The 72,089-nt window shown below is 38.3% G+C and overlaps 3 protein-coding genes across 6 annotated transcripts; all 3 read left to right on the forward strand.

Annotated features, from left to right (window-relative positions):
• The first annotated feature begins 5,289 nt into the window (after nt 1-5,289).
• On the forward strand, nt 5,290-18,875 carry LOC121234393. Of its 4 annotated transcripts, none has more exons than XM_041130324.1 (13): nt 5,290-5,412; nt 5,779-5,988; nt 6,250-6,300; nt 12,192-12,322; nt 12,446-12,562; nt 12,723-12,842; nt 13,798-13,874; nt 14,980-15,149; nt 15,442-15,495; nt 17,338-17,447; nt 17,915-18,028; nt 18,126-18,251; nt 18,370-18,875. In XM_041130324.1, the coding sequence occupies exons 2-13, from the start codon at nt 5,812-5,814 to the stop codon at nt 18,395-18,397; spliced, it is 1,275 nt and encodes a 424-aa protein (XP_040986258.1). In that variant the 5' UTR covers nt 5,290-5,412; nt 5,779-5,811; the 3' UTR covers nt 18,398-18,875. The 4 variants fall into 4 exon arrangements, with proteins under 4 accessions (XP_040986258.1, XP_040986259.1, XP_040986256.1 ...); XM_041130325.1 differs by having other exon boundaries at nt 5,319-5,421; XM_041130322.1 differs by lacking the exon at nt 5,290-5,412 and adding an exon at nt 5,428-5,570.
• An 8,495-nt stretch (nt 18,876-27,370) lies between these two features.
• Nucleotides 27,371-28,042, forward strand: LOC121235370. Its single transcript, XM_041131720.1, has one exon. It carries the CDS (start codon nt 27,371-27,373, stop codon nt 28,040-28,042), a length of 672 nt encoding a protein of 223 aa, XP_040987654.1.
• A 23,826-nt stretch (nt 28,043-51,868) lies between these two features.
• On the forward strand, nt 51,869-53,380 carry LOC121234395. The gene is made up of 2 exons (XM_041130326.1): nt 51,869-52,543; nt 52,647-53,380. The coding sequence occupies exons 1-2, from the start codon at nt 52,268-52,270 to the stop codon at nt 53,256-53,258; spliced, it is 888 nt and encodes a 295-aa protein (XP_040986260.1). The 5' UTR covers nt 51,869-52,267; the 3' UTR covers nt 53,259-53,380.
• Nucleotides 53,381-72,089: the final 18,709 nt, after the last annotated feature.

Consider the following 72,089-nt stretch of genomic DNA (forward strand, 5'->3'; position numbering starts at 1 on the left):
GCAATGAAGGGCATTACGGTAATTCAATTAGCTCCTTGAAATCTAACCAAAACAAAACCTACGTAACTGAATAACATGAACGACGGACACTGCCCAAGGAAACCGAGGCACGCGTTGAGGGTGAGGTGCGACGGGGCTGACTGGAGGGACTGCGGTGGCGCGGCAGAAGAGCAGGAGCGGGGCGAAGCTTCCGTTGAGCAGCGTTGGGCACTAGAGAAGGAGAGGGAAAAGTGAGCGAGAGAGGGCGGAGAGAAAGGAGGGAGTAACCGAAGGAGGTACTCACCGCGAGGGACAAGGCGGGACTGAGGCGGCTCGAGGCTGACGGAAAAGTGACAACCGGCGGATTCTGTGGCTGGTCCGATAGTTTCCCCGATGTACGGTGGTGACTAACCGTATAAGTGGTGCTGCTCTGTTTTTGAGAGGAGAAACAGAGGATTTTAATTCGGTAAAAGCATGGGTTGTTGTTTCCCGTGGCTGTCGAAAGTGTTTTCCGAGGGTTGTTCTGGCGTCGGTTTTACGTGGAGATGGAGGTTGGGGAGGACAAACCGGGCAGCAGTGGTGACGAACATGTTTGGGCTTCCGTGAGGGTGTTGGACGGCAACGGGGATGGTTGAAAGGTGCAGAGATCGGGTTGCCGTTTGCGTGGGGAGGAGTTTCTAGCGGCGGTAGTATTGGGTAAAATCTCAGTGCTTGGGAAAAACATAATCATCTATATGTATGTGAGGTGAAACCTAGAGAGTCGAGAGAGACGTGTGTGTGCATGCATGCCGTGAACAAAAAAAGAAAAAAAAACTGTGCGAAAAAAAAAAATATAGACGGGAAGAGAAGGAAACGAAAAAAAAATAAAACAATCGGGGAGAATAAAAATAAATAAATAAATAAATAAATAAACGGCATAGATCTCCAAATAAATAAAAAAATCCACAGTCCAACTATACCAATCTTGGATCCGGGTGTTATAATGAGAATATGCAGAAAAATACAGAAGACGGAAAGGTGAAAAAAATTAAAGAGAAGACCTATGTCTTATTCTTTCAGCTGACCTCACATCTGATCTATTTACAATACAAACGGACTTAACGGAGAAAGTAAGAAAAGTTAACAGAAAATAACAAAAACCGTTAAAACAAGATTTGGTGTTTGATAGCCACTTTATATATATATATATATAGATATATATATATATATATATATATATTTATGTACATTCATATACTGAAGGTTACACTTCACGGCTACCACCACTCTCAATTTGCACGTCCCCTCCCCACGCCTCCATGTCCAGGAAACTCCCAGAAAGCATGGCAACAACCACTAGCCGTCCCACGCACAACAGGTCCCTCCTAATTGCGGAAACCACCCTTCTGCTGCACCACCATGGAATAGCCTCGCCGCCCCCCACTACGAAGCTGCAGCACCAAGCTGCTGCCATAGAAACATCGCAAATAGCGCAGAATAGCGTTTGCAGCCACAGGAAGCACCGTACGTCCGGCACCACCAAACTGCGGGATAACCACCTCCACACCGTCCGAAACCAAGCCCTATGCCTCCACACACAACCAACGCAGCCTCTGTTTTAGGCAAGTTGAAACAGAGCAACACCACTGCTCGTGAGCTTCTCTTCTCCCATGGTCACGTTTGAGAAGTAACCAACGCGGAGGAGGAGCTTGGTGAACTAGTCAGTGCCGAAAGACCCGTGACAGAGGCTCCTCTATTGTCCACCTCGTGCCGCTTGCAGAGACAACTCTCTCTTAAAAATGTTACTAAGTCAGTCCTCCTTCCCATGTTAGGTGAATGAGTATTTTTTAACAACTCTCTCTTGAAAACTCGTTACTCTCTAAAAAAAAATCTAGGATATGAATAGTGTGAGTGTGTCTCTGGTTTATTTATGTAGTACACTCAACCATCGTGCAGAGACAAAACTCAAATTGACCGGAGTGTGGTACATTGGATTCGATCATGGATGATGGAACAACTACAAAGATTACATTTGAGGGATGATGACCATGCTTAAATCGAAGTGTTTGTGTAGCCAATTTTCTTTAAAATCGCCTAATATGAATTTTAGCAATTAATATTGAATGGTTTTTAAATCACTTATGAAATCAACCTGAATAAACCTTACAGTTAGTTTGAAATCCTCATCCTCCTGTTTATAGTTGTTACTATTTTGCCATGCAAAGATCCCTATAAATTTCAAGACATTTTGTTATGTAAAACTCTTAAAATCATTAGCTCAAATTAAATGATGGAGATTTAATCAAACCAGCGTTTATTATTTCTAAAAAAATGTTACTTTTTATCTAAAATCTTGTAAACCTCCAACACACTAGTAAATGTGTCGTATTTTAAGTGGCTTTACATAACTGATTAAGTTTAAAATCACTTAAGATATGTTCTATCAGTCGATGTGACTAGAGATGACAAAAATCATTACGTAGCCAACTCAACTCAAGATCTCTGTTTTGATACTATGTAAAATCACTGCTTGTCTTAAAAGTTTAAGTTAATTAAAAGAAGTAAATTTAATTATTTATATTATATTTGAACAAAAATGTCAAATTCTCATGCCATTTTATAGTACCATCAAACAAAAATGTCCATAATTCATGGTTGGAACATGAATTAATCATGTAAGATCGACGTACCATTCTTCATCTTTGACGTTGCCTTGATTGCCTCCTTCGCATACTATTAGAATACTTGAATTAGGTAGGACCTAATCACACGTGACTTTGGCCAATGAGATAATAAGATTAAGCAGCATATATATCATATGATCACATGCATGCATGCATGGGATGTGTTAGTTATTAGGAGAGGTGGTTCTAGATTGGTACGTACCCACCTAAGGATGGCAATTGGCAAACTTTTAAGAAAGCTTTGTTCTTAATCAATCGATATCTTCAACCAAAATTAATTTAGACTTGAATCTTAAACATTGCACTATCATTCTTGAACCTTTATTTTCTTTTTAGAGAGAATGCAATAAGACTTGGTTTGAATAAGAAAAACAAATTAACTTGTATTTAATCATGATTGTGTAAATCTGTCTAAGATCATTTACAAATTTGAAGATAAACTTAATATTCTTGCAACCAATCTAAAAGTAAAACAAAATATTAAAGAAATAACAACCAAAGATGCATGAATATTTGAAACAATCACTTAAGTGATAATCCCTACAAACCAAAAAGAGTAATGCTAGATACAGTCTTAGAGTCATTGAAAAAAACGGATGAGTCTGGGACCCACATGACAAGAATTAACTTTTTAATAGTAAAATCCATTTTTTTTTCAAAAAGAATACGTGAGACTTGTAAACTCTAAAATTATAAATATTATTTCTCGATTAAAGAAATAAAGGGCATTTCGTTGAAAGTACGTGAATTAAACTGTTTAGAGATTAGTTGTCCAAGACCGGAAGGCCCAGACAGGACATATCAATGCAACCTGGGCGCGACATGAGATGTTCGTTGCCCCAAGCCCTAGATTTTTTTAGAGAAGTTCTATTTGCAATTCTGAGTGGAGGATTGCGTGTGCAGTTTCATTAATAAATATGGATAAAAAGAAAAAAATTATCATTTTAAAAACAATTCTGCTACAGGTACCCAGTGTTGGGTACCTGTTGCGGAACCGTGTGACGTGGCTAATGCCACATCACTTTTATATTATTATTTTAATAAATAAAAAAAACATGATTTCATAAATCTATTATGCGCCAAACTCATCCATGTTTTCATCTCAGAAATCCTCAAAAATCCTCTTCATTCCTTGCCAAACTCATCCCTATTTTGCATCAACCATCTCATCTTCGTGCCGTCGAACCCGTCATGAGGGAAAGCGCCGAGAAGACATGTAACGGCGCGAGGAAAGCAACCATTTTGCTTTTTCCTCATCCACTGTCGCGTTTCATTGCCATCGTGTGCTTTCCCTCTTTTTCTTTCTTCTTCCTCCTTGGCTTCCATTCATCTCATTCCAAAAAAAGTCAAGTCTTTAAATCTGAGGTGGATGATTCTTTTGGTTTCCTTCTTTGAAAACTCTTCGGTCTTTGCCTACCTTATTCCTCAACCCGAAGAACAAGTCTAACTTTCTCTTCCTCTTTCCCATTACTTATTCTCTTTCTCTTTCTAGAATATATATAAAACTCATTCATTCATCACCCACGAGTCCTGGCTAGTTTTTACCATTGGGTTTTAACAATTCTAAGAGAAATCTCATTTGGGTTTTAGTCCCATTTTTTTTCGAGTTTTTGAGTTTTGAGAATCCAAATTTGTGTTGGGTTTCGAGTGAATCTTGAGTAGCTGATACATTGCTGTGGGAAGAAAAAAATATTCTGCAGGAACTTTGATAGATTGTCTCAGGTGTTTCGGTGCGAGTTCAATCCTGGAGATGAGGTGAACTGGTGAAGATTTTCTCGGGTAGAGTTCGATTTCTAAAAGACTAGTGAATTGGGTGGAACTCGATTTCTGAAAGAATTTTATATTTGAAAGCACACCGTTTAATTAAACGTTTAGTTAAACGCACCGTTTAATTAAAGCTAAGTTGGAACCGGGTACGCGGGGGTGTACGCGTCCCGGGTGAAAGTAGCTTTTTTCTTTTAAAAATGATATTATTATAATTTTATTTTATTTTTAAATATAACTATATGGACTTGCATGAGTAATTTTTATATGAGGATTGTATGTAGATTAACTCTTATTTTTTAATCTTATTAAATTTTATTTTTGTTTTCTCAATTCCTAAAAATATTTTTCAGAACTTATTGTATGATTCTTAATTTTTTAATATAATATTTTATATTTTTAATTACGCACTGATGACGTGAGATGCCATATTTTTGTTAGGTCCGTTCAAGGTTGTTGTTAGCATATTTAAATTTTTAAATGATTAAAAATGTTACCATCAGGATATTTGTGTAATTTTTTTAAAATTAAAAAAAAACACAAAAAATAAATTTAAACTAATAATAATTTTAAAGAGGTAAAATAATAGAGGTGAGTAGCAACACCCGTTTGTTAGAATCTAATGGATATATAATAGAAGAAAAATACTTTAATTATAAAATGATTATATAAAAATAAATTTAAAAATTGACGTAACTTGATATAATACGTCAAATTATAAATTAAATTAAATGAATTATATGAAATTATGTTTATTTAAAAATTTATTTTTATATAACCTATTTGTTATAACTTATAATGACAGAATAAATTCAAACCCGAACACGAAAATAGTCTTTTCTCCATTTAAAAACACGAAAAGATGTGGTAATACCAGGTAATACTAGAATGAGCTTGGCCACGTATCCTTAACAGAGTCCCTTACCACCTGAGACTAGATAGGTTGGCGAACCAAGTGTCACCCTCTGACAACCTTTGCGACCAACCATTTTCAGTGACATTCCCGGTAACAATGGTCGACCCTCAGTCTGCATCCATACAATGCCCATTTTTTGTTTTTGTTATTCGTTTTTCTATCATTCTTTTTAGGTGCTTTCCTTGTCCATTGGTTTCCATTTCTCCATAACCAGGGCTTGGGAGGGATTCGGTTCCTCCACCCAATCTGTTACTGCCCTTTCCCTCTCTGTCCCTTCGTACGTTGTTGTATAGTGCATCTTTGTATTTGGGTGTTTTGCTTTTTTGGGTTCCAACGTTTGAGTACACCAGAAAGAAATGAAACATGGGTTACTTTGCATTTGCTTGCATAAATATCTTCCACCCACATTTACGTGCATATAATCCATTTTGTTTTTGTTTTGTTTTTTTGTTTCAGATGTTATAAGAAAGATTCTGCGGTATTGCTAGGATGGCTGTGAGCTTCAAATACTGGGATGATTGCATTGATCCAATTGACATGGAAGAAATGTGGAGTATTCCCGAAGTGAGGACTGAATGGTTAGATGCTGGAGAGTCTAGAGAACAAAAAGTTCACCTCTCACGAGATCCGGATGGACAGCCTTATTTGACACAGACTGAAATGAAGGTAAATCAAATTGCTTCTTTAAAGATAACAAACCAATGTTTTATCATGTCTGCTTTTCGTACTTTTGGATTTGACTCAGTTCTATATTACATTTTGGTTTGTTGCCAGCTTAATTTCATAATGCCATGACATTTCTTCAATTTCTCAGAAAAAATGACGCTACCAATCATATTTAAAATTGCTTGATTTTGATAGATATGCTTAGATGTGGGTCATTAGTTGTTATCCATTATTAACTTACATCAGGTGTTGCTATTCCAGGCTGTGGCTGAGATTGTTGTCCGCAGACATTTCGATTCACGAATAGATCTCGTACGTCTTCTTTTTAACGAAATATAATACTCCAACTCTCTAATGATTTTATTTTCCAGGAATATGCTTCTATTAGAGTGTCCTTATTCCTAAATCATCAGTGCGACCTGAATATGATTTTTAAGTTTTTTGATGTCAAAAAGCTTTCTGGATTTTTTTTTTTAATTTGCATTTATCCTCATTTCTTGATAGAAAACTGCAACTTCTTAGAGTGGGGGAAAAAAAAAAACACCGTACGACATGGTTTGAGGACTGATTAGACTGAACTGGATTCTGAAGTTATGTGTGATTGTCAGCTGATTATGCCAGAGCATCTTTTTATAAGGCAGAGACAGACTCGTATGAAAGTATATAACTTTGCACATTTTAAGATCAGTTGATTAATGACATATTAAGTGTGGAAACAGGGGCGCAGTGATTTATTTATTTATTTTGATCGATAGTGATTTATAAACACAGTGAATGTCTTAGAATCTTCGGGTAGGAATATTAAGTATTTTATCGGGTTTCAAGTTGCCTTGTTACTTATTGTTTCAAGTTGTTATTTGTTGTCAGTAGTCAATTAGGTCTCTAGGTATTTCCTATAAAAAAAAAAAAGTTCTCTAGTTGTCTTGTTACTTATTGTTTCAAGTTGTTATTTGTTGTCAGTAGTCAATTAGGTCTCTAGGTATTTCCTATCAAAAAAAAAAAAAAAAAAAAAAAGTTCTCTAGTTATTACTTTTTTTTTTCTTATAAGTAAGAAGAATTTACACATGAAGTACACAAGAAATGAACCTAATTACAAGCTAAGCACTGTGGAAAACGGCATAAATGTCATTAAAACTAATCCCATTAAATACAATAGCCAAAGCCCAAAGTAACAATGTATGAAAGAAAAAGTCCTTGAACCGTCCCATTGAACGTTCCTTGTTATCAAAACAACGACCGTTCCGTTTGTTCCAAGTGCACCACATGAGACATAGAGGCACCATCTTCCATACAACCGCTATTTGATGATTGCCCTGAATACCTTTCCAACATGACGGTAAATCTACCACCCTCCTAGGCATGACCCAAGCAATACCAAGCCTAATAAAGATTTCATCCCATAGAGCATTAACCATGTCACAATGAAGAAGAAGATGATCCGCCGATTCACCATTTTTTTTGCACATAAAGCACCAATTTGTTATAAGAATACCGTGCTTTCTTAGCTTATCATTAGTCAATATATTTTTTTTTGATAAGTAAAATAAACGTATTAATTTTATTCTCATTAGTCAATATTTTCCATGGCAGACCAACTAGCCAAAGAAAACAACTTTGAGGGGAACATTACTCCTCCAAATGCTCTTCCAAGGGAAGACAATGGAAGAATGGATCGACATAACCTTATAAAAGGAGTTTACCGAGACGTTCTTGTTCCCCTAATGAATCCAAAGCAACTTGTCCTCCCGGAAGGAAGTTCCAGTAGGGGGAGGCACAACAATAGGGGGAATCCTTGTGTCTTATGAAGCCCAAGATTCATTCATGGAATGTTTGGGGATTGAACAATCCGAGCAAGCTCCTTTAGGTGAAGAATATGATACAGAAATGGAAGGTTGATGTAATCTGTTTGTAGGAGACTAAACTGAAGACTGTAGACAGAAACTTAATCAAAAGTTTGTGGGGTTACTCTTATGCAGGATGGGCCTCCCTTGCTTCCAAGGGTGTCTTAGGGGGTATTATAATGATGTGGGATAAAATAGTAGTCAACTTGGTGGAGGAGTATGTCAGTGAATTTTTGGTGGCTTGCTCTTTCGTGAACGTTGATGATGGTTTTGGGTGGGGTTTTGCTGGCGTATACCGGCCTAATGATGACAATAATAGAAGGCTCCTTTGGGATGAGATTGCTAGTTTGTGTAGTTGGTGGGAGGGACCGTGGTGTATTGGCAGAGATTTTAACATCACTCGGTTTCTGAGTGAAAGTTCGGGGGACTCTATCATGGGTTCGGCTATGGCTGATTTCTCAGTACTAATCTTTGAGTTGGAGATGGTTGATTTACCTTTGGTTGAGGGAGACTTCACTTGGTCCAATGGGCGGGCTTGGTCTAGGCTGGACTGATTCATTGTTTCTCCCTCTTGGGAGGCCCACTTTCCTAATCTTTGTCAAAAAGGACTTCCTAGGCTTTGCTCTGACCATTTTTCCCTTTTATTGGATTGTGGGGGTCTCCATGAGTGAAGGAGATACTTTAAATTTGAGAATATGTGGCTGAAAGTAGATGGGTTGACGGACAAGGTTAGATTGTAGTGGTCCTCATACCAAGTTTTGGGCACTCCTAGTTTTGTTTTGGCTTGGAAACTTAAAGCCCTGAAAAATGATTTGAAAATATGGAATATGGAAGTCTTTGGGAACATTCATGACCAGCGGCATATTTTTTTTTAGGAGCTGCAATGTTTTGATGATAAAGAGGTTGTTGGGACCTCTTTATGGAGGAGATATTTTGAAGACAAAATTCATGGGCTCTTGTGGAAGACAAGGAAAGGAAAATGGCTATTGCAATCGAGCTGGAAAAAATCACCCTTATGGAGGAGATCTCTTGGAGACAAAAATATTGAGCTCTTCGGTTGAAGAAGGGGGACAAGAGTACAAAGTTTTTCTATAGAATAGCTAATTCCCATTGACGGAACAATGCCATTGAGGTTCTACATTTGGAAGGTAGGGTACTTCGGACGACACTGAAATTAGGGAGCATATTGTCCACTTTTATTATATGCTCCTAATGAGAGTAGGCAGCAACAATCTTCTAAGCCAATCTTGTTGACTCCGATGCCTCATCGCAGCTATGCACCCCTGCCGTGGTTGGGGATTGAGCCCTGGTTGGAATTGGAGGATCCCCGGTGACCCTTTCTATGACATTGGAGAGGTGGCTGGAGAAACCACCGTTGGGGCCCGAGATAGAGGGCTCATGGGCCTGAGATAGAAGGTTCATGGGCCCGAGAGAGGCTTTTAGCCTGCCACTCAGGATGGACGGGCTTTTGGGTTGACCCCACAAGCCCGATAGTGTTTGGGACATGCCCTTTCAATGCAGGCCCAGACCCAGGCGTTGTTCGACTTACATCTGCTGTAGCTGTGTTTGGCTTAGGCTTCACTGCAGACCTAGGCAGCCCATGACCCAAGCCCATAACCAGGCCCAGGCCCATGTTGACTTTGTTGATTAGTTCCCTAACCTCCTCCATGAATCCCTCCAACTGAGCTTTGACAGGCCACATGACACCTTCCACTTCCCCCACCCTCAGCACCTGTTAGAGAGCCTCCACCTCCCATGCCAGACTACACTAGGCGACAATTGGCCTCAGATGGATCCTGTCTCTTATTGCCTTCACCCCCCTAACACCTTACCCGTGTCAATTCCCATGACAAAGTTGCACCCTGCCAGAGGACATGCCAGAGACCTCAAGACAGAAGCAAACAAGGCACCTTTAGAAGGGAGGGGCTTCCCCGCATTCAACCCACTACCAGACTCGCCCTCGCGTCTAACGCTTGCAATCTGGTGACACTTAGTATGCAATCTGTTTGCATTCTAAAAAATAGGGGCTTTGGAGCCAGCAACCAGTCTAAGGTGATACACAAAACCTTCCCATCCATTACCCTTTAAACCTTCAGGGATAGCCAGTAAACCCCTCCTCCTACCATTCTCGAACTCGGCTAGTTGCAAAAAACAACCCCTGGAGGTGACTTGGCATTGAATGGTGAGAACTCCGTTACCCATCCTCAGTTTTCTAAAAAAACCTTCACGCCAGAAAGAGGCTAGGCATTCCTTTACTATTTTTTCCACCCATAAAGCCGACGCCCCAGTTAAGTAGATGAACATAACTAGCCTTATGCTACTTTCAGTAATGCGAATTCTATAACCACCATCATTCGAGAATAAAAATGTTTTTGATTCCACCATTAAATACCTATCGCCCTACATCAAAGCAACTCAAAAAGAAGAAGGGCTGGAGACAAGGAAGAAAAGTAAGGAAAGATGAGAAGAGGGATTAACTCCGGTGAGAAGCGCCGGAGATGGAGTTGCATGCAGTCATGAGAACTGAGAGGACAGAGAGTCTAGTTATTACTCAAGGAAGGAGTTCTTATTTCTTGGGTTATTTTAATTGATTTGTGTTGATATTAGATACCAAATCAAAGTCTTATCAGGAAGTTGATTAGATCTTCTGATGCCTATAAATGTAGCCCTCCTTTATATTGGTTAAATCATTGTTCAGGTTAGTAAAAAAAGTTTTACTGTATTAGGAGGTCATGGCTACCTCGAAGTAGCCATAAAAAAAAAAAAACTTTTTTCCTCTATTACTGCGATTCATTGTGCAGACCTAGGAAATAATTTTCTCGGTTCATAACATTACGACCTTGCTTATGGACAGGTTAACTGTTTTAAAAAATAGCAGCTATTGAGAATTTCCATTGTTTTAAAAACTAGAAGAATGGTGCTGTGCTTCCTTGGCTCCTCTAGGGTGATGTCTTTCTACGGTCCAAAGTTTCTGTGAAACAGTTGTTTGAGGTTGTGATATAAATAATATTGATGATGGAACTCTTGGAAGTTGCCAAATGAGCCCTCTTCACTTCAGCTTATGTTTTTCTGCCCTTTGGAATTGTTTGATGCTTTACTCCAAGGTGCATTTGTGGTTTTCGATACTAATGCTTGTTTGGCCAAGGATGAGTAGTTGGTATGTTACCCTTTCTATCTAATGAGAATGTATTTCTAGTGAATGCATCTCTATTTTGTTCAAAGATATTTGTTTGATGTGATCAGCAAAAGACATGATATATTCTTTGAAGACCATTTTTTCACTGAAGTCATGATATGTAAACTTCTTTTACAAATTTGTCTATATTGGCCTTTCCTTCCTCTCGTCGACTTTTTTTGTTTTTTTTTTAAGTAATTTATGCTAACTTTAAACCATATTCACCTTTGGCCTATATCAAATCATATTTACTGTTGTCACATATCTGAGTATATTTGTGTATATAATCGGTCCATCATTCTTACAAGTCATTCCCACAACCTCATACTGTATCTTCCTTCTTGACTAGTGATGGAAAGACAGAGAAGGAATAAAAAAGTAAAAGAATTCTGTTTGTATTTCCTTGAAATGATGTGCAGTACACCGTGCCTATTTATACACAAAGGATGAGAATATTCTTTCTAACAGAATGGGACACATATACAAGGATAAAAGTATTCTACACTATTCCATAGCTTGTACGATAATTGGCTTATTTGTTGAGGACGTTGTGCTGGCCTCTTCATCTGTGGTATTATTGCTGATAACCAGGATATAAACATGTCATCTCTCAATTCATGAGTTCTTAACATGCCTTCCAAAGTGTTCCTGTATTACAAAAACTGGTATAATATAATTAGCTGTCTTAAAAATGTCTTGGCTATCATCATGCCAAATATCAAGCAGTTCCAATCTAGCATGCTTTGAAGTATAAAGAGTAATGTATAAATGGATTTATCCTCCAATGTCATCAATGATCAAATTTTGCACCCACAACATTTGAAAGAAAAACAGGGATCCTGTAAAGTTGCAATAAAGTAATTTTTGGATTTTGGGTAAAATTGGTGGATCTCTCGATTTTGCAAAATAAGCTTTAACAAGGATCATAAATTCATACACTTCTCAATTAGTCTTGATACGCTTTACTTCAACTAACACTGAAGGTTCCCACAAGACCGGGAAGAGGCCCAAACAAGGATCTCATGGTTTTCTGGATTCGAAGTAAAGTGTAACTCTTGCATCGGCTTGTCTTTTACTGAAAAAATTGCTACAAATTTTTGCAAAGATTGTCTTTTTTGTTAACTCAGAAATGTTGCTTGCAATTCCGTTCTGACCTGTCCATGTTTGGAATCCCTTCCTTGCTGCAGGATCTGATATGTTCTATTGCTGAACTTGAAAGCGACAGACAACCCCTTGCTATGCGGTATGACCGAAAAACTAAGGATACTACTATAGGGATCATGCAACTTTCACTAAAAACTGCTGAGTGGCTGGTCAGGTACCAACTGCATGTCCTGATCCTCTTTTAAGCATGTAACTGCTTTCAAAGGGTGGTGAGGTTTTTATCTTGCCTATCTAACTCATATTATGTTTGTCAAATGACACTGCAACCTGCTTGCAGTGAGTTGGGGTACAGGTCATACGAAGGGGAGGGGAATCCAGATTTTCTATTCCGGCCTTTTGTAAGCATATATCTTGGTGCTGCTTACATTCAGTGGTTATGCAATTTTGAGCATACGTAAGTTAAAAAAATATGGTTCTTGCAGGTCCCTCTTCCATGCATGCCTTTTTTAGGCTCATAATGTATCTGTATTGTTACAAACAAAATCTAATAGTGAGAATTGACATGATTACAAATTGATTTTCTTGGTGCTGTGATTTATGCTACCCTTTTGCAGAGAAAGAAGTGAAGAGTTCATAGTTAGGTCATATAAAAGGGGTCCAAAAAAGGCAACTCATAAATCAACTTTGGCATATTGGAAACGGTATCTTTCAGTCAAAGAAAGTCTTCCATCCAGGTGTTGTTTTCTATCCATTATGATGATTTGGAAATTATGTAAAAACTAGCATTTTGGAGCACTTAGATCACCTAAAAAAGAGGTGGACTGGAAAATATGTTGTCTGCTCAACCACCTTAGGATGTTGTATATATGATGAACATGCAATATTGCTGCTATGTCTGAATGTCCTTTCCATACTTTCTTTACATGTGCGGGTAGAAGCTTAATTTCACCCTCTACTTCTTCCTCTACTTTAATACTGTCTATTTTAACGTTAATTAGTAAGTAACATGGTGAAAATGAGAATTAGCATATTATATGGTGATCTGGTGTCATGCTGAAGGTTTTTATCTCTTTTGTGATGACAATAGATCTTTTACTTCTTTGTTCAGGGATGGTGAGAGAGTAGCCATAAATTGAGTTGCCAATCTTTTCTTTTTGGATGAATTTTAGAAGAAAAAAAGTCATCTCAAACTTTTAACAGTTAACTTATGTTTGATCTTACAACCCCATTTTCATTCAAGCCCTGAATGTGTCTAAAATACTGGTTTCTGTTACATAAATTTGCACTATCTCCAAGAAAGAGGTCCATGCTTTAAAAATTTTGCTTGAGAATACCCAAGTTAGTAATATGTTTAAGGCTCAGAAACATAGAGTTCCATAATTCGCACACATATCCATGCTATTCTACACACACATCCATGCCTATATCTTTGTTTGTATAAATGACGCCTTTGTCCAAAAGACTGGAATAGCCACATGATATTTGCTACTATTTATTCCAGTGCCTGTAAACAATGTATAAGTTGCTGCAGAAATAGCAGTAGGTAAATTATGCTGTAATTTTGACACATCTAACTAGAAAGCAGGATCCCTTGCCTATAAGAAGCAAAGCCAATGTCTTGTAAGATTAATTTAATAACCTCTGAAAATTTTCTGAAATTGATTGCTATTGTATCGTTTCTTTTTGCAGAAAATTATTTGATAATGGTCCTTTGTCGAATGATGCTTCAACATCTACAACACCTACACCTGCTTCACAAACTCCTGGTTGTCCCTTTTCCAGTTACTTGGGTATCATGCTCAGCATTCATGTTCAGAATATAAAATAGGAATTTATAAGTTATAACCATTTGCCTCGTTTCACTTCAGTGCCTACTTGTCAAAAATTTTCAAACAACAAACATCACAGCATCTTTCTTACTTCTTCGAATATTATTTGATTCTGTTGTGATAATTGGATTCCAAACATTTTTCTGTTTTTTAGCTGTTTGATTTTTTTTTAATGTTTTCAATTTCTTTTTTATATTTGGGACATCGGTCAACTATTATGTATATAATTTTTGAAGTAGAATGTCTGCTTCTATTGAGCCACTTAATCCATTCTCCATTAAATGATTATATACTTAACTGCTTAATATTTAAAATAATTGGCAAGGCCATAAATTTTAGACAATTTAGAATATTAATGGACCGGTAACACTTTGTCTTGTTCTCTCTATAATACTTCTTTTTTCTTTCCTCAGTAATCAAAGAAGTTAGCGTTCAAACAATTCTACTAGCACATTATAAACATAATGTGCATCATCATAATAAAATTTAAAGTTAATCATTTTTTCCTATGCATCATGCAGATGTCAAAACGATGAGCATTTTTTTTTTTCATGAGTACAAGATTTTATGAACCTTGTGGAGGGGAGGAAATACTATTGAAGTATAATATGTTGCTAGCTGACTTGGTCCTGTGCATATTATTCTGTTTTACCCGAAGTTAAAGTAAAATATTCTATTTCCAAAGCTGATACTGCATGATGAATTCAAAAGATTGAGTCGTATTAAAAGACAACTCCAATACAAATTGTGATCAGATGCAGAATTCTTCTAAAGCAGTATTTTTGATAATTTAATTATTGTAGTTGACTGCAATGGACTAATGCACAATTTTAAGGTTTTGTAGTGTGAATGATGCATGATGCATGATGCTCCTTCAGCTCTCCTTACTTCTATTCAACTTCAAACTAGGCAAATGTTGTCACTAACGTTATCTACTCTTTCCAGAATTTCTCTATACAAGTGGAACATTTTGTTGTTGATTTTATTTTAGTTCTGTTATAATAATGGGTGATTTTCTTTTGTCTCTATACTGATGAAGCAGGTGTTGTTTACACATATTGGGACTCTAGAGCTTCTCCAGAGGACATGGAAGAATTGTGGAATCATCCTGAGGTCCTTAAAGAGTGGACTAAATCTGGAGAGAGACGGGGAAAAGTGCGATTTTCCCATGATGACAACAAAAGGCCCTATCTCTCACGGGTGGAACTAAAGGTATGAGTCCATTACAATCAACATTCCTTAAGTTATTAGTTCCATAACGTGGATTTGTGCTTTATTTTTTCTTCTCTTTCCCTACCACATTTTGACTTTATCCATTAATATTTCCATTAAGATTTCATTTATGATTTATATTTTTTGTTCATTTTAAGATAATATAGTGGATAATGACAAAGGTCTCATTCAGGATCTTATTGCACCTGTAGTTATCATGTTGCTGGTGCACAATTGAAGCTTATATGAATGTGACAAATGTCGTCATGTTGATATTGACACATTCTTGCAGGCAGTTGCTGAAATCATTTTGTCTAAACACTTCAGCACAAAAGCTGTCAAACCTGTAAGTGTGAACTTCATCTAGAAAAATTTGTGTAGCTCTTGTAAATAAGATGGTGTTTCATGACTTTATTCTTATCATTAATGTTTTTGTTGGAGTTGTGTTTACTATTATATGTTTGTATTTGGCTTTTTTTGTCAAGAATTTTCTTTGAGGAAAGATTGGCTGGTTTAGATACATGCTGTACGACACATACTTCTAATTAAAAATACGCAAATGTGACTGACTAGATAGGAGACGTAATTTTAGACGGGTTAATTGCCTAATCAGTCCTTGGACTTTCATTATTTTGCAAAAAGCTCCTTCAATTTTCACTTTTCTCATATTTTGTCGCTGAGTTTTAAGCAGCTCACAATTCTGTCCTACCATTGATCTCCTGCTCAGTTTTTTATGTTGCAAGGTGCCACGTGGCGAATAATACACGTGTTAGCCAATCAGAAGCCAACACATGGATGTATTACTTCCATGTCAGTTCTATCACTAAAACACAAATAAAAAACAGAAAAATTATCTTTGAAATAGAAAATCATGAAATCTTCAAAAGTCAAAAAAATAGAAATTGATAAAATATGAAAGAGTGAAAGGAGAAAACGCGCCACCAAGAGCCACCACCTAGTGTACAGATTGGGCTGCCAAGGGGTGGCCAGTGGCCACCATCTTTCATCACATGGATGGCCCACAAGATGGCCCTTGCTGATGAACCTTTGTTGGCTTGATCAGGGCCACCCAAGTGTGACCAAGTAATTCTGAGTCTCTTTAAACCACATTTATCATGTGCATCAAACACACATATGTAGGCCTGCTTGTGGGCTAGATCGGTGTGCCCAAGTCATTTCAATATGCATTTCTCCTATATTAAAATTACTATATATTATATTAAGGTTTTTTGTTTGTCAGTATTTATCAATAGTATTATCTAATATACCATATTCTTTGTTATATTTCCTCAGGTATTTTGGTTGATTTGAATAAGAGACACATAGATAACTATATATGTTAGTTAAAGGCATTTCTCAGTTATATACTAAGCTAAAAGCCTAAAACTACAGACCGAGCCCTTGTCATGAAAGTTGTTAGCTTGTGGTAAACAGGTCTCTTTAGTTTTTCTCATGCACACAACAAAGATGCATTGCACATTTGATTCCCCTCCCCCTCTTTCCATTTAAACGATATATTGTCACTATTGCCACGTTAGGGTCATATTCAACAGAATATTAGATAAATACTTGCATAATTTTAATTCATTATATTTTGTGAAGTATCTTCCATTTTTCCTGGAATTGTCGTACATACGCTTTCAAGCTTGTACCTCTACTTTTCTATTTATATATCTGCAGTCTAAGCATACATATTTCCTTTGAATCAAGGATCGATCTTGAAGTGTTAGGTGTGTCTGAATAATTTTGTTGACAATGGGAAATCGTGAGGTGTTTTACTCCTGACTGGCAGTGAGATGGCGGCGAGAATAAAAACTCTGAACCAGTATTTTCTTTTTGTCATTTTTTTTCCCGACCTTGGGGCATGATGCCACAGTGTAATCTGTTAGATCTATGATTTTTGCCCTTCAGGCTTGAACTAACATTTGCTAAATTGTGGAGAAATTCATTATGAACTCAAAGATAGATGCCAATAGGGAAGCATTATAATCTCATATTTCTCTAATTAGATTAAATTTAGTTATGGCAACCGAGGAAAATTGTTAAGCCATCTGAAATTTTTAACTATAGCTGATCTTAGCTTCCCAAAAACTGCTGTTTTCATCTCAACTCTATCTTCCTTATTTTTCTTCTGCTTATTGCAATTGTATTTTTTAATTTTTTTCCTATTATTTTTTTGGGTGCACAGACAGTTCTTTGTGCTCTTGCGGAGGTTGTTAACATGCGTTTTGTCAATGGAATTGGCCCCCGTCCTGGAATAATGGGAATTGACTATTCAACAGCTTTCTGGCTTTACATGTATGTGATTAACATAGTACATCTGAATTATGAGATTATGTAGAGGAATGTTTAAGTAATTAAGGGCCATTTGTGCTTTCATATTTTGGCCAACTAGAATGAGAAATTTATGACTTTTGGCTTCTTTTGGGGTATTGGGACGTCTGATAACCTAATTTGATTTTAAGCTTCTTAGTGAATGCAATAACATTCATCTGTGTAAGATGGAGTCCTTACCACATTGATATTTAAAAATCCATGAAAATGATTCTGTGTATTTGGAACCCAATATGCCCAAATTTCAATTGACCGTTCCAGGAGTAACATAAACTACCTGTTGTGATTGTTGCCAGAAACAAAAGTAGTTCAAATCCTATTAAGTAATGTCTCAACTATTTCCAGTTTTTGCATAGTGCTGATTGAAACAACCCCTTTGCATTTTTATACCAAAGCTGAAACTTTCTTGTACTTATCCTTGTTGTGTATAGGGAGTTGGGCTACAAGGCTTATAGAATTGATTCTGTTGACGATCTAACCAAGCCATTCGTGTCCATGTATTTTGGTGCGGCATATATGGCATGGTTGTCAGAATATGAAGGGAGGTAGGCTTGTTGACTGCAAAAGGATTTATTTAGCTGTGGAGTATTTTTCTTTTCTGTATTGTTTGCTGATCAACTGGTATTTTATTCAATGACATAGGGAAAGAACTCCACAGTTTGTTGTTCAGGCTTATATGGCTGGGCCAAAGAATGCGAATCTTCAGGAGACAGGTCCAATTTGTCTCAAATTCCAGCAAACATTGAGTAATTATGAAGACACGAAGAGGTATGTATAATCTAATCTCACTCCCAAATCAAAATCAGAGAGTGTTGCATCATCTCGTTTCCATATCAAAATCAGAGAATGTGGTACTTATCACTGAGGAATTTTGTTTTCTGTATAGGGATGAAGTGGGCTGCACCATCTTGTAAGCTGACAAACATCACTTTACATTTTTCAAATGATCATCTGTGAAGCTTTAAGAAATCATTGTACAAAAGCCAAAATAAGATGGGGTGAACATCTTTATACAGAAGTTATTGCTTTTATAGAACCATTTAGTGGATATCTCTGGCAACCTTTTCTGTGAAAACTATGGGGGACAGAAAAAAAGCCAAAACATGTTCTCATTGGTCACTTTTAGAAAGGGAAATATTTTAGCCACAAAAGATTATATAAAAGTAAACCACAAACTGATGTGATTTGATGTGGTACGTAGACTAAACTTATTTTTATTATAAAGTAGATCTAATGGATCTTATAAAGCCACGTTAGTTTGTAGGTTTACATTTGTGTAATTTTTTTATTTTTATTTTTTGTGTCCGTATGAGTTCTTTTATAAATTATGAACATTTTACTGTATACTGATGATATTCTTGTTTCAGTCGACATATAGTGAAACTACAGTTACTGTTTGGTCTAATTTTTCACACACACACACACACGTGTCTTAAGATTTGGAAAGGACTACTAATGTTTGTAATAGGATGCTTTTGAATCAAATTTGAGCAAATATGCATTGTCATTTTGAAAACGATGACTTTCTATTTCACGTAGAATTATAGTAGGATCAAATTTGGGTAATAATATATTTATAATTATTTTACAACCTATTTACAATTACAAAATGACTTTCTATTTCACGTAGAATTATAAAATTGTTGTAAAAGAGTTGCGGATTAATCATTTTTTAATTATCTTTACATGCCCTTCTAAACCCATTTTACCTGGTCCCATGTCTCCCAAATGCAATTTCCTTTTTTATTTTTTTATTTTCCCAATCAACATGTCCGTGAGATATGAACACGCCCCATTACACGGATTAAGTAAAATTTGTCAATTGGATTGTTTAAATTTTAACATCTACTTTCAATTTGAATGGTAGTGTCACGCCATGAAAAATATCTAAAAGATTCTTTTAAAGAAAATGATTTTTTAATCAGTTGTGATATTAAATATATAATGTTGTATAATATTTTTTCTCCTCATTAATATTTTTGTCAAGATTCTAAATTGATTTTCGGACTAACTTCCGTTGCTATGAAAAACAAATTTTAGTTGAATTAAAAGAGTCCCCTTTGATTGGGTCCACATGTGCTTGTTTAAGGGTGATCATTATTACTGTGAAAAATGATAAACATACAACACTTTATACAATACTTTTCACAACAATATTTTAAAATGAGGGATATTTTTGTAAAATACCTTATAAAACTAACATCATTTTACAAAAATACACTTATTTTATAATATGTGTTGTGAAAAATGTTGTGTAAAGTGTTGTGTGTTTATCATTACTCTATTACTATTCAGTATGCTCACTCGGGCTGACGAGCAATGTTGTTCCTCAGTGTGCTTGCCCTGGTTGTGAGCAATCTTTACTTGCGCCGGTGTAAGATAGTGTTGCTCACCCCGGAGCAAGTGCTCTTTGCTAACGCTTATACTTGCCTTGGGCGTGATAACTTTCTATTATGTGGGCGAGCATTTCCCCTTTACTCTTTGCTTGCCCAAGAGACTGAAATTCACTCTTCTCTTATAGTGCTTGTTTTAGAGTGAGCGTTGTTACTTTGCTTTAAGTGCAACAAATTTCAAGGCTAAAATTTTTTTAAGGGGGAGGATGTAACACCCAAGTCGGGATCCAAGCTCAAGCTAATCGCAGGTGCTACAAAATTTTTATTTTGGGTTAATAAGTATGAAAAGCCCACTTGAAATCTTAACGAATAATTTTAAAATAGGCTACAGGTCCCAAAATTTATTTAGGCACAATATGAATTTTTATTAGGCTTAATAATTAAGTTAAAATGAGTCAATGGACCAAGTGAGATCTATTTATTTGGGAATTGGCCCGAAAAATTTATGACACAAGTTGAGCTATTTTAACAGTTGAGTTGAGATCTATTTTTATTTATTAAATGATTCATCCATGCAAATACGGTAAGCCGAAAAAATTATATGAACCACTTTAATTGACCCAACCCAGTTATTAAGACTCATAATTGGTTGTGCTCTAAACTGATAGACCCTCGCGTCCAAATGTTTTTAGAAACTTCCCAGCACATACGACTCCACGCCATGCACGTTTCTTCCTCTCCTTTCTCTAGGTTTTCCAATCACCTATATATATATATACATGATATATTTATCTCATGCATGTAGAACTGCCAAGCCCTGTTACTGCTGCCAACCACTGCCTAAGGCCTACCCTGCTACACCTTCACAAGCCGCCAGCCCTACGTTTCAGCTAACCGGCCCATACTTCTCAACTGTAGAACCTGGACAAGTTGAGAGAAAGGAAAACCACCCCACGTTGAAGTCCAGCAGCCACCATGTTGTTGCCGTCTCCTCCCCCAGCCACTGTTGCACAGAGCAGTAGCCTTCTAGGCAGGGCAAGCTGTAAGCCGCTATTGGGGAAACGTTGCAACCGGCACAGACCAGTGCCTGCAGCCATGGGAAACACCTTTCACAGGAGCACCGTCCTCATTGGAATAGATCAACCGTGAGCCAAACCTCCGCTATGTTAGATTGCATATGGAGACTTGGTTTGTGAGCAAAAAATCGAGGAATAGTGAGTTTGCTCAACATGTGCTCGATAGTGGGCTCCAGCGAAGCTTAACCCGTTAGCTCGCTCGAGGTACGCTCGACAGTAGGCTTGAGCGAGACATAAACTCTAGTGTTCGCTCGAGCCACGCTTGACACCCCACTCAAGCCAATGTTCATTGGCTGTTCGATCGAGGTGCGCTCGACATGCCGCTTGAGTGAAGAACGTATTTTTTTGTCAGATTAGGATTTCCAGTGCTGTTTACTATATATATATATATATATTATATTTTTGACTTGTTTTGCATGAATTTCAACATATTTTTTGAGAGAGAGCAATTGTCAAGTGAGTGCATATTGTGTGAGAGAGCAAAAAGCTCTAGAAGGTGTGAGTTGAGTTTGAGTGATTGTAATCTCAGTCTCCTCTAGTTAATAAGATTTTTGCAACTCTGTGGATGTAGGCAATTTGCCGAACCACGTATATTGTGTGTTGTGTGCTTGATCGTGCTTGTTTTTACTTTTGTTTGCCATCTTTGGTGTATGTGTTTAGCACAACAACTGGTATCAAGAGACATGTTGGATGTGAAGGAGAGTGAGGGCTAGAGATCAAGTGAAAGCACTTGGGATCAAGAGGTTCAACGACACTGATTTTGGGTATTGGAAGAGATCGAGGACTATCTCTATGGGAAGAGGCTCCATCTTCCATTGTTGAGAAAGAAGACAAAGAGCATGGATAATGCTGAGTGGACCCTATTAGATCGATAGGTTTTGGGCATTGTTCGGTTGACCTTGTCCAGAACAGTGACACACAATGTCAGTAAGAAGAGAACCATGACGGATCTCATGATGACTTTGTCAGGTATGTATAAAAAGCTGTAGGCCAATAATAAAGTGCACTTAATGAATAAACTGTTCAATATGAAGATTTCAAAAGGTATGTTTGTGGCCTAACACTTGAATGAATTCAATACGATCACAAATCAACTGTCTTCAGTAGAGATTGAGTTTGATGATAAGATCAGAGTGTTGATTCTGTTGGCATCACTGCTAAATAGTTGGGAGGCCATAAGAATGGCTGTGAGTAGTTCAGCCGACAAGATGAAACTGAACTACGACGATGTACGTGACATGATCCTTACTAAAGAGGTACGTAAGAGAGACTTTGGTGAGTTGAGTTGCATGTGGAGACTAGTCTGTGAGTAGAAAATCGAGGAACAGTGAGATCGTTTGACATGCGTTCGAGTGAAACTCAACCCGTGAGTTCGCTTGACATGCCCTCGGCAGCTGGCTTGAGTGAAGCTCAACCCATGAGTTTGCTTGAGGTACGCCCGATAGTGGACTCGAGCCAGACACAAACCCTAGTTTTCGCTCTAGCCATGCTCGACACCCCACTCGAGCCAATGTTCATTGACTGTTCATTCGAGGCACGCTCGACATGCCGCTAAAGCGAAGAACGTATTTTTTTTTTCCAGATTAGGGTTTCTAACACTGTTTACTATCTATATGTTATATTTGACTTGTTTTGCACTCACTTGACAATTGTTCTCTCTCACTTGACAATTTTTGAGAGAAAATAATTGTCAAGTGAGTGCATATTGTGTGAGAGAGCAAAAAGCCCTAGAAAGTGTGAGTTGAGATTGAGTAATTGTAATCTCCTCTGGTTAATAAGATTTCTGAAGCTCTGTGGACGTAGGAAATTTTTCGAACCACACGGTGCTCATCACTCATTCTCAGAACACAAGCTTGCTTTTTGTGGTATTTTCATAATATAAGTCTGTACGCAAGTTTAGTGTTATTACAAAAAATGCCACTTGTTTAAATTACGTAAAAACCTCTGCCAATAAATGTTCATTGTAGGATTTATATTTTGAATATGATTGATAAAACCAGGAGAATTAGGTGCTTGAAGGTGGAAAATAATTTAGATTTTTGATGTATTAGTAAAAAATACTTAGTAGATGTTGATTTATTTGAGGGTTACGAGAATTTTAGAAAAATAAGTTATTTTAGTATTTTAGGATTAAATTTCAAAATATGGGTTTAATTAGAGATTTAAGTAAGTTATGTGTCTATTTTTATAGGTGACAATTGATTTTGTTTGGTATTGTTGTGGAAAAATTCAGAGAAATAAAAAGTCTAGGTAAGCGGGGTTCCTATACTAGACTTTGTATGAAAGAAAAGGACTGAGATTGATTTTAAAAATATGCATGTTTGTTTTGAAAAGAAACCTTAAAAAAATCTCAGATATGTGGTCTGCATACTCATAAAATCTGTATAAGAATGAAATATTTTCTGTCATGACTGATGTAGACATGACCTTATTTTAATATTTTATTTCTGAATTGCGAAAAAGAGCGAATATGAGATCTAAAAAGTTTTGCTTTGATACATGAAGATGATTTTATTTGGTTATTTTGAATATGTTAAATGATTTAAAGCTATTTAGTACTCAATTTTGATACGTTGTGTCATCTGAAAAACCTTGGCATGAATTTCTGATTCTGTATATAATTATAATCTGCTTCTAATGTTGTTTATGTTATGTTTCCATTAAGGCCCTGCCACGGGTATAATAGTAGTATACGGCTCTACCACGGTAATAATAGTGGTATACGACCCTATCACGAGTATAATAGTGGCATATAGCTCCACCACGAGTATAATGGTGGTTTATAATCCTATCACGAGGGTTGAACATAGTATACGGCCCAGCCACAAGTATAATAGTGGCATACAGTCCCAAAAGGTATAATGGTGGTTTATAACCTATCAGGGGGATTAAATATGGTCTCTGTTCGGATGTGATGCTCCGATATGGTATGAAGATGATGTCTCAGTTTATGATATGCCAAAATATTTTTGAATAAGAATGTTTTTAAAAGTTGCGCTCTGATATTTTGATAATATGTTTTGATTCTGCATTCTGAAAGCAAATATTTTGTTTTGCATTATGAAAGTAAATGTTTTGTTATGTATTCTGAATTTTGTAAACGCTCATATTTATATACTAATATATGTTCTCTAGTTACTGAGTTGTTGATAACTCACCTCTGATCTCCACAATATTTTTTAGATAATTTGAATATTTCAATTGAGGATCAAGATTATAGAGTATGGGTGAGATGCTTTAAGCATAGTGGATTAAGCATAAAAGGTTTCTGAGTATTGACGAATTTTTTTAAATAATTTTGTCGTATTCTAATGACTTGATATTTTGGGAGGTTTATTATATTGAGGTAGTTAGTTTCAAACAAAATTTTTTATATGACATTGAGAATTTGGAGTTTATAAATATATTGTTAGAATGTGAGTTTAAGTGATAGGAAGTAATTCTCCGACCCTTCCAAGACCGGGGCATTACACCTTGAAAGGAAAAAGGTCCTTTAAAATATAGATGGTGAGAGAGAGAAATGTATAAGAGCATTCCCATCCACTTCCGTATAATGTTCCCTAAAATTTGGTTAGAAATCACACTTATTATAATTTTCTCCTAAATTTTACTCATCTTTAAAAAACTTCCTACATGTCATTCCCTATATTTTTTTCTATACTATTAAAATAATATTTTTCTATTATTTATTTATTATTTTTTACCTCACTTCCATTTCCATTATTTACTACTAACTCTTTTGTTCCATTTCTTTTTGTTTTCAAATATAATTTTGTAAACACTCATACGATTTTTTTTTGGGTACAATAATAGTTTTCAAACTAATACGGTATTACTAGAATTAATTGGTCTCCTCTTTCCTAGAAAGGTGGAGTTTTTTTTTTCTTCTTTACTGTTCTTTTGAAAGTAGAGGTTCTCTCTTAGACTTTGTTCGAAGAGAGATTCTGCTGTGTGATCCCCAAAGCAAGGTACAGAGTTACGTTATGGCTGAAGAATTATCTCACCTTTACGAAAGCTTGAGCCTTACTGAAGAAGAGAAATAGGAAGTTCTCATTCCAAATGAGGAAGTTCTAATCTCTATAGCAAAAATTAGGAATTGTTTGGCTGCCCTTATTGTTGCGGAGAAAGAAATGAACAGAGGTGCTTTTCGGAATACCATGAGTAAGGCATGGAAAGTATAGGGCCAGGCTTCTTTTAAAAACCTTGGTATCAACAAGCTCTTGATTGAGTTTCAAAACCACATGGAGAAGGAGCGTGTACTTTCGGCTAGACCCTGGTCTTTGACAGGGCCTTGGTTTGCTTATTTGATTGTGAAGGCTGCGTGGCTCCCAAAGACATTGAGTTTAAGAAGGAACCATTTTGGATACAGTTACACGACCTGCCTTTTGCAGGAATGAACAAAACCATGGGAGAAAAGGTAGGGGTAGCTGCGGGAACTGTTATCTTGGTTGATGTGGATGCAAGTGGCATGGCTTGGGGCCGTTTTCTTAGAGTTAAGAGTTCTACTAGATATATGTAAGCCTCTCACTCGGGGCATATTTATCAATATGGGAGGAAAACGCTTCTGGATTCTGTTTAACTATGAGAGGCTTCCCTTGTTCTACTTCTAGTGTGGTGCCATTAAACACACTGGTTCGTCTTGCCCAATTTCTCCTCGGGGGTGTAAAGTACGTGAAGGAACGATACCTCAGTATGGCTCCTGGCTAAGAGCTAGCACGCAGCTGAGGAGCTCTCCTGTGTTCAGCAAGAAGGATGGTGATTTCGAAAACACAGGAAGTTGGCCCCAAAACAAAAGTGAAGATAGTAGGTAGGAGGACGATGTGATGGGACAAAATGTCACTTGCAAATCCAATGTAGGCGTTGAACATGCTGACCTTGGGAGTTCTGACAACTACCAACTACTGGGACCTTTACACGGAAAGGGCAATAGGTGCAGAACAAAAGATCAATCAGACCCTCATACTCAGGTAGACTTTGATAGCTTTGAGATTTCCCACTTGGCTGATGTGCACCCTAAGGACACCTTGACTTTAAAAGGAGTCCTTTCAAACCATGACCCCTCTCTGTATCACACTGGTCAAGACACACCGAGCCCTATTAGAGACTTGGCCCGTGACAGCTCACCTTCTCAGAACTCACCCATTAAAATTACTGTTAGCATTGCTAATAGAATCACGTGGAAGAGGAGGGCTAGAGAGGTGGGGCCTAGAGGAAACCATAGCCCACCTAACACGGTTATGTGTGAATCTAGTGATCCTAAACCAAGGAAAAGGCCTAGTGCAGGATCTCATGAGATTATCATGACAAGGAAGAGAGCTAAACAAGCTCAGTTGGTAGAGGCTGGCCTCCAGCCCTGCCACTCCCCATGAAACACTTAGTCTGGAACTGTCGAGGGCTTGGGAAACCTAGGACAGTTCGTGAGCTTCACCTTATGGTGAAGGAAAAGTGCCCGGATGTTATATTCCTGAGTGAAACCAAATGTAGAAGGAAAAGAATCGAACTTATTCGAGACAAATTGAGTTTTGACCACTGCTTTTTTGTTGACAATATTGGTAGAAGTGGGGGTATTGCCATATTTTGGAAAAAAGAAATAGAAGCTGAATTAGATTCTTACTCCCATCATCACATATTTATTTTAGTTTCCTCTAACATCCCAAGTAAGAAATGGACTGTAACAGGTTTTTATAGACAACCTACTACTGCTAAAAGAAGTGTTAGTTGGGACTTTCTTAGATTAATTCATTCTAGAACTCATAATCCCTGGCTGTGTATGGGGGTTTTTAATGAGATTATGTTTCAAGATGAATACTTTGGTTCTAACACCCGCCCCTTTAAGCAAATGGAAGAATTTAGACTGGCTTTACCAGACTGTGGTCTTATGGACATTGGATTTAGAGGCTCGAAGTTTACTTGGTGTAATAGAAGGGAGTGTTCTGAGTTCACTAAATGTCATTTGGATAGAGCCTTAGTTAATGATGAGTGGCTTATCTTTTTGAATCTAATAAGGTTTTAGTTCTACCAGGACAATGCTCAAATCACAATCCCTTATTTATTAATTGTTTAAACTCTGCCCAAGTAGAAGCTCCTAACCTTGCCCATCTACATTAAGAGTGCAATCTCCTATCCACATTCTAGATGCTGAAGCTCTAGTTTTTGATCTCATAAATCCAGTCACCATGCAGTGGGATCTCCCTCTCATCTATACCATCTTCTCAGCCTCTGTGGCAAAATTAATTAGCCAGATTCCTATTAGTCCATGCATGAGCCAAGATATGCTGACCTGGAGATGTTCAAGCAATGGAAAGTTTTCTGTAAGGAGTGCTTATCACCTTCAAGGTTCACTTATAGAGGATAAAGTGGACAGTTTTCAACCCAGAATTCCAACTTGAGTTTCTAGAACAAAGTTTGGGGTATCCAAGCACCTCAAGCCACAAAATCCGTTCTTTGGAGAGCTGCATGTGAGTCTCTCGCCACTAATATGAACCTGCATAAAAGGAAAGTTGGAGAATCACCCCTCTGTCCTATTTGTTCCCTTAAACCTGAATCAGTATCTCATGCTATTTGGTCCTGTGGTGCTTTAATGGATGTGTGGTCTATGAGCTCAAAAAGAATTCAGAAATTAAGAATCCTAGAAGGCTCATTTAAAGATATTCTAGCCCCTATAATTGATTACTTATCTCCTTTGGAGATCATTGAATTTGTTGTTATTGCAAAAGCCATCTGGCATAGGAGGAATACTTGGCTTTTTGAACAGCAGTTCCACCCTCCCTCTCAAGTGTCAAAGCTGGTCCAAGCAAAGATGGCTTCCATTAAGTTATGGCTAGAGAATGGGATAAAACAGATTAAAGTCCAAGAACCTAAAAACAACAGGTGGATTACTCCCCCATTAGATGTATTCAAAGCTAATTGGGATGCTGCTATTGATAAAGGCAACTTGAGGTTGGGGATTGGTGTGATTGTTAGGAACCCAGAAGGATCTGTTATGGCCTCATTGTGCTTGTTGATGGACCTGATTCCTGATCCACTCCTAGGTGAGGCTGTAGCAGCTCAAAGGACTTCTTCCTTTTGTGCAGAGTTGGGACTACAACATATTGTTCTTGAAGGTGACTCTCTATCGGTGGTAAAGGCTATTCAACACAAAAAAGGATAGTTGGAGTGACACTGGTCTTGTTATTAGAGACATTAAGATCATGCTATCCAAGACCCGTTCTTGGTCTGTTTTACATGTCCATATGGAAGTTAATGAATGAAATAGCTATTTTTTTTTTTAAAAAAAATACAGTATTACAAATAGAAATTTTTTTGAATATGTGCATTTTCTGATATCTTTGAATATAATTTTGTCCGTATATATAATGGTAATATTTGATTTGCCTTTATCTAACGGTAACATTTTTTGTCCTTTTATGTAATAGTAATACTTTTATTCCTTTCTCCAATAGTAACACATCTTCTCTGTGTGACAACGATAACATTTTTTTCCTTTCTCCAACTGTAATATTATTTGTCCTATATGTAACGATAATATTTTTGAATTTTTCCTAATGGTCATATGGAATTTAATGGTAACTATTTTTTTTGGTATAAATAAGGCTTTTGGTTCCATTCACATTTTCAAGAGCCTAAGTCTGATTTCATCTTGAGAGAAATTTATCATTCTGGCCTCATCTTGTACTCCCTTCATTAAATGGCTCATTTGTTCTTTCACAAATTGTTGCTTAATTTATGCTCAGAGGATGAGTTGGAGGTTGTTCTTAATGATGATGAAGGATCAATATCGAGACATCTTGGCAATCGCTAACGTCGTAAGTATATTCGGCACGATCATATTTAAGGGCACAAATGACTATTTCCAGACTATTTTGCAGGAGCACTAGTATATCCCTCGAATCTATTTTAAAGGAGATTTCGTATGAGTCGTCTGCTATTTCTTCGTATTCAACATGAGGTAGAGGCTTACAAGCCCTACTTTATCCAAAGAAGAGATAATGCTGGAAGACTCGGTTTATCTTATATGTAAAAGATAACCATTGTACTTAGAATGCTTGTGTATGGAGTAATTGGTAATTTTATAGATGAATACATACAGATTGGAGAAAGCACCGCAATGAAGAGCATAAAAAAAATTTGAAGACGAACGTAAATGTTTTTTTTTTCCTAATGAATATTTGCAATCTCCAAATACCAATGATATTGCTTGATTGCTCGCAGTTGGTGAACAACGTGGATTCCCAATGATGTTGAGAAGCATTGATTGCATGCATTGGAAGTGAAAAAATTGTCCTGCTGCCTGCAAAGATATATACTTCGGCTACAGTCATGAACCAACTATTATTTTAGAAGTAGTTGTTTTATATGATTTTTGGATATGATATGCATTTTTTAGATTGTCCGGTTCACATAACGATATCAATGTGCTAGAGAGATCGTTCATTTTTACGGAACATGCCCAAGGGCGTGCTCCTCTAGTAAATTACTCAATCAATGGAAATAACTATACTATGGGGTACTATCTTGCCGATGGTATTTATCCAAAATAGTCAACATTTGTGAAGACGATTCCATCTCTACAAGAAGAAATATTTTGGAGCAGCACAAAAATAGGAAAAAAAGGATGTAGAATGTGCATTTGGGGTCCTTCAACAACAATTTGCAATCGTTCGTGGACCTTCCTGAATGTTTAAGATGAAGGAGCTAACAAATATAATGAAAGCATGTGTTATTCTATATAACATGATCATCGAAGATGAGCGTAATGATAATCAGGGCTCAAACATCGAGTTTGATCAAGATGATGACGATATTTCAGAACTGTCGCGCAATCCTACAACCAAACTTATGGACTTCATTCAGTGCCATCATGAAATTAGAGACAATTTGGTACATTATCAACTCCAAGTAGAACTAATTGAACATTAATGGCAATTATATTCCAAAAAAATAGACTAGTAGCAATCCATTATATTTTATCTTTTGATTAGTAGTGACTATATATTCTTGCTTCTTCAATTTCCATTCCATAAAACATGTTTTCTTCAAGAACATGCAAAGTATTTCTGTAATATGTTCATTATCTGTAATAGTTTAAGCAGTTGTAATGCCAAACTTATCAATAGATTCTATCCATGCACAAAATCATTGTCAACATCTTTAAGCTTTCGCAATAAATACTACCAAAGGTACAAAGTATAACATACATACATTCAAGCGTTTAACAATAACAAATAACCAATAATTCAAGCTCATTGATTAATGTTGTCAAAATTATACAAATTGTACTTTGTCTCAATAACAAACAAATTACATAAAAAAAACAAAGTTAGTTTTGTTCAGCATTGCTCAGCATTGCATCTTGCCACGATTTTCCTAGGACGTTGCTGGAAATATATTCGCTATAGTCCAGGCAAGGTAGGCACATCGATTAGAATGATCAATTCCTCTCTCTCTCTCTCTCTCTCCAACCGCTTTCTCTGCTCTCTCTTTTGCTTCCATCTGGGTGAATTCTAGTCTCTCGGCCTCTACCTCAGTCTCTCATCCTCTTGTCGGATTTTATTTTCCTCTCTTTCTCAATCATATTGCATCTTTTAGGCCTTAGGCCAAAAACACTATTTCTCCTGAGCATGTGACTCATCTAGAAGAGTATAATTCAACTTGCTTAAGTTAACAATCTCCTTTGCTGGCCTTCCTTGGGCCTTACATTTTTGCTTTCTCAGCTTTCCCTCCCATTGGCCTCTCCAATTCAACAATATCATTGTCTAGAGCATTCTTGGCCTCGGTATCACAAACTGAATCTACAACAGCAGTTGAGGTACGAGTCGGGGTCGAGGACATCATCAACCTTCGCTTTGGACCTTCCTTTGTGCAAGGCTGAATCCATTTGGATTGGTCTTTCAACAAGTGCTAACAATGCTCGAACTAAAATGTGGTATTCTCCAATGATTGGTACATGATCTTTGCTTTGTCAAACTTGCAATTAAAGAATAAAATGACAAAATTAATGACCAAATAGATAAAGGAAACATAACTTATAAAAAAGCAAATGCCAAAAGCATATAAAAGTGGATGGTTATACCTTGTCTTGCTCGATCATGCTACTTTGATTCAACTCTTCAACTTGAGCCAATTTAGCATAGAATTTGTTAGTCAATAGCCGACCACCGATGTATTAAAGACCTAGCACTCTGCTAAGTTATAATTTGTTTATACTCATTAAAGTATTGACTAATGTTTTTCTAAAGTTGGGCATGCTTTTGGTCCATTCCCTAGATGCCATCAACATTGGTAGTTAGCCATGTCGAGACAAGTAATTTGTCTTTCTCAAGTGTGAAGTTTGCATTCCTGGTTGATTTTCTTACGGAGAAAGGCTCTACTTGGGGTGCGGGTGGATAGTTATCAAAAGTCACAGGAGATTGTAGACTTTGACCACCATAAATGTGTTCAATTTGAGGGTCCTGGCTGAGGAGGTTGGTGAAATACATATGTCCTTGGTCTTGCGAATCAATCTCTAAGAAATTATGGACACACAACGGTTGGTAGACATGTTAGACACTCAAGAATAATAGAGACATGATTTTGCCAACCGGTCTCAGGAACCAAATGGTAACATATAGGAAATTTGGCACCCCCGAATGGCTACAACAATTGTTTGCCACTACTTATTGGCCATCCGAGTTACCATGCCATAGAAGTATGTGCCAAATTTCCTGTGACACCACAAGGCTTTGTCATCATCACAGTCTAGGGGGTTAGAGAAGGAAAATCTAACGACAAGAATGATTAATCCAACAAAGAAAACTGAGCGACATTACTAAGTGAAAACATAACACCAAGAAATATAATTTACAAAATCCAAACAATAAATAGTATGCAAATGGATAAGACCATTAAAATAGAAATGAGTGAGGAATATATGGATTAAAACATAATGCTCTAAAGGAACAAATAAAATAATTCAACATTACTAAATCAAGTGTCTGCCAAGCTTCTTCAATTTCCAACATCCAAACAACAGGAAATCATCATCTAAAACAGATATGAGAGAAGGATTATATGGATTAAAATAGAATGTTCTAATCCAATACTGAGTAGCATGCAAAATGAATAAGAGCATAAATACAAAAATGAGAAGGTAAGAAAGTAATGATCAAAATAGAAATGAGAAAGTCAGAAATTAATGATCATAACAGAAAGTAATTCTAAATGGCAGTGTGTCGAATAAACGAACATGCTTTGAATAAATTCTAGTCACTTAAGAAATAGATAGTGATAGTAAAGAAACTATTTCGATTCTAAATGAATAAATTCTAGTCACTTAAGAAACATATAGTGATAGAAAAGAAACTATTTCGATGCTAAATGAATAAGAACATTCCCATCCGCTTCCATAAAGAATGTGTGTTGCATGGGGCTTAGAATGGCTTTTTATTTACAGCATGTGTAAGATAGGAGCCCAACCTTGAATGACTGCAAAACTTTAAACCCTGGTTGCCTTTTGTGAAAACTATCACAAAATACTTGGTGGTCATCTGGGTTTGGATTACCCTGCCTTTTGTGAATGAACCACCTTCCATGGAGTAATTAGAACCATCATCACAACTTTACACTAGACATGCAGCCCTGGAGAATACGCCTAATTCAACACCAAAAGTTGCAAAGGACAAATGTAGAACTAAACACAAAGGAGAGAGCAATATATCTCAAATATAATGAGGTACCTTGGTTGAAGGTGCTTGCATTATTATTCAGAAAGAAAACAACAAAGCAAAAGAGTCTTGGAGGAAATTTTGATAGCTGTAAGGTGATGATCAATGCACCAATTTTTATGTAGCGTCATTCACATATCAAGAAATAAAAGAGGCAATAGATGGTGGATAATCATGGTATAAAAATCACTGAAACATTAGTATAAGTTAGTTTAGGTCGATCATGGTGGGTTAGGGAAACTAAGATAATGAAAGAATGAAAACAAAGAAATGATAACAATGAAAACAAAGATATTGAAATCAATTAAAGCAGTAGAGAGAGTCCATAAAGAAAGATAATGAAAACAAAGATAATGAAATCAATTATAAAAAGCAGTGTATCCCTCGAATAATAAAGAACAGTGCTGAAACAGTGTATAATTCAAACCAACATATCAACTCGAATGGCTGCCAAACAGTCTATGAATGAATTGAAACCAACAACAGCTCATTTATACACTGCTGGAATGCAAAGATAGTGAAATCAAATTAAAACCCTAGAGTAGTAGATAACAATGTAGGGCTTTCGATTTTGAGCGCCCAAAGATCAAGTTAAAAATCAATTATATATCATAGCATAGATAATGAAATCAATACCCAAAGTAGTAGAGAGAATCCATAAGGAATGGTTGCCAAATAGAATGAAAACAAAGATAATCTTAAAAATGGTTAACAATGCTCCAACAGAAAATTCATGGCATTATAGGCTGCCAAAAAGAATGAAAACAAAGAGAATCTAAAAATGGTTAACAATGCAAACCAATATGGTAACATTATTGTTAACAATTTCTCCAATGCAAACCAACACAAAATTCAAACCAATACACACGACAACATTAAGCAAACCAGCACAAAACTCAAACCAACACACACACACACACACACACACACACACACAATTTAACAATTTGAAAAATGGTTAACAATGCAAACCAACACGGTAACATTATGGTTATCAATGCAAAGCAACACAAAACTCATTAATTATAGACTGCCGAACATAATGAAAACAAAGAGAAACTAAAAAATGGTTAAGAGTGCAAACAAACACAAAATCCGAATGGCCAACAAACAGTGTATGAATGGATTCAAAGGTACAAACAATTTTTTTAAACCAGAATAATGCAGCTGATGAAATTAGTCCAAACTAAACTCTATTGCCCCTTGAATCGTTGCCTTGAAGAAAAATTAAGATCCAAATTCAAACCCTAGAGCGGCTCACGATGTAGGGTTTTCGATTTTGAGTTCCCAAAGATCCAAATAGATATATTCAACAAGTCGAAACTATGCAATGTCTCATATGAAAGCCATGACAGTTCGGGATTTGGGTGTGTTCGATTTGTGTGAGAGAGAAGGACAGAGTCCAGACATGGAGGAAACCAAAAGAAGAAGTTTATTTGTGCGAGAGAGAATGATAGAGACTTATATGAAATCCGATAGATGAAGAGGGGCTTCTGAAGATGGTGGCAAATGGTGTGAGAGAGGGCTGATACGAGTGAGGCAATCAAGACTCGAGAGAGATTTTCATGTGGGACCAACAGTAGAAAAGGATAGATGGGTCGATTGGGGGAACCACTGTAGAATCCTTAAACCAAATCCCTAATTTAGGGATTCAGATGTGAGGGGTTTTCAAAGTTTTTCCAAATTTTTTCCCCAAAATATAGAAATAACGGGCATTTAGAGAAGCAGATGAGAATGCTCTAAAGAATTTATAAATGGATAAATAGTATCAAGCATTTACATTGATTCTTAGCAAAAATGCATTTTATATTTTATTTATATAATCGGTTGGAAAGGGTTTTGTTTTAAGATTTCTTGACAATTTTACAGATAGATGTTTTTTTTTTAAATAATAGCCGATAGCCCCACACATAGCGACCCATTCCCAAGTTTATTAAAAAACCCTCACCTATGGCGGAAGAATACCTTGGTTACAACTTATAAACTCGGGTTTACAATATACATAAAAAAACCAACACCCAAGTATCCAAAAACCAAAACCAACTTATTACAACCAATAACCAAATAAACAATCAACCAGCCAAAAAAACTAAAGACCCACCAACAGGACTACTAATGCAGTAGACTACTCCCGTATATAAGCCATACCCGACTTATCCAATATGTACAAGCCTCTTATTTATATATCCAAAAGGCCAACATTACGGACAACCTTATTCACCCCTTGCGCGTTAGATTTTGCCACCAGATCAGCAACGCTATTTACTTCCCTAAAACGATGATTAATAGAGTACTCAAAATCCTCTAAAAGAGTCACTACTTTGTCCCAAAAATCTCAAAGGTACCAAACTGTACAGTTCTTGTCAACAATCCAATTAATAACCACCAAGGAATCACATTCAATATTAATCTTCATAAAACCCATATGTTTGCATAAAATCAATCCCCCTAGCACCGCTCTGAGCTCAGCTTCATTGTTAGAACAATAACCAAAAGATTTAGAAAAAGCAAATATTAACTTTCCTCTATCATCCCTCAACACCCCTCCTCCACCTCCTTCTCCAGGATTACCAAAACTACTTCCATCAATATTCAACATTCTTCTATATGTTTCCACAATTTTAACATACAACTGTAACGCCCGTCCTTGCGGTGAGACTTTTTATAATTTTTTTTTTTATAAAGGACGACGGTAATTACCGTTTGATTTAAAACTTTTTACTTGCATACCCCGGGTGCCAAACTCTACGTTTATAAGATAAAATGTGCTTTTAGAATAAAAGAGGTTTACAGCGGAAAACATTAATCTTACAATATAAGGGTCTCTCGTACGATTAAAACTTGTGCCTAGACTTCCGTGCTCTTCCCATGGGCCGTGCCCGTCCTGATCGTTCAGTTCCTATGAGGGCGAGGGACATGCATAAAAACTAAAATGAGTCGAAGACTCGTAAGCATTACTTCATACAGTTAAAATATAATAACATAGATTTTCATTCATGCATTCATCATTCATACATACTATACGTACGTGCATGTGTGCATACGTGTGTTGGTTTGAAAACATCACTGGACGGAGTTTTCTTTTGAAAAGGGACATTCTTTTCGTAAAACATTTCCCCCGTCAATGCCTTCATTTCTTAAAAGTTCGTGCGTTCGTGCATTCATCCATTCATACATTCTTTCTTATCGCTTTCATAAGCTAGTACACACTGTTATGCTCCGTGTGTTGGGGTTAGCGGTCTTCCTTTGGACCCGGACTCCACCCGTGGCCACGGGTTGGGAATTCCTTTCATAGGGGCAGCACTGGGTGTACTTCCAGTACTACTTACCCGCATTGCAATCTACCCATTCATTGGTACCCTTTCATTCATTCATGTGGCCGTTATGTGTCTTCATACAGTTCATGCTTTCATGTCTTTCTTGCTTTTTATTCATTCGTTAATGTCAGCTCTAAAGAGCTGGAACTTTCATTCAGTTCTTTCTTTCATTTAACAGTCATTTCATGAGAAAACATTTCTTTTCATGAGAAAACATCGTTTGGGACGTAAGCCTAAAAACGTCTCTCATGTTCCAGTTCATTTCAGCTTTATCCTTCTTTTAACAGTTCGTTCGTGAAAAACGTCATTTTAAAACATACATGAGCTTAAACGTTAGCTTTATGGCATCCATAAGCATCACCTTAAACGTCTCTTTCACGGCATCCATGAGCATCACCTCATGGCACACATGAAAGCGTCGGTTCGTAGGATCCATAAAAGCATCCATTTTCATGTCTTTCGTGCAGTTCGTGGATTTTCTTAGAAAATATATACAATAGATACAACGTATAGTCATCCATTCACATGCGTACAATTAATACTTTCGTTACATAAAAAGGGGCTTCCAAGGAGGGCCGTACATACGTATACCTTTGAACACTTAGCATTTTCTTTCGTAAAACATCTTTTGTGTCTTTTCGTAAAGCATCGTGAGGAAAAGCATTTCATTTTTGTTTCTTTATATTTTAGAAAGACTCTAGAAGAGTATGAACGTAACACTTACCTGGACTCCATGCTACTTGTATATCATGCAGTCCATTCATGTGCGTGTCAGATGGCAAGCTACATACATACACATAACCTTAACGTCATTCCCTATCTAATGCATAAACAACTTAAACTAGAAATAGAACTACGCTTTACTTAGAACACTCTCCTTCTATCCCGTGCATTTACGTGTCCCTTACTATGACAAGACCTTCGGGGACCCATTACGGTCACCACATCTTCCAACTCAAGGTTTTACATCGAGTGCTCATCTACTAAAGTGAACCATGATTCACTTTAGGATTAAGAGGGTGTCGTTTGGATTCGAAAATGAGTTTGGGTTGTGAATAGTAGTGAGATTTGTGAGTTAAAGTTGATGAATAGTAATGAATAGTAGTGAGATGAGTTGAGATAGGTTGCGAATACAAACCTCTCCATTCGTCTTACTCTTCTTACTAACCACATTCGACGCATGATTCCGACCGATGGAATCACGCATCCCAATCCTAGTAATACACCCGTCACTACCATTATGCACCTTAGCCCACACTAAATCCTCATTCCCATCCATACAAGCCACACAGCTCTAAGCCAACTCTAAGGCTTAAGCATTATGTAACTGTGCTCAGCGTAGATTACCCATTACATATGGTGAATCCGTCTGGCACATGTGTCTAACTAGATTACACATGTACCTTACCCCCTTATCATCTAAGATCAACATATGACACGTTGATCACCTGCTCGCAGGAACAAGGATCATACTCCAATATCAACCTTCTCTTAACTCGGCTAGCATGACTCTTCATGCTACCCGTTCTCTTTTAACAGTTCATCCCAACACTTAACACAACAAGGCTCTATTCACCACTACGCGTTATATCACGTCATATAGCTAGAGACTACACCCAAGCTACACCATGACCTTGTCACGTCACCTAACATCCCGCTAGGTCATTTCTTACATCAACCCTTAACTCATCACGAGTACGGTTCCTCAAGTACTCCTATTACATCATGACATCTTGTCACGTTCATGCTACATCATTTCTACACTAACTCCTTACCTATCATAAGCATGACTGTCAGTGGTCATACCACTTCGTGACGTTGCCCAGTCATGCTTCCGCTGCGTACTCTTACACTTGTTCTACTACTTCACACATACTCCTAGCCATAAGTCCATCACGGTGACACTTGTCACTTCAGACTACAGGCTGCGCCATAACTATTTTGGGACACTATTCCACAGCTCCCCACACTATTCACCACGTTCCACGCCCATCAATTACACAACCATCTTTATCTCTGCGACATGTCACAAGGAACGTCGCTGCCTCATGGAGTACACTCTACGTATACTCCCTTCACAGACGCTACGACCCATCACCATTATGGCATACACACCACATATTGCATTACTCCACTACATGGAGTATACTTCTTGTGTACTCCCTTCACACACGTTACGCCACATCACCATTATGGCATACCCGCCATATGGTACATTGCTCTACCACATGGAGTATACTCAGTGTGTACTCTCTTCACACACGTTACGCCACATCACCATTATGGCATACCTGCTATATGGTACATCATTCCACCACATGAAGTACACTCCACGTGTACTCCATTCACAGTGTTACACCACATCACCATTATGGCATAGTTGCCATATGGTGCTTCACTCCACCACATGGAGTATACTTCACATGTACTCTCTTCACACACTACGCCACATCACCATTAAGCATTCTCGCCATATGGTGCATCACTCCACCACATGGAGTACACTTCACGTGTACTCCATTCACACACTACGCCACATCACCATTACGGCATACCCTCCATATGGTGCATCACTCCACCACATAGAGTACACTCAGCGTGTACTGTTCCCATTCCACATGCTACGTTACCAATATAACTTATACTCCACAACCATACTACATCGCACAGTCCACAACACTGCATGATACAATTCATAACTACGCTCCACACTTCACAGCGCACTACACATATATGCCTAACACTTCATCATACAGATTGTCCCACACTTCACTACACAAAATGCCCAACATTTCACTACACAACACATCACAACACAACAAACTCCACAAATACTAACAGCACAGTCCACAACTTAATCAACTAATCAACATCTAACATAATTAACGAGGGATAGAAGGTTATACTATCGATGGGATAACCCGTGCGTTGCTGGCTGATCGTCACGGTCGATGATGCCGGAAGGGTCATACGTAGCGGCTAACCCACGTATGGTAGCTGTTTGGGCGTTTGGATAGCTAAGTGTGGTCTTGGAAGGCTCGAGGTGGCCTTGTGATGGTGGCAAGGAGCATAACACAGCAGATCTAGCCGTGTATAGTGGTGGTCAGCTGTGCACAGTGGCTGTCCATCACGTGCAGTGGTTACCCACCACACAAAGTGGTGGTTTGGACCTAGGGTTCGGCTAAGGGAGGTGCGGTGGAAATCGTGGTGGCGTCGAGGCGGCACCACGGTGACTCACGGCGGTGGATCTGGCCGCATGGTGGAGGAGAAGCCGTGGGAGAGTGAGAGAGAGTGTGCATGCATGGGTGGCAGATCGGGGCCGTGGGTGGTTGGGATGGATTGGGTGGGGCTTAAGGAGGCTGGAGATGGCGGTTACCCGCCGTGGGTGGCAGCGTACGGTGGTGGGGGGCGTGAAACCCGTGCGGAGGAGAGAGGCTATGGGTCTCGGGTCATGTGGAGGAGGAAGGGGGAGGGAAGGGGAAGTTCATGATGGTGCTTGGTGGCCGTGGGTGGCTGTGGGTGGCGGATCAAGGAGGAGAAATGGGTTAAAAACCCATTTCAGCTACTTACCGTGCAGGGAGAGGGAGGACTGCACGGTGGAGGCCAGCTTCGGTGGAGGAGGATGGCTAGTGGGAGGGGAAGCTGCTGTGGAGGTGGTGCGCCGAAGGACGGTGCATGGCGGCGCAGTAAGCACTAAGCTCGTTCGGGCTGTGCACGGCTAGTGGAGAGAGAGAGAGAGCGTTGGAGAGAGAGATCGGGCTGGGGGAGGTTCGCCGAGGGGAGGTGGAGCTGGTGGCGGCGGCGGCGGTGAGGCCTGCCGGCACACGGCGACGCTGGGCTGCGAGATGGAAGCATCGGAGAGAGAGAGGGAAGGCGTACGTTCTACGCGTGAGCTAAGGGAGGAGAGAGAGAGGACTGAGGGAAAAGTGAGAGAGGGGGTCAGGGTATTTAATCCAGTCCCTTCGTCTTGGGGTCTACGCAACGATATAACGACGGGCCTCAAACACTGATTTAAAATACATAAAACATTAACTTAATTAAAAGCACTTAGAGAATTAAGGTAGAATATTATTTAAAAAAACTTTAGTTTATAAAATAATATTCTTCATCATTAATAAATGATGAAGTCTTATTTAATATATTTGAAAGGATAAAATCATTTAATTAATTAAAGCTTGCAACATAATTTAAATCCCATAATATTTTAAATAACTGAAATCATTTTAGTAATAATATTAAAAATGATTTCTGACAATTATAATATTTTTGGAGCTCTTAAAAAATATTATAATTGTCGTATTTAAAATCAAGTTTAGTTCAATAACACTGGAATTACTCCTTATAAATATTTTCAGTACATTTAAAACACTGGCCGTGCTTTAGAAGTCATATAATATCTTTTGAAACACACCATCTTGGTTCGGCATGCATGACGAGGCTCGTAATCGCTAGATGGAAGGGGTAGACAATCACATAGTTTCTGTCCTCGGAGTTTGCTTACGTCAGAAAGAAGGAACGTACGTCAGAAATAAGGAGCATACGTAAGAAGGAAGGAGCAGGGTATTACACTAGCCTTCTCAGGATGTCCATATCCCCCTTAGACAACTTTTTCACCTTTGTTATTTTCTCAACTACATACCGAGCCCAGTATTTAACTGAACTCCAAACCACTCCCACGTTCTCATATTTACCCTCCATCCGAGCTGTACATCTCCTCTTCCACAGTCTCCATGTTACAATAATAGGAATTAATCCCATTAACGTCCCCACTTGTGATTGCCGAGATGCTCGATTAAACCAAGCATGGACCCTATCATGCCACCTTTGTTGAGGCTGAAATGGAATAGTCGAGTCAGCCGAGACCTTGCACCACACAGATCTTACAAACTGCCCCTGTCCAAAACATGGTCTAAGTCTTCAATTTGACCCTTGTTACAACAATTGCAACATGAGGCTAGTGGTATACCAACCATTTGGACTCTCTCATCCACACTAAGGCACTTGAACATTGCCTTCAACATACACAATGACATTTTTTTGGAAGCAGCTTATTCCAAACACAAAGATACCAATCATTCCTCGTTTTCACTTGAAGTATATCCCATGCCGACTTTGTGTAGAAAGCACCACTTTTATTTGGAAGCCAAATTAACAAATCCTTCTTATTACTCAAATTCCCAACAGCCTCCATAACCTGTGTCACCAATCGAGGACCTACCATTTCTTGCAACTTTCCAATATCCCAGAGATCATTAATCACCAGCTCTCTAATTCTAATCTCAGGAAATTGCATTTGCTGCACAAGATCACTTAAAGGACCCTCATCTAAGAATTTGTCATACCAGAAAAATAAGTCACCCTCATTTACCTTCCACTTGGAATTTTCTAGAATAAAAGAAATCCCCTCCACAACTTTTCCCCAAAAACTGGAACCTGATGTTCTCCCTAAGCACAAACTCAGTTGCTTATTCTTCACATATTTGGCTCGAAAAAATCTCGCCCATAAACTTTTTTGCGTCAACAGTTGCCACCCAAATTTGTGAAATAATGACTGTTGCACTTCCCCCAACTTCCTAATACCAATCCCCCCTCCTCCACCGGAACACACATTTTATTCCACGCCTTTCATTTTCTCTTCCCCTTTCCATCTTTTTCTCTCCAAAAAAAACCTGAAAATAAACTCTGTAACTTCTTGATCACTGATTTCAGCATTTGAACTACTGACATAAGATGAATTGGCAAACTCGAAATTACATGTTGCAAAAGAATGAGTCTTCCTCCTTGTGACAATAATCGGCTCTTCCATCCTTCCAACTTATTTTCAACTTTCTCTACTAAATAATCTAAATGCCTCACTATTAGCTTTCCATCCACAATCGGTGCCCCCAAGTATTTACAAGGAAACTCACCTTGCACAAAACCAGTCACGCTCCAAATATCACTAACTTTTTGTGAGGACAACCTCTTAGAAAAATAAATCGCCGACTTCTCATAATTAACCTTCTAACCCGTCCGTCTCTCATATTGCTTCAAAACATCCATCAAACATTTAATTGAACCTTTCAAAGCATTTGCAAACAGTACTATGTCATCTGCATATAAAAGATGAGAAACCATTGGATAATTTATTAGATGGGAAAATAGTTGCACTTTCTTTTCAATCACTTTTTCTTTTATCAACTTCGTAAGGACCTCTTCCATAATAATAAATAAATACAGCGAGAGTGGATCCTCTTGTCTAAGTCCTCTCTTAGACTTGAAAAAACCTTTGAATGTATCATTCAACATTATCTAGAACCACGACGTTGTAACACAATTTTTAATCAAGACACAAAAATCTGCCGGGATACCAAAACTGTGCGCACATGTAACAAAAATCTCCAATTCACCCTATCATACGCCTTTGACATATCAATTTTCATAAAGACATTACCACCCTGAGCGTTCCGATGTAATAATTTCAGCATTTCCTGGGTGAGAGAAATGTTTTGAAAAATACTCCGACCCTTAACAAAGGCTCCCTGCTCTGGCGATATCATACTGTCCAACAGTTGTGCTAATATGTTGACAATCAACTTAGCAAAAACTCTATAGATCACGTTACAAACTAATCGGCCTAAATTTGTCAAAACTTGTAGGTTCCTTCACTTTGGGAATTAAAACAAGAAACGATGATGTGTAAAATCTTGGTAAATCCGTGCCTTGAAAAAACTCCATTACTGCATTTCTTACATCCATACGAATTATCTCCCAACATGACAAAGAAAATAATGAACCAAACCCATCTGGTCCCGGACTCGAGTCCTTTGAGATAGATAATAATGCCTTATGAATCTCCTGATCAGATGGCTCCAACCTCAAACATCTTTCCTCATTATCGCCCACCACTGAACTAATTAAATGGGACAAATTCTCCTCTTCCGACAAAAACCGTTCAAAATACCTGGTAGCTTCTTCATGTATTTCCTCAGGTGACGTAAAACAATTACCATCAGGAAGCCTCATACTTTTCACCATAGCATTCCCTCTTCTTTGAGCAATCACAGCATGAAAGTACTTAGTATTCTGATCTCCCTCATCCATCCATCTCTGTTTAGCCTGTTGCCTTAAAAGAGTTTCTTCATTTTGAACCCACTGATCCAGCTCATTTCTAGCATCAAGAAATTCATACTCAACCTCCCTCGTTTATTGGTTTTAAATCTCCACATTTAGCACCTCAGCTCTTTCACTTAGTACCCGAACTTTCCCCTCCACTCTACCAAATACATCTTTATTCCAGGTACGTAATGCCACCTTTAATCTCTTCAATTTTCCAACCAAGATAAATAAGCCATTTCCTGGACCAAAGGTTCCTTCCAAGACCTCTCAATTGCCTTTAGAAAATCTTCATGCGAAACCCTCATATTTTGAAACCGAAAAGGTACCGGACCATACCTATTAAATTCCACTACAAACTGCACCAGAAGAGGAGCATGATCAGATGTTCTTCTATCCAAAAACCGAGCTGAGACATTGCCAAATTTCACTGCAAACTCATTATTCACAAGCATGCGATCCAATTTGGCCCAACTCCTCGCCATCCCTTGCTGCCCATTACACCAAGATAATTGTTTGCCTTCAATTTTCCAATCAAGCAATCCACAAGAATTAATGCATACATTAAATTCATTTATAGCACTCCTTGGTCTTGGTAGTCCACCAGCACGCTCATCATTAGATTGAATAATATTAAAATCACCACTAACAATCCACGGAATACCAGCACAAGAAAAATTGCACAGATGATCCCAAAGATGTCTTTGATCCACCATTAGACATTTAGCATACACAAAGGTAGCCAACAGAATATTACCATTTTTCGAAAATAATACTGTAAGTGACTGATTAGTAACACTAACCAAATCCATATTCAACTGATCCTTCCAACATATCCATATCTTACCACCATCTTCAATATTTGAACTAGATTTGTTAAAACCAATTCCCAAAGCCCATCTTTCAACTTTATCAACAGATAAAAAAGGTTCCAAAATCACAAGAATTGAAATATTATACCTACGAATCAATTTCCGCAATCTGTTTTTAGAAGTGCCCAACCCGCAAACGTTCCACACTAGGAGATTTCCAATCATAACATCAGTTTATTAGGTTGGGCCCTCGTCCGTCGAGACTTCCTCACAGATACATCTTTTGCCACAATACACACTGAATTCACATGACTACCTCTCGGGTCCGAACAGTAATCCTTATCACAATTCACCTATGCTGCTGTTTCTTCTTCAGAGAGCACTTCATAGCTATTCTAACATCGAACTACTTCCTCAGGATGCTCAACCACATACCCTCCTACTATATTCGGGTCCTCCCCTGCATTATCATCCAGCACATTTACCACTCCAACATCATCACACACTCCAGTATCTTCTCTACTATTTTCAACCAACAGAGCTGCATCAAGTTGTACTGTGTTACCAGACTCGCCTTCGATAAGCCCAATATCAGCAACTGGCGTTGGATTTTCATCTACTAAAACTTGTTTGCCTTTATCCAAAACCACCTCTCCCGCTTGTTCACCCTCCACTACCTAACACAAAATCAATGTAGTGCTCTATCTCCCTAATAGGTGTCAATTCACTAAACACACCTTTAGGAAATATGACCTCATATTCCTGTAACAAAAAGACAACAACACTAGGTAAAGATACATCAAGTTCATTAGTATTAAGACTCGCCTTAGCATAAAAACTCACTCTTACTTTTTTCTTTGTTTTTCTCTCACTTTCTTTACTCTCTCTTTTCTTTCCACACTCTTTTTATTTTTCACTCACTTTTTCCTTTTCACACTCTTTTTGCTTTTCACTTTTTTTTTCTATCACTCTCTCTTTCTTCATCTTTTTTTGAACTCTCGACCTGACAATTATTTTTCAACTCATTCTCTCTTTCTCTTGAGATCTCAACCTCATCATCATCTTTTTTCTCTCTCATTTTTTTCTCTCTCTCGTTTTCAACCTCATTATTTCCTTTTTTTCTTAATCTCAGATTCACTCTTGCTTTTTAGCTCAAGCTCAAGCTCATTTTCACTCTTGCTTTTTAGCTCAATCTCACTTTCACTCTTGCTTTTTAGCTTAATCTCTTTTTCACTTTTTCTTTTTTGATCACTCTCACTTTCACTCTTTCTTTTTCGATCAATCTGATTTTCACTCTTTCTTTTTTGATCACTCTCACTCTCACTCTTTCTTTTTTGATCACTCTCATTTTCATCCTTCCTTTTTTGAGCAACCTCACTTTTGAGTTTCAATTAGTCTCCATAGACCTATGTTGGAGTTAAAGGAACAAGTTTGATTGTTTTTCCATCATTTTCAAAACTTTACATGTTTCTTAACCCATCATGGATCACCTTCCTATCATACTACCATGGCTTCCCTAACAAAATATGACCAGCATGCATAGACACTACATCACAAAGGACCATATCCTGGTATTTTCCAATTGAAAAAGAAACTAGCACTTGCTTATTTACCCTAACCTCCCCACAATCACTCAACCACTGCAACATGTATGGTCTAGGGTGTTTCAAGGTAGGTAAATTCAATTTCTCAACTAAAGTAGTACTAGCCAAATTAATACAACTCCTTAAATCAATAATCATACTACATACCTTATTGTTGATGTGGCATCTAGTATGAAAAATATTTTCGCTCTGCTACTCGGTATCATCCATCTTAATTTGTGTATTGAGTGCATGCGTAGTAACAAGAAAATCACCATACTCTTCTTTCTCATACACATTTTCAACGTTAGACTCACTTCGCCTCCTATCTCTCTTGCCCTGTAGATTTCTAATTACCGTATCTTGATGATCTATCCTATCCCTCACTTCACCCAACACCAAGTTCAACTGCTCAAACTGTTGTTGGATGGATTGCAACACAAATGATGAGTTATCTACCATCCTCTTTGGTGAAGAGTAACTCCGGTGACACATTGTAAAGTGCTGCACAAAAGAATGTTAGTGGAAAATCTCACACACTCCCTTACGTGTTTACACTCGAATAATGACATTCCACTTGTGTTTCACTCTTAATTGGCTTTTCCCCGATATTAGTCTCATACTCTCTTGCCTTTTACCTCAATAGTTTTCTCGTTCAAGTTCTTTAAGAACTAGTTGAACTAAATGAAGACAATAAAACCTTGTATTATTCCAACCAGTAATATAGATCTAAGAAACAAGAAGCAATGAAGGGATAAAATGACACAAGACTCAAGGAATTTATACGAGAGAAAGAGTAATTATAAAATAAGATACCTACTAGAAAGATATATTCAGCCCCTTTGATGATAAAGCTCAATCAACAAATATTTTTCTTTCTCTTTGTTGGAACTATGTAGCAACCTTTAAATATGCTACATTTTCTTATATTCTTACCCTTCTTCTTCTTCTTCCTCTTCTTCTTCTTTTCTTTTTCTTTTTTTTTTTCCTTTTCCTTTCCTTTGCTTTATTTTCTTTCCTTTTCCTTTTTCTTCTCTAATTCAATCACAAACAGTAATACTCATTTGTGAAAATAACTAATTGAATTCAAGCACATAAGAATTGACAACGAAATAGACGAGAACCAATAGAACGGCACTCCAAGCAATTGACAAACTTATATGCATTAAACCCAAGAATTTTGAAACCCTAGATGATGCAAATTTCTGCCAAACTCAAAACCCTAACAATTTCGGCAGCCTACTTTTTGTTTCTGTAATTTTTTTCTTTTTTGACAACCCTAGAACAATGTAATTAAATTTAAGGATGCAAGAAATTTAAACATAGAATCAGACCTGATTGGAAACCTTGCTCTGAATACCAAATGATATGAACCCGGGGAATGAAATCCCTTGAATCTACAATCAATTTGGAAACTCCCCAAGAAAGCGAAAATCAAGTCAATGGATAGATAATCTAGACCTGATGAGAACTTGTTTCAAGAACCTAGATTATATTAAAATCTAGACCCATTGAAGAACCCGTCTCAAGAACCCATATTATAAAGATGGAATGCCACAAAGGTTGTGATTTACCTTTGATAAGTTCAAAAGTTCTATCAAGAACAAGAAGAGTAAAACTCAACTCACAATGAATAAATTCATCAAATTTCATAAACTTGGCATTCTCAAAAAACCCTAGTTCATAAGAAATAAGACATATGTAGGCCTAACATCCTCAAACCCAATTATTTTAGACTAATTCCTATAACTAATAAAATATGCTCCATTAATGAAATAAACAAGTCCATGGCCTTCAATCACATAATCATAATAGTAGGCCCTAATTTATGTTGCACTGTTCCATAGCTTCTACCATGTGCATGATCACTGGATCTTCTTCTCTCAAGCCCATATTGAATATTCGGCTCTTGCTAGACTTGCCTCAAGTGGATTGCACAAATCTTTGCATTGCTTCCTTGATCTTCTTAACTTTTGATCTTGAAATTAGCTTACCTGGAATTTGCAAAGAATCTTTAAGTCTAGGCCCACTTTGGTTCCCATCACTACCTCTATCAACGGTACTCCTTCCTTGCTTACACCTCTATCACCCTCCATTACCTCAACTTCTCATTCTTTCAATGAATTGTTCTTAAAGCCCACTGCCTTCCAAACTTTATTATCATCCTTTTTATTCCCAGCTTCCCTCCATTGATATGATTTGGTTTTTGTTTAGGCTGCATCCCCTCCCTACATAGCACAGCTGTGTGACTCTGTCGAAAACACTTGTTACAAATAAAACCCTCATTTCTCATAAACTGTTTCCTGCCAAATTTGATGCTTTTGTCCCACAACAATCGGAAAACCATCAACCATCTCATCTTGAAGATCCACCTCTACACATATTCTAGCCCCTGTAGCACGGGTACGATGCAAGGTAGCATTATCCCTCCCAAGAAATCTCCCAAATCTTGTTGCAAAACTCTAAAGACAATCCAACCTATAAAGATGCAAGGGTAGCCCAGGCAGGAAAATCCATTGTGGGGCAATTGACGGTTCCTTCTTGACATCAAAATCAACAGTCCAATCAAACAGCCTAAATTGAAAACCAGCCACAACTCGTCCTTCCCTAGCCCACGCATGAACATAATCTTTCTCATTAGCCAAATGCAAAAGCACATGATAATCATCCATAAAGCTTACCATCGAAACCTCACTGAATCCCCAAGTTTTAATAATATTCAACCGTAGAACATCAATGGACGGCCTCGTCGAAGTGAATTTAAAAACTAGGGCAAATTTTAGGTTCATTGTTTGATGTCAATGAATTTAAGAACCTGCACAAAAGATTGTCGATCTCCCACAGCCGGATCTATCTCAGCCTTCTTCTTATCATTCCCAACCTCAGAATCCCCTCTAGTCCCTTTAGTTTGAACTCCCTCGCCCATCCTGCTAGCACTAGGCCATCGGAGGGCTTGCAAACGCACAAAAACCTTTGTGATCCCCAGACGAAACAAACCCTTGCAGAGGACTAATAATCGCCCTGCCACGTCCTTTCCTAGTACAGATAGATGTTGTATACGAAGAAAATACTCAAATCCTCATTGGTATTTGTTATACAGTAGAAGTAAGTGTATGATTGAAGTACTCGACATTAGTTCCCTACCAAGAAGAGAAAGACTACAATCACTTAATAAGTAAAACTAACATTTATGCTATTTTCGCTAATTACTTTTTTAAAATTAATTAGATACTTATTTACCCCATAAGCTTCATTATTTGATGTTTTAGCCTTTAGAAGATAAAAGAAAATTACCATAAACAAATGGTTTCATAGTCACAAAAGTAATTTTAGTTAAGAACTAGTATATGCAGCAAAAATATCTTGGCTACTCGCAAGAGCAAAAAGGTTCAAGAATTTATCGATAGAAGAGTCGTAAAGCCATTTACACAACTTTGTCCTTTACACTCTTATGATGTTGTACTTGGTCCAGAATACAGTACTTTTTTGATTGACCAGTGATAACTCAACACTCTATTCAGAATTTATATACAATTTTTAATATAATAATATTTTTATATTTAATTTTAACCCATCAAATCAAAAATAAAAATCAAAATAAAATTTAAAATAATATTATTTTATTAAAATAAGTTGTTATACAGTAATTATTCTATCATCTTTACGATTTGTTCTATTACAAGGACGGTACATTCATGGAGGATCGGTTTCGGAAAGGATACCGATCAGTGTTATAATTTTTTTTTTTGCTTTATTTGAAAGCATTTTTGTGTCTATATTTTTTTAAAAAAATACCAAAAAATAAACACACACAACAATGCTTTAAGAAAAAATACTACTCGGTACATTTTGTCGGTAGAAGTATCATTTTTCTATTACAAAATATAAGCACCATATGTGAATATATTAATCAAATTCTATTATATTATTGATCATTAATTTGTGGCATAGCTTTTAGGAATTGGCTCAAGTGGTAAAGGCGTTGGGTTTGAGTATGCTCCCGTAAGTCTAAGATTTAAATTCTCTGTAAATAAACTCTAGGAACTATCAGACTAGATGATTTTTTTTTGAATTGCCTGATATGTACTTGCGGGAAATTTCTTGTCGATAACCTGCGCACCCTCAAAATTAGTCGGAATGCTATTAATTCCCAGACACCTGGTGCCAATATATATATAAAAAAAAAAAAAACAATTTGTACCATTCTCACTTAGCCCCGGTTTGGATTCGAAGGTGACTTCGAATATATGAGGATGACTTTGAATATGTGAGGATGATTTCGTACGGTAAAGTGGTCTGTCAAACCACACTCATCTCAGAGCAAACTCTTGCATAAGACAAATGTGATTTATGACCGTTGTTTTTCAGCTTTTTCACTTTTGACTGTAGGCAACTTCACATCGGGTGTAATGGCTCTGAAGGCCCTCCCACCCACCCTTCACCCATTCGGTTCACGCACACTCAGCTCCACGCAAGACACGAATCGCCCTCACCGAAGCTCCTCAGGCTCAGCGGTCATCTCCGCGCAGACCTCGTCTCAACTCTGGGTAGTGATACTCCCTGCCATCATCAACGCCAGACCGAATGTTAAGAGCCGTTTATCACGGCTTGAATGCAGCAGCTCATCTCCAATCTCCCGTAATAGGCGTGTTCGAAGGCAAGCCGAGTTTCAGAAGCAACAAAATTTCCCATGGCCAGAGGCAACTCAGGGAGGTCAGTCGCGTACAAATCTCAGTCCAAGCAACCGATTTGATGATCTTCCATATCTGGTAACCGTACCCAATCACGTCCCCCTTCCACTACAGAGATTCCCCTGCCCCTGACCCAAACGCTGCGACCCTTTGTCTAGGGTTTTCATGAAACATTCGCATCAAATAGTGTAGATTTAGGTATGTGGGAACGTGGGATTTTACATTAGAAATTGATTGTGTCCCCCTCACAAATGAAGGCCACAATTCTGAAAACCACCAAACACCCCACCTCAAGAACTCGATTCCACCATAAGCACCTTCGGGGTACCCGTATCACCACCACGGCTCCAACAACACGATCCTTCCAAGTATGTGTATCTCATCTCAATTCATCTACTGCCGTGTTCCTTATGCGAAATGTGTAAATTTCAGTGGGCATTACTCTTGTTTTTTGAACATGAATTTGACCCTAATCTGGTTCGGCTTGTTGTTATTGACCGAGATTAATATGAATTGAACAGAAAGCATGTTATCCTTAGATTAGATGAATCGAAAACTTTCCTTACTCACAAATTTCTGTGGATGCGCCCGAGCCTTTTATTTTTCCCCCATTTTTGGGACCTGAAGCAAAACAAACTTATATATATATATATATATATATATATATATATATATATATATATATGGGATGTATCATGCACTTTCATTTTAGTAGCTGTCAAACCACTTTATTTGATTCGCATGAGCTTATACAAATTTAGAATAATGAAGATACTGGAGCTCTATTCCAACTCTCCAGGACAGTTGAACATTGCCTTTATTCCCCACGTATTGAACTTGCACAATAAGATTGTACAAATGAAATTGATCCTCTAGTGGTTTTTGGCCTGTAAGTCTCCATTGAAGAGAGAATCATGGTTTATAATTTATAATTTGTCACTACCTTGATGTGCTTTAAGCATATTGAATTATGTTTATATAGTGTTTTTTATTTTTTTATTTATGGTATCATACATAAATAATATAACATTTTTCTGTGTTCGAATGATCTTTTTCCTGCAAATTACATATTTGCAGTTCACCTAGCAACTTATAGCAACTTACTTTCTATCTATCTAAAGTTTACATAGTGCTCATTCTCAATATATGAACGTGAATCACAACAGCCATTCCATCCTTGACTATGAAGACAAGCACACAAGAAAATGGCCATAACAACTTGACCAAAAAATAGACGTGCAAAATTGAAAGTTTTAACTTTAACTTGGTAAAAAAAAAATACCCATGTTGGAAGATTATTCATTGTTGGCCAATTAAAAGGTACCCCTCAAGGTAGAAGACTCCGTGCTTGGCACTTCACTGGTGCTCCGTGTGAGTATCTGCACTGACCACAGGGTGTGCATTTCTCCAACTTCACACTGTTTTCCAGTGTACAAAACAGTGTGACTTTGTAGTTTGTAGTTTGTATGAACATCTTGAGACTTTTGAGTGCTACAGAGCTCACATATTGGAGCCAATGGCTGCAGTGATAGACCATCAATCATTCGCAATGTTTCCTTCTCTTCAATATACTTATTAACAAACAAGTTTCCTCTCTTGAATATACTTAAATAATATCTATAGTACTCACTCATTTTACAAGCATCTGTTTAAATTCTTGTTTTTATCCTGACATGTCAAAAATAATATAACCAAAAAATCTGCACCATGGGAATGCCTATATTAATTTCTATCAGCTTTCCTAATAACCAAAAAATCTGCAATTCTTCCAAGTTTGTTAATTTCTATCATGGCCCTGTGTATTTATTAATGTTATGTTTCTGGGGTTGTTATTGTGGTACGCATGTAGTTGAATGTGGTAGTTGGGTGTTTTGATTTTTGTCAATTCTCCTCTACTACTGTTGTGTACTTATATATAACAAATATATATGGGGATTAATAAACTTCCGTCATCCATGTTCCCATAGCGATACTCATTACGCTCATCTGCTAGACATCAGCTGTATCAACAGGTATGGCTCATTTTTAATTCCGGGTCATTACTCATATTAACGCATATAACGTAGCGTAGTTGACATGAATTTTTTTTTTTTTTGTCTTATATTACCATTTTAGCTATTTGAAATGGATGACCCAGAAGACACGAGCCGGGATAATGTGCTTTGAGGCGATGCCATGGAGGAGATATTCATCGACATGCTCTACCAGGACGCCCTTCAAGGTAGATTAAAGGGCGGAAAGATAACGTTTAGAGAGCATGGAATTTATGCACAGCGACTCACCGCTGTTGGGAAGAAAGTGTTTGACGGGAATAAGGTTCGTGGAAAATTGACGAGGTTGAAGGGGATGCAGCGCTTGTTTACCGATTTGTTGAGCCAAACTGGTATGGGTTGGGATCCTGACACAAAGACAGTAGTCGCGAGTGACGAGTGCTGGGAAAATACCATTAGGGTAAAATTTTAATTAAAGTTAACCATCTTTATTGCACCAAACTGTACGTTTGAGCACTCGATGTCTGATTATTAACTGGGTATATTTCTTCTGTAATTGTTAGGTTAAATCGAAATGGGGGAGGTTTCATACTTTTGGCTGCCCAAAGTACGAGGTGTTGTGCACCATATTTGGCGCTTCAGTTGCATACGGGACTATGCAACACGCATCAACACAGCTACCCGCAGATAGCGACGAGGAGCGGCGCCTGGATGAGGAGATGCGAGCTCGACGCCCTCCCGCACTAGGCCATCGACAAGGATTGCCCATTGACAATGATGGCTTTATTGACTTGATGGGGATCGGGTCACCTTCAGTCGATGCAGTGACACAATCATCACGTAGGCCGAAGACAAGAAAGAAGAGCGATTTTGAGGTGCAGCTTTCTGAGGCCGTGGAGGAGGTGAAACTGACGCAGAGAACGAGGCGTAAACGATATGAGGATCAAGAAGCTGTGGAATCATCGAAGCGCAGCAAAGAGTCACAGCCTAGTGATGGGACCAATGGGGGGTATGATCCGATTAATCATTGTGCGACGTTGCTCAGAGAGCTTTCCCCGAGGTTGGAGTCATCCCAACTTGTTCGCGCAATTAAGGAATTACTAAACCCAGATATGCGACAGTTTTTCTTGTCCTTGGATGCTGCAGGGAGGGACGATTGGGCCCGTAATTGTTAAAGTAGGCTCATTTTTAATTGTTAGGTTATATTTTCGATGGCATTGTCACCCTTTATTTTTCAAGAGACCATTTGTATTCCTTTGATGAGTTTATAAACAGCTACTTTTCCAATGTGGGTTGTCTGTTTGATTGTTGTAATCTCATCGAAATGAGGACGGATTATAAAGGCCCTGTTTTAGGCTCTGTTCGGATTATGTATGATTATATTGGATTATGTTTAATTATTATATGGTTATCGTAATGCCCCCTTATTATTTTGTTAACTTGAGAGAGATTATTTACAACTGTTGTAAAGATAAAATGTACGAATTAACCCACTGTGCACAATGGGAATTGGTCAGCAGGAAGCTACTCGATGAACGTGAATCGAGATGCAGATGATATGTTCCCTAATGTGTGTTGGACTGATAGTAGTGAAGATGACCTTGCAATTGATGATCTTGAGACACTCGCATTTCTTGTGAGGGCTGGTAGAGAAGCACAACAACAGCTTAAACAGCCACAACACAATATTGGATTACGGGGACATCAATATATTTTGGAAGTTTTGAATGGGAATCCAAGAAATTGTCGCGAGTTATTCCGAATTGAGGTTGATGCCTTCCGCGCATTATGCAACTTGTTACATTCAAATAGTTTTTTGAAGGATACTAGAAAAGGGCTGACCGTCGAGGAACAAATAGGCATGTTCACATCGGTAGTGGCGGCTGGAGACGAACAACGGATTGTGGGGCAGCGATTTCAACATTCAACGGAAACTGTTAATGCCCATGTAAGGAACGTTATGAAGGCCCTGTGTAGGCTAGGGACACATCTTATTTACCCAACTCACACATCCGGGGTGCACCAAACAATTGCAGGCAATCCGAGAAATTATCCTTGGTTTGAGGTAAGTTGTTTATGGTAGATAATAAAATATAATTATGATTTTATTGGGTCATTGTTTTGTAAATTACTTGAACAGTATGGAATCATATGTATCATGTCCGGTTCTTCGTTTGCAGGGATGCATTGGTGCAATTGATGGGACCATGATCGACGCTGTTGTACCTGCAGAGGTGCGTGAGGCATATCGCAACCGGCATGGCAAAGTTGCCCAAAACGTATTGTGTGTATGTGACTTGGACATGAAGTTCACATTCCTGTACACTGGTTGGGAGGGAAGCTCGCATGATGCACGTGTATTCATCGATGCATTGTCTCAGGGCCGCAACGCATTTCCAATGCCTCTCGATGGTAAATATTTAATATTATATAATTATTTTTGTCTAAAAAATTTTGGGTCTTTATATCTGCTGTTATTAAATCTGTGGGATTCGTTGCTTGGGGCCTGATTATCTCAGAATGTTAATGGTTGACAGGTCATTATTATCTCGTCGATTCGGCATACCCATGTACTCGAGGATTTATGCCCCCTTATCCTAGAGAGAGATATCATAGAAGTGACCGTCAGGGTCAGCAGGGATTTAGGGGGTATAAAGATTATTTTAATCATCGTCATTCATGCATTCGTAACGTAATAGAACGTACATTTGGGGTCTTGAAATCACGATTTAGAATTTTAAGACTCATGCCTGGTTATAAAGTTGGGAGGCAAGGGGATCTGATCATTGCATGTTGTACGTTACACAATTTTATTAGAATGACGAGCCTGAATGACTGGTTGTTCGAGGAGTGGAGAGATATGGAGCTCAGTCCAAGCGGTCGTGCATATAGCGACGCCGCAATTTCAGGAAATTATCCTGACATGACCGTCGAATCAGCCCGAGCTATGGCTGCAATTAGGGGTGACATTGCCAAACGTATGTGGGAAGCTAGGAGTGGTCATTGACTTATATTGATAAATATTGACATTATTATCAATATAAGGGTGTAGTTAGAGATTCAAATGTATTACAAATTTGATTTTGGTCTGGCAATATATTACTAATCTATATAGATAGGGAAGTTTGTAGCAAATTTATTTAGAAATATGGTTGCTAATATTATAAGCTATATACGTAAATTTAGTTTCATAAATGATTGGTCGATATGTAAATTTTATCGTACACAAATTTACAAGGATTGATTTTATAATTTAATGATGTTATTTTCCTAATTGATTATCACTGACTATAATTGAAAATTAGAGGTAGGCAAAATGAGCATTACTACGGTGAATATGGGAAACGAATTTAAGCACAGCTATTTGAAAAAAATTATTTTATATATATTAGTATTATTTAACGTTTTTTTGCAAACAATTACAATTGGGATTTTTGAATAAATGATTATTATTATTATGGAAATTTTGTTGTAAAATTTCATTAGAAAAGACTATTGTAATCTAAAAATTTTTATTATTCACTTCATTAAAAAAAAAAAAAAGTACCTGGGTAATTTATAATTTATTATTACTTCTTTATGAATAATTTATAAATAACATTAATATAAAGTTAAAACCATATCAATTCATAAATAAATTACAACTATTTATAAATTATTTCAACTCATCTCATTACTATTTATAACTCATCTCAACTCATCTCAACTCATCTCACTACTATTTATAACTCATATCAACTCATCTCACTACTATTCAAAACTCATTTCAAATCATCTTAAATCATCTCAACTCATCTTCGAATCCAAACGACACCTTAGTTTAAGAACATATCGTGGCACATATAAATATGTTAAGTATGATACTTATACCTTGGATAATAGTTGCTTGGGATCATTCTTTGTTCTACGTTTTCAGTTTTTCAACGATTGCCACTTAACCCAACATTTTAATCATTTTAATTCCCACCTTAAGCCCTTTACGTACCCTTATCAACTAAATTTTCAGTAGGCTGGCTATGATTCTTAGATTCAATAGATTGAGTATTTAGAGTAATGCTGTCAATCTTTTTTTTTCTAATATCTTCAACTTGCTTTTCCAATTTCTTCTCTTCGTTGTCAGCAGCTCGATCGAGAGGCTAATTTACCAACTTGGGGCATAATGATCTATGTTGTTGGGTAATATTCAAGTGTACATTCTACTTTGCATTGTGACGGGTGGCAAATCGTGTAGAACAAAATTGACAAGAGGAGTTTTGAGGCTGAACTTAATGGTAGACCAGTAAGTTTGAGGCAAATCCTTCTAGCATTTCCTCCATCACAAGTGAGAACTTTTAATAAAATTTGGGAGGAGGTCACCCTTAGACATGTGACCTTCGGCTCTTTTTTTTTTTTTTTTTTTTTTTTTTTTTTAACAAAAAAAAAAAATCCTTCTAGCATTAAGTTCGATCAGCCTCAAAATGTTGTAAAAATTAATCTATTATATTCAAATATGATTTCAAGTAAGTTTTAAGTCCCCATTGAAATTCTTACTGAATTGAGTATTTATTATTCCCAAATTAAATTGTTTCATCGCATAGCACTTTGCTCAGTTCTTTCTCAATTTACATATGTCGTACGTCCAACCAACTTAGCTCTTGCACGTAAGGTACAATATGTCTGAATACGGCCTTTTCCCAGCCTTTTTAAATTTGGTCTTATCCCTATATTTAAGCATACAAGCTTTGAAATCTCAAAGAAAATGGGAACCATTCTTCATCAAATTTCCAATTACATGCTTGATGCCATTTAATTTTGCATTATGTGCCAAGTAAATGCCTAGGTTTCTTTTTTTTAAAATTTATTTATTTATTTTTATTTTTTAAAGAAGAGGACAGTACCCAAAATTTATTGATAATCCTCACTTTTGACGGAGGAAAACCCTGATTACAACCAGACACGTGGGGCTACAAATAACCATAAAGGACCAAAACCAGAAATAAAAAAACACTAAAATTATAATTCCACAATACAACATTAAACTAAATAAAAAACGATACAAATATAGCAAAAAGGACCACACAACCTGCAAAAACAATACCAAACAAAACAAATAAGCAGAATACATCAATAACAAATCAACGGCGAAGCGAAGGAATGCCCAGCTTGTCCAATCTGATGATGCCTCGCTGCATTCTCGGTACTTCCCCAAAGCCTTGCCAAGTTTCTAGCATCATGACCTCAGATAATTATGACTTTGCCGGCCATTGCAGAATCTTGATCTATAAAGATTGACTTAGGTCTTTTACCTCCGTGTGCATCCAAGAATCTTCCACAAAGCCAATTATAAATTAAATTATTTTGCTGTCTCATCATATAATAGGGCAGTCCCAAAAATCACAACTCCTCGATCTATATATAGTTGTAAACACAGCTGATGGTACTCTTAACACTTCATCATTGCCATATGTAGCATCAAAAGTCATTACATGATTGTCGAAACATCTTTCATCAGCCCCCAAAATATAATTTAGTTATCCTGCATGCTTCGTAGTACTCCAATTGTACCGCAAAATAAGATCATGGGTTTTGAATCAGTTATATATTATTCAAAGTACGTTAACAAACAACCAGTTTTGCCATAGATTGAGTTCAATAAATCCTTGATTTTGCCCTTCCACCAGCTTCTGATCTACTCATGATCAACTCAAGTGTGGCCTTGGTCTTTAGATATTTTTCGTTGAGATCTCATCATAAGTAGTTTCTTGAAGATGAAGTATATATATGATCATTATGTTCAGGCACAAAATCATACCATGTACTTAATTTCTAGTTTCTCACATGCACTATCGACACATTCAATCGAACAAGACAAGTAGTCCTTGTTTCATCACGATTTTGATGGCTATAAATTAAGATGATCTCGTTTGTCTACTCCTCGTACAACTTGTTTAGCACATACAAATCTTTCTTAATTTATAAAGTGCTTCTTAACATCAAAACCCATTTGTTTTCCATATTTTCGCACTGTTGATATGCCTCATATAATGTATTAAATTGCATCCCAATTTGAAGTTGGCGTCCATGTTTTGAGATAATGTGTCCATACTATCCATGCAACCCTTAACAAATTAAAGACGTTCATATCATATTTAGTAAATTACATACCAAAAATATTCAAATAAAATAACTCGAGTAAACTAATGTTGTGATTTCAATGTGTAGACTATTTAACTAGCTAGGCTGATAAAAGTACAACAAAGATTATTAAACTAATCCCATCAAGCATGTTACCGGCCTCAGACTGGTGGCTAGATATGGTTGTGAACTGTTCATTGGATGACTTATTACTTCGTATCTTGGTAGGCGATCACTTGAAGACTTTTGGGACGAAGTAGTTATCAGATAGTGGTTGCTTATAATTAGTTTATGAAGATTTGATAGCTTAGATTGAGATGCACAAAGCAACCAGTGATCATTTGGAGACATCGAATGCATAGTACATGATAACTGTAGTTAAAAAGAAGAGTCAGGTTGTAGGGTTTGAATTAATTTTATGAAATTAGTATTTCTTATTTGTACATTCGAATGTAATGTAAAAACATTGAAATGTTGGTTCACATTCGAACCAACGTTCGAATATGAATACATAAAATTGTATAGTAAGATTCGAACGTAGGCCTCTACGTTCGAACGTATTGACCCTCAAACGAACAAAACGTTCGAATGATTAAACGATTAACGTTTAAACAAACCTCCGAACGTACGACTTGCATTTGAACGCTCTTTCATTTACATTTGAATGTTAAATCCGTTACGTTTGAACATTGGTCCATTAACGTTCGAACGAAAATTTGAACGTTTATTATAATTAACATTCGAACCTAAATATGAAACGTTCTAACAATAATTAACAAACGTCAACTTCTCTGATTCGAACGCCAATCGTTCGGGTTGCCATTCGAATGTTCAATTGGACATCTGAACATTACTTTCTGTGACAATTCTCGACTGTCACAAAAAATGGAATGTTTGAACATTCAACCAAACGAAACACCTCCAACCGTCATTAAAAATATTTTTAGTGACGGTTCAACAGTAAACCGTCACCAATTATTTTCTGTGATGCACGTTAGGTGACAGTCGTGGTGACGATTTTATCTTTAGTGACGTTTTGATAATTTTTGGTGACAATTTCTTCTATCACAAAAGACAAATTATGTTGTAGTGGAAGTAGTTTTTAGATTTTGGTTATTTATAATTAGCCAACAAACAAGAGCACAAGATTCAATCCGTATAATATATGGGTACAATCCGTGCTCACCACACGCTTTGGCTGCTAATTTTGATTTGAAGACTCTGAATGTTCAAGCTGATGAAGATTTGATAGCTTAGATTGAGATGCACCATTGATCATTTGGAGACATCGAATGCATAGTACATGATAACTGTAGTTAAAAAGAAGAGTCAGGTAATTGGGTTTTAATTAGTTGGAGCTAGATTTTGTGTGGGGTATGCTAACCAAAGATAGATTTCAAGTGGGTGAGTACGAGAAGTTAGTATCAATAAATATTGGGCTCACGGATCGAGATTGTGAAAATAACTAATGTCTATAGGCTGGAACGTCCTAGCCATATTAAGCGATCTAATTAAGGGGTTGTTTGAGATTGCTTTAGGTTCTCTTGGAAAGTATTTAAAAAGTCTTAAAAGTTTTTTAATAAAAAAATTAAGTTGTTTGAATGTAATATATTAAAGTACTTTTTAATCTTAAATAAATTAAAAAGTATGTTTGAAGAAAATCATCATTTTGATATTTTTCCTCAAACATGCTTTGCAGAAAATTTAGAATGTAGTTCAAAATTTTAAAAATACTGTCAAAGAATAAAAATACTCGTACAATTTTTAGATAATTACATTTTTCAAATATTTAAAAATATGGTCATAATGTTTAAAAAAATCAAATGATCATCATTTATACTTTAGAAAACACTTTTCTTTTTTTAATTTATTTCCAAACAAATTTAATAAGTTTGAAAGTATTTTAAATATATAATTACCAAACAATAAAAACTTTTTAATAGTAAAACTTATTACTTAAGCTATAAGTTATAAACCTGGAAGTTATAAGTTATATTTCCCACCGCAATCCCAAACATGCTTTAACACTTTAATGTTAAGCATTTGGTTCCTTGTATTTGCTAATGATAATTTGAGGATAATGTGAATTAGAGGGAGAATTTTTTCCAACCTCAGAGGATGATTTAGATTGCATTACCATGAGTATATTGTGGGACTTGAAAGTCACAAGAAGAGTGTGAAGAGAAAAAAGACACATAAGGAAGGGAATAAGTGTCAAAACCTCAAGAAAAGTGGCCTATGGCCAAGCTGCCCATGTCATTGACATGCCAGGATAGCCCCCTGACACTACCATTGACACACCTGGACAGCCCCACAACCAGCCCACATGCATGTCATGGCCCATGCCTTGACACGCACAAGGTGCCAAGCGAGGCTATTGGTCGCGCGCAGCCCAGAATGCGCATGCCCAGCAAGGTCAGCTTAGGTTAGTGATTGTGTGTAGCCCAGCACATGGCCCAGCATGCGCACGCCCAATGCGTAGCCCAGCATGCTCACGCCTAGTGCGCAGCCCATGCACCCGCTTAGGGCACAACCCATGCGTACACCCTTGCCTAGGCCACACCGCACAATATGCGCATGCCTAGTGCGCGCACACACAGCCCAGGCCATGTCAATGCCCAAGCCCCTGCCTGGGCCATGCAATGCCATCAGCAGTAGCAGCCGCACAATCCAGACCATGCCAACGCCGAGGCCCCTGCCTGGGCCATGTCAAGACGCGGTGGTAGCAACAGGCCAACGCCTAGGGCCCATGCTTGGGTCGTGCCATGACCAGCTCCCACTCTAGCTAGGCCAACTAGACCACGACCCATGCTATGGGCCAACCTAGGCCACCATGGGCCAATGCATGCCAAGGGCCAACGTGTGGCCCACCCAAGGCCTTGTTTGCATGAAACCATTTTAGGGTTTCCATTTATGTCTTTACTATAAATAAGGCACTTAGCCATTTCATTTGTACCTTTTGAAAAATTTCTTTTGTGAACACTTATTATTGTTCTTGAGGCCAATTTCAGTGCCATTACACTTGGACTCTTTTGGGTGCAATTTATGAATCCCAACAAGAGGTTACCACCTTGTAATTCATGAATAGGAGTAATTCCATTTAAACAATTTTTGAGTATTTACCATTCCATTTCTTGTCTTCCAATGTGATTCATTATTTTGGTTTACATGTTCATATATTTTCTTCAGTTTTCTCAATAAACAAACACAAGTTAATCGTCCTCCATGCCAAGGCCAATTCTCCATAATTCCACTTTCCATAATTAGCCTTCATCCATTCCCACAAACCCTAGCCGAAACCATCAAGAGTCCTAAAAGGTAATTCCTACCTTTTAGGAATCATTGACTTATCTCCAAATCCAATCCCTTGACTTAAGGAAGTCCATTCCAGATTTCATTCCTTAAACCTCTCAATCCCTAAAATCTCTCAAGTCAACCAAGCCTTCTTCAAATTGCCAAAACCAAAACACTAAACTTCTTAATTTAGATCCTACATTTTAGTGATCCTGATATCCATCTTCCAATTACTCCAAACTCTATCCAAACCCCAAATCATGCCAACCCTAATTTCCACTACCCCAAACATGTGATTGCCCTAGCCACCGAAACCCTAATCTCACTTCACCCATCCAACCCTAGCCCACATCCAATCGGCGCCACCCTCAAGGACAAGCTCAAGCTGTGCCACATTGCACCATATTCATCAAAACACTTAGATAAATCCTACTACATCATCATCATCATCACTTCCATCACTCAAACACTAAACCTTCATCAACCTAGGGACCCTTCATTGCCATGCAAGTCAAGGCCAAGCAAGTTGGCAAGGCACACTCGGTCATCACAAGGACAAGGTGAGCTTGTGGACCTTAGTATTTAGGGACTAAACCGAGGTCCCTAACATTAATTGATGCTTTCATTGAGAGAGTCGTATTGCTTGGTGTTTAGAGAAGTGCTCACTTCTCTTCGAGGTAAGCAACGTGTTAACTTGATCTCTTGATTGGATTGGGGAATCCCTCTTGGATTCAATTTATTTTTTGTATTGTGTTGTGAACTGAAGTTTGAGGGTTAAGGTAGAGGACGAACTAGTGTGACTTGAAGGGAACGACCAGCCTTGGAGGTGGGGGATCTATGGTTGGACAAACTTTTACAAGAGGGGTCGACCAGCCTTGAAGGTGGGGGACCCAAGGTTGGAGTTGTGAAGTCGTGAACAAGCTTCCAAGCAAGCCGAGTTGCTGTCCAAAGTTGCCATGTGAATAAGCCTCAGTTTGCAAGGTAAGTGTGCTGAAATTTTAGTTTGCAAGCACTGTTGAAGATTATGTTGTTGCAAGAGTTGAAAAATCATGCACCGAGAAGTGCTAGAAGCCGAAGGGCAAGGTGGTTCCAACCAGGAACGCCTTAAGGTCTTGGAAGGGCAAGCCACAAGGTTTACCAACATCCTTGACGAGGTCACCACTACAATGGCCGAGTTAAGGATGGCCTTGAATGCCACTTGCTGAGAGAGTGAAGAAAAGCACTGTTCCATGGAAGCCATGAGAAGAGAAACTAATGTGAGTGTTGAGAGGCTCGAAAGAAGATTTGTTGAGGGGAATGACCATGGGCCACATCCCAATGGGTAAAGGCATGAGACCTTTGTTGATGGTGCCAAGACTAGTGTCACGGGTTCTATCCGTGAGCCACCATCTCAAGTGGTTGTAGAGAGATGGATCCATGATGAAGGGAACCACATTAGGAGTCCGAGTTTGGGATTTCAAGATGTGAGGTTTGAGTCACCTCGACATGAAGAAGAAGATGTTGAGTATGAGCATGAGCATGAGCAAGAGAGGCCGAATGGCCATGGTGACCATTTTGAGAGAAGCATAATCACCATGAGAGAGATAGAGGCCATCGGGGTCGAAGACATGAAGATGATCACTATAAGGAAAGAAGGGGAAACCAGGCTTATGATTGGGGACCTAAGAGGTCGAAGGTGGATTTTTCCAAGTTCAATGGGGGAGATTCATATGAGTGGTTGGATAAAGTGGGCCACTACTTCCGTGTGTATGAGGTGCCAACCTTTGAGAAGGAATTCATGATGCAATTTGGCCCATCCCCAATCATCAACCATCATGGCCAACTTGATAAGTTGAAGCAAGAGGGGAAAGTGCACAATTACATAGATGAGTTTCAGCCATTCTAAACATTGGTGAGGGGTTGGTTGGAATAGGCCCTTGTGGGCATGTTTGTTGATGGTTTGAAGTCTTGGTTAGCCAAGGATGAAGCAATCTACCAAGTTTCAAGAAGTCATGAGGATGATGGAGATCCTAGAAAAGAGCACTCATGTGGAGAGATGCCAATCCAAGGACATGGGGAGCAAGTTCTCTAAACTATTGTAAAACCAAAGCTCATTGGAAATGTAAGGAGGAAATGAGAAGTGCTTCAAAGTCCAAACCTTATGAAGTAAAAAAATTATCTAGAGAGGAAGTGCAAGAGAGAATCAAGAAGGGCCTATGCTTCAAATGTGGAGAAAAATAGAGCAAAGAACACAAGTGTAGATCCGGGTAAGATTATGTCTTGATTGGTGAGGGAGTAAGTGAAGATGAAGATGATGGCCATGTTGAATCATCTAGTGAGGAGTCCGAGCATGAGAGGGCCGAATCTAGCGATCCACTAGAGGAGGGCAAATTGTCTTTGAATGCTATGTCTGGGATCCAAAGGCCCACTTCCATGAGGGTGATGGCATGAGTTGGGAAGTTTGAAGTAATCTTGTTGGTAGATAGTGACTCTACCCATAATTTCATCAACTCCAACATTGTCACCAAGGTTGGGTTGAAGCTGAGTGCCATAGAGCCATTTGAGGTGAAAGTAGCAAACGGGGACAAGCTAAGATGTGAGGGACTTGTGAAAGAAGTAAGAATGAACATACAAGGTGTGAGGATTGTGGCCGATCTTCATGTTTATTCACTTGTTGGTCTTGATGTGGTCTTGGGCAATGCATGGCTCAAGGGCTTTGGTAGAGTGATACATGACTACCACAACATGACCATGAAATTCAAGCTTGGGTCTAAGAAGAGATTGTGGACCGCTTTAACATCAAAAGCGGTCAAGTCTTTTGAGGCCATAATGTTTGAGAAGTTGTGCAAGGGTGGAGCTCATTGCTTTGCCATTATGGTTGTTGATGAAGACTTAGTGTGCAAGATGGAGAAGAATGAATAAAAGGGCAACAAGGATGAATTGATGGGGCTGCCCAAAGAGGTTAGAGACATCTTGGAGGACCATAGAGGGGTTCTAGAGGTGCGCACTACATTGTCGCCTTCTAGGCTCTTCGACCATCACATTGTGTCAGTGGATGAAAAGAAACCAGTGAATGTTCCTCCCTACCGTTATGCTCATTTCCAAAAGGGAGATATTGAAAGACAAGTAGATGAGATGTTGAGGAATGGTTTGATAAAACCAAGCACTGACCCATGCTCTTCACCGGTGTTGCTAGTGTGGAAGAAGGATAGGTCATGAAGGTTTTGCATGGATTATAGGGCTTTGAATGAGGCCACGGTCAAAGATAGATTCCTATCCCCACGGTTGATGAAATGCTTGATGAGCTACATGGGGCAAGAGTCTTTTCCAAGCTTGATCTAAGGGTCGGGCATCATCAAATTAGAATGAGAAATGAAGATGTTCACAAAACCGCATTTAGGACTCATTTCGGGCACTTTGAGTACCTAGTGATGCCGTTTGGGTTGTGCAATGCCCCTTCCACTTTCCAAGCCGCCATGAACACTATTCTCAAGCCACTTTTGAGGAGGTTTGTCTTGATTTTCTTTGATGACATCTTGGTTTATTTCAAGACCATTGAAGAACACAAGAAGCATTTGAGGGTTGTGACGAAGATCTTGGAGAAACATCATTTTTTCATAAAGGCTTCCAAATGTACCTTTGTGGAAAAATAGCTTGAGTATCTTGGTCACTTTATCTCGGGAGAGGGGGTAAAGATGGATCAAAGGAAGATTGAGGCCATGGTGGATTGGCCATTGCCCAAGGATGTTTTAGCTTTTAGAGGATTTTGGGGGCTAGCCGGCTACTATAGGCAGTTTGTGAAGAATTATAGGTTTATTGCTAAGCCACTCACCTCTTTGTTGAAGGGAGATAACTTTGAGCGGACACAAGAGGCAGGGGAAGCTTTTGAAGAATTGAATAGGGCCATGACCGTGACAACCATGCTAGCATTGCCAAACTTTGAGAAACCGTTTGAAGTGTATACGGATGCAAGTGGAGAGGGAATACGGGCTGTTTTAGTGTAAGAGAAGAGACCTTTGGCTTTTATTTCCAAGGCACTTGGGCCAATGAAGAAGATATGGAGCACTTATGCAATGGAGATGTTGGTGGTGGTGCATTCTATGAAGATGTGGTGGCCTTATCTATTGGGCCGCAAGTTCACCATTGTGACAGATCAACAAGCCTTGAGGCACCTTCTCCAACAAAAGATAGTCACCCTCGAACAACAAAAGTTTTTTGTCAAGCTACTTGAGTTTGAGTATGACATTGTGTACCAATCGGGTAAGGAGAACAAAGTAGCCGATGATTGAGTAGGAGAGAGGGGAGTTCTCTTTTGTGGGTTGTACATGAAGAGGATGAGTCCTCTATTTTGGCTTTGAGTGGGGCCGAATGGAGGATATGGGACAAGATCTGTGAAGCTACCAAGCTTGATGCAACGGCCATTGAAATTGTTGAACTCCTAGAAGCACAAGGTGATGGGGTGGTTGGATTCAAGGTGTGGGATGACTTTATCTATTATAAAGACTATGTGTACGTGCCTAATGTTCCAAAATTGAGAAAGGAGATCCTTGATCATTTTCATAATAGCAAGGAAGAGGGACCCTCGAGTTGTTTGAGGACTTATATAAGGGTTAAACACTTCTTTTATTGGGAAAGGCTTAAGAAGGCAGTGAAGACACTAGTGGCCGAATGTGATGTGTGCCAAAAGGCCAAGTATGATACAAGACCTCCATCCGGGCTCTTGCAACCATTGCCAATTCCAAACTTAAGTTGGGAGGATTTGACAATGGACATTGTGGAGGGGTTAGCTATTAGTGGAGGGTTTGAGGTGATATTGGTGGTGGTGGATCCCCTAAGTAGGTATGCTCATTTCATTCCTCTCAAGCATCCTTACATGGCCAAGAGTATGGCCAAGACATTTGTAGACAATGTGGTGAAGGTCCATGGGTCCAAAAAGTATTGTGACTGATAGGGATAGAGTGTTCATCAGCACCTTTTGGAAGGAACTTTTTGAGTTGCTAGGAAGTAAGTTGAAGGCAAGTTCATCTTATGATCCTCAAACCGATGGGCAAACCAAGGCGGTGAATAGAACACTTGAGCAATATTTAAGGTATTTTTGCCATGAAGAACAAAGGAGATGGGGTGACTACTTGACTTGGGCCGAGTATTGGTACAATACTATATTCCATGCTTCCATTCAAAGAAATCCTTTTAAGGTTGTGTATGGGAGACCACTACCTATCTTGTTGAATTATGAGAGAGGCACCCACCAAGAGTGATGAAGTGGGGAGTGAGTTGATCACTAGGGATGAGATTTTGGCAAAAGTGAAGAGAGTGCTCAAGAGAGAATGAAAAAGTACTATGACCAAGGGAGGCGTGTGTTGCCTTCAAAGTGGGGGATTAGGTATACTTGAAGCTACAACCATATGGGCAAATGACGTTGAGGAAGAAGCTTAACTTGAAGCTATCCAAGAGGTATTATGGGCCTTTCAAGTTGCTAGAGAGGTTGGGAGATGTGGCTTATAGGTTGGAACATCCTCCAACATAAAAACTCCATCCAGTTTTTCATGTGATAGCATTAAAAAAATAGAATTGGGGACCCGAGGCTCATTGATGAAGAGTTGCCAAGGTTTGATGAAGAAGGAATGATGCTTTTGCAACCAAAAGAGGCCTTTGATTATAAGGTTGTCACAAGGGGAGGAAAAGAAGGAAAGTGTGGCAAGTGTTGATTCAATGGGGAGGAATGCCAAGGGAAGAGGCTACTTAGGAGGATTATGATGACATGGGGTTGAGATTTCCACAATTGATGTGCTTGAAGGGAGGGGGAATGTCAAAACCCCAAGAAAAGTAGCCTATGGCCAAGTTGCCCATGTATTGGCCATGTCATTGACACGCCAGGACAGCCCCCTGACACTATCATTGACACACCTAGATAGCCCTACAACTAGCCCATATGCGTGCCATGGCCCATGCCTTGACACGCACAAGGTGCCTAGTGAGGCTACTGGCCACGCGCAGCCCAACAAGGTCAGCGAGGTTAGTGACTGTGCACAGCCCAGACCATTCCAACGCCAAGTCCCATGCCTGGGCGATGTCAAGCTGCAACAACAGCAACAGGCCAATGCCTAGGGCCTATGCCTAAGTTGTGCCATGACTAGCCCCCACTCCAGCCAGGCCAACCAGACCATGGCCCAAGCCGTGGGCCATCCTAGGCCACCATGGGCCAATGCATGCCAAGGGCCAACGTGGGGCCCACCCAAGGCCTTATTTGCATGAAGCCACTTTAGTGTTTAAATTTATGTCTATACTATAAATAAGGCACTTAGTCATTTCATTTGTACCTTTTGACAAATTTCTTTTGTGAACACTTGTGATTGTTCTTGAGGTCTATTTAGGTGCCATTGCGCTTGGGCTCTTTTGGGTGCAATTTGTGAATTCCAACGAGAGGTTTCCACCTTGCAATTCATGAATATGTGTGATTCCATTTACACAATCTTTGAGTATTTACCATTCCATGTCTTGTCTTCCAATGTGATTCATTATTTTGGTTTGCATGTTCATATATTTTCTTGAGTTTTCCCAATAAACAAACACAAGTTAATCCTCCTCCACGCCAAGGCCAATTCTCCATAATTTCACTTTCCATAATTAGCCTTCATCCATTCCCACAAACCCTACCCGAAACCACCAAGAGTCCTAAAAGGTAATTCCTACTTTTTAGGGATCATTGACTCATCTCTAAATCCAATCACTTGACTTAAGGAAGTCCATTCCATATTTCATTCCTTAAACCTCTCAATCCCTAAAATCTCTCAAGTCAACCAAGCCTTCTTCAAATTGCCAAAAATGAAACACTAAACTTTCTAATTTAGATCCTACGTTTTAGGGATCTTGATATCCATCTTCCAATTACTCCAAACCCTATCCAAACCCCAAATCACGCCAACCCTAATTTCCACTACCCCAAACACGTGATTGCCCTAGCCACCGAAACCCTAATCTCACTTCACCCATCCAACCCTAGCCCACATCCAATCGGTGCCACCCTCAAGGACAAGCTCAAGCTGTGCCACATTGCACCATATTCATCAAAACACTTAGATGAACCCTACTACATCATCATCATCATCATCATCACTTCCATCACACAAACACTAAACCTTCATCAATCTAGAGACCCTTCATTGCCGCGCAACTCAAGGCCAAGCAAGTTGGCAAGGCACACTCGATCATTACAAGGACATGGCGAGCTTGTGGGCCTTAGTGTTTAGGGACTAGACTAAGGTTCCTAACAAGAAGACCCTGGTTAGGAGTATCTCAACACTCACTTGAGTTTTGATCAAGGGAGGAGCAGCAAAATAGTTCGGTCGATAATCGCTCAAGGTTCTATTGAGTGAGAATTAGACAGAGTGTTCGCTCAAGGTTTGGTCAAGTGAGACTTATGACTTCAGTTCGCTAGATTTTGTTTGAAACATATATCGAGCTCCTTGTTTCTTTTTAATTTTTTCAGATTTAAGAATTTTAGTTAATTTCGATCTTTAGGTTGACTCTACTTGTATTTAATGAGTAGGGATATACTTTGGATGAACTAGTTATTGTTTTCCTCAATTTATCCAATCTCATACCTATCTTGAGAGTTCTTTCTTTACTACCTATGATATCATAGTGTTTTCTTTATTCAGAAGATTTGTGTTATTTCGTGAAGCATACTTGTTATTCTTAGGCATGCAATGGTCTTAGAGAATTTGACGATTTCTAGCAACAAGTGCTGCCAACCAATTGGTGCTGGTACTGCTGCAACTGCTCGTGAGAAGAATCATTTCATTTCAGAGAAGTTGCTTGAATTTTCTTAAAAGTTATTAAGCTTCCCGAGAGTCTCTACTCAAAAGTTATTACTTGAATCATCAACTAAAAGGTTTAATAGATATTTTTAGTGGTTTCAACCCATGTTTCTTCTTAATGAATTTACCTCTATATTTTGCAGTACTATGCTGATGCTATGATGGATCTCTTTGTTTCTTTACACGTTTGTGGTCTTCTCAGCTGTCTTTGCCTTCCTGATCTCAGTTGATGGGTAATTTAAATCAAAAGTATAGAGTTCGATTTTGGTCATTTGTGAATTTTGGAAAGTTGAATCAACCTTTTGTTGTGCAAAAACACACACCAACAATGGCAAACAAAAGTATAAGCAATCACAATCAAGCACACGATATACAATATATGTGGTTTGACAAATTACTTACGTCTATAGAGCTGCAAAAATCTTATTAACTCAAGGAGATTACAATCACTCAATCTCAACTCACACTCTCTAGGACTTTTTGCTTTCTCTCACAATATACATTCACTTGACAATTTTTTTTTACAAAATATGCATAAAGTCGTACAAAACAAGTCAAATATGACATATATATAGCGAACGGTACTAAAAACCCTAATATGGCAAAATATGCGTTCTTCGTTCTAGCGAAGTGTCGAGCGCTCATCGAGTGAACGACTAAAACAACATTGGCTCTAGCAGGGTGTCGAGCGGGACTCAAGCGAACACTAGGGTTTGTGTCTCGCTCGAGCTCACTGTCGCGTGGGACTCCAGCGAACTCACGGGTTGAGCTTTGCTCGAACCCACTGTCGAGCGCACGTAGAACGAACTCATGGGTTGAGCTTCGCTCGAGCGCACGTTGAGCAAACACTCTATTTCTCGATTTTCAGCTCCAAAACCAATCTCCACATACACCCCAACAATCTCCCACTTGGAGACTGAGTCTCTACATGCCAGTCACTGTTTCCAGCCAAGCCCTATCATCTCTGTAGCTCACAGATCCCGTCTTCAAGCCAGAAGACACGCTGAAGTCAAGCTCGACTTTAGTCTTCCACGTACATTATCCTTAGTCAGTATATCCACTAGCCTACTCACAACTCCTACCGCACTAGGAGTATCCGGTCTCGAACCGATCTTGACAACCTTAGCAACTTTCCCCGGCTTTCATGAGGAACGACAAAGTTGACTCCCTTTGGCTTCCTCACATGTTTTACGTGATCAAGCTTGCCTTTTTGCACTCTTGTATTTCCTTGCACATCATTGGACTATGATATTAAATACAAAGAGTTAGATCTCTTGCCATGCGCTAAGACCAGCGCACCCTTAGTGATCTTCCAAGCTCCTCCAGAGAACGCTACTGCATAATTGCTATCATCAAGCTGTCCCACAGAGATCAAGTTTTTCTTTAGACCTAGAACGTATCTGACTTGCTGTAAAGTCCACATGCCCCTGTTTGGAAGTGTGATGTGCACATCACTAACTCCCATTACATTTAATGTCTCTCCCTTAGCCGCATACATCTTCCCAAAATCACCAGCAACAGAATTCAGCATGAAGCCCCTGAATCCAACACCTAATTATCAATCAGATTGTGCGCTGCAAGAAGTAAGGCATTATGAATTTCTTCTACCACTACATTCACCGCATCATCCTCAACACTTTCTTGATTCATGCAGTTTTTCTTAATGTGGCCCGGCTTACCACAACTCCAGCACGTAATTTGCTACTCACATCTCGTCTTGCTCTTCCCCTACTCTTAGAGCTTGACCTATCACGTCCTCTGCCCCAATTGTCAACATTCAGAGCCGATCTTGAACCCAAGAACTCACCTGAGTCTCTTCTACGTACCTCTTCACCAAGGATCATGTCACATACATCGTCATAGTTCATTTTCATCTTGCCGGTTGAATTACTCACAGCAATCCTCATGGCCTCCCAACTATTTGGCAGGGATGCCAAGAGAATCAACGCTCTGATCTCATTATTAAACTCAATCTTTATAGAAGACAATTGATTTGTGATCGTATTGAATTTATTCAAGTGTTGGGCCACAGACATACCTTTTGACATATTCAGATTGAACAATTTTTTCATCAAGTACACTTTTTTATTCGCCAATGACTTTTCATACATACTTGACAAAATCGTCATGAGATCCGCCGTGGTTCTCTCCTTACTGACATTGTGTGCCACTGTTCTGGACAAGGTCAGCCGAACAATCCCCATAACCTGTTAATCTAACAGGGTCCACTCAGCATCATTCATACTCTTCGACTTTTTTTCCCAACAGTGGAAGATGGAGTCTCTTCCCAAAGAGATATTCCTCAATCTACATCTTCTACTACCCAAAATCAGTGCTGTCAAATTTCTCGATTCTGGATGCTTTCACTTTATCTCTAGCTACTGCTCTCCTTCAGATCCAACTGGCTCTAATACCAGTTGTTGTGCAAAAACAAACACCAACTATAGCAAACAAAAGTAAAAGAAATCACGATTAAGCACATGATGCACAATATACGTGGTTCGACAAATTGTCTATGTCTACAGAGCTGTAGAAATCTTATTAACTATAGAAGATTATAATCACTCAATCTCAACTCACACTCTTTAGGACTTTTTGCTCTCTCTCTCACAATATATGTTCACTTGACAATTGTTCTCTCACAAAATATGCTGAAAATCGTACAAAACAAGTCAAATATGACATATATATAGTAAATGGTGCTGGAAACCGTAATATGGCAAAATATGCATTTTTCGCTCAAGCGAAGTGTCGAGCACAGATCGAGCGAATGATAAAAACAACATTGGTTGGGTGGGG

This window comes from Juglans microcarpa x Juglans regia, chromosome 6D (assembly GCF_004785595.1).
Source record: "Juglans microcarpa x Juglans regia isolate MS1-56 chromosome 6D, Jm3101_v1.0, whole genome shotgun sequence".
Lineage (NCBI taxonomy): Eukaryota > Viridiplantae > Streptophyta > Magnoliopsida > Fagales > Juglandaceae > Juglans > Juglans microcarpa x Juglans regia.

What these genes read in the sequence shown, in the direction of transcription:
- LOC121234393 (XM_041130324.1), top strand. Translation starts at nt 5,812, where the DNA reads ATGGCTGTGAGCTTCAAATACTGGGATGATTGCATTGATCCAATTGAC. An exon ending in TCGATTCACGAATAGATCTC is followed by an intron (nt 6,301 to 12,191) that starts GTACGTCTTCTT and finishes TCCTTGCTGCAG; the next exon opens with GATCTGATATGTTCTATTGC. An exon ending in GCACAAAAGCTGTCAAACCT is followed by an intron (nt 15,496 to 17,337) that starts GTAAGTGTGAAC and finishes TTGGGTGCACAG; the next exon opens with ACAGTTCTTTGTGCTCTTGC.
- LOC121235370 (XM_041131720.1), top strand. Translation starts at nt 27,371, where the DNA reads ATGAACCTGCATAAAAGGAAAGTTGGAGAATCACCCCTCTGTCCTATT.
- LOC121234395 (XM_041130326.1), top strand. Translation starts at nt 52,268, where the DNA reads ATGGAGGAGATATTCATCGACATGCTCTACCAGGACGCCCTTCAAGGT. An exon ending in GCTGGGAAAATACCATTAGG is followed by an intron (nt 52,544 to 52,646) that starts GTAAAATTTTAA and finishes TGTAATTGTTAG; the next exon opens with GTTAAATCGAAATGGGGGAG.